At 45.7% G+C, this 72,089-nt stretch overlaps 1 protein-coding gene across 1 annotated transcript; it reads left to right on the top strand.

Annotated features, from left to right (window-relative positions):
- The first annotated feature begins 46,968 nt into the window (after positions 1 to 46,968).
- On the top strand, positions 46,969 to 65,898 carry LOC309563153 (trypsin-like). Its single transcript, XM_082267487.1, has 5 exons — positions 46,969 to 47,016; positions 48,300 to 48,459; positions 62,883 to 63,136; positions 63,305 to 63,441; positions 65,664 to 65,898. The coding sequence occupies exons 1-5, from the start codon at positions 46,977 to 46,979 to the stop codon at positions 65,811 to 65,813; spliced, it is 741 nt and encodes a 246-aa protein (XP_082123613.1). The 5' UTR covers positions 46,969 to 46,976; the 3' UTR covers positions 65,814 to 65,898.
- The last annotated feature ends 6,191 nt before the right edge of the window (positions 65,899 to 72,089 follow it).

The raw sequence follows: 72,089 nt of genomic DNA, 5'->3' as shown, positions 1-72,089 counted from the left end.
TCCTATTTTGGTATACGTGGATAGTGTCGTGTATACCCATCATTAAATTCAGTGGGTGGTTGTTTGGGCGGTTAATGATGAGTAATACTACGCATTATTCCTGTGCTGATTTCTGATAGGTTCTCTTTTTTTCCGTTCAGCCCACAGGCTGCATGAAAACAAAAAAAACCTATATGCCAAACAAGGACCAGCAATGTACTGGTACGTTGCTGGACTTTGAGTGGTTATACCAGGATGATGCCTGCAGATTTAGGTATCATTTTGGTATTGTTTTTTACAGCCAGCGGTCGGCTTACATGTAAAAGCAATCGTAGCAGGTAATTGGCCACTAGACTGCTTTTACATGCAGTGGGAGGGGACTCCCCCCCCACCACCGCCGCCTTCCGCAGCCTTCCGTGGTTTTTCTCGGGCTCTCCTGTCCCACCAGTTAACCCGAGAGTGCAGCCTGTGTCAGTCATTTTATATGTCCTTCTACTCTTCCTACTGTACTTTTAATGTCCTTTGTTTGTTTTTTCATTCTTTTGTGACCTGTTTCTCTTGCAGGTACTCGTCGGCTACCATGACATTGATTTTATATATTCTGACACGAACAGTGTTTGCGCTCAGCATATATGGATACCTTTGCTGATAGCAGCTGTGGTGATTTTCTGATTTCAGCACTGCAGTTAAAATCCTATTTTGGTATACGTGGATAGTGTCGTGTATACCCATCATTAAATTCAGTGGGTGGTTGTTTGGGCGGTTAATGATGAGTAATACTACGCATTATTCCTGTGCTGATTTCTGATAGGTTCTCTTTTTTTCCGTTCAGCCCACAGGCTGCATGAAAACAAAAAAAACCTATATGCCAAACAAGGACCAGCAATGTACTGGTACGTTGCTGGACTTTGAGTGGTTATACCAGGATGATGCCTGCAGAATTAGGTATCATTTTGGTATTGTTTTTTACAGCCAGCGGTCGGCTTACATGTAAAAGCAATCCTAGCAGGTAATTGGCCACTAGACTGCTTTTACATGCAGTGGGAGGGGACTCCCCCCCCACCACCGCCGCCTTCCGCAGCCTTCCGTGGTTTTTCTCGGGCTCTCCTGTCCCACCAGTTAACCCGAGAGTGCAGCCTGTGTCAGTCATTTTATATGTCCTTCTACTCTTCCTACTGTACTTTTAATGTCCTTTGTTTGTTTTTTCATTCTTTTGTGACCTGTTTCTCTTGCAGGTACTCGTCGGCTACCATGACATTGATTTTATATATTGTGACACAAACAGTGTTTGCGCTCAGCATATATGGATACCTTTGCTGATAGCAGCTGTGGTGATTTTCTGATTTCAGCACTGCAGTTAAAATCCTATTTTGGTATACGTGGATAGTGTCGTGTATACCCATCATTAAATTCAGTGGGTGGTTGTTTGGGCGGTTAATGATGAGTAATACTACGCATTATTCCTGTGCTGATTTCTGATAGGTTCTCTTTTTTTCCGTTCAGCCCACAGGCTGCATGAAAACAAAAAAAACCTATATGCCAAACAAGGACCAGCAATGTACTGGTACGTTGCTGGACTTTGAGTGGTTATACCAGGATGATGCCTGCAGATTTAGGTATCATTTTGGTATTGTTTTTTACAGCCAGCGGTCGGCTTACATGTAAAAGCAATCCTAGCAGGTAATTGGCCACTAGACTGCTTTTACATGCAGTGGGAGGGGACTCCCCCCCCCACCACCGCCGCCTTCCGCAGCCTTCCGTGGTTTTTCTCGGGCTCTCCTGTCCCACCAGTTAACCCGAGAGTGCAGCCTGTGTCAGTCATTTTATATGTCCTTCTACTCTTCCTACTGTACTTTTAATGTCCTTTGTTTGTTTTTTCATTCTTTTGTGACCTGTTTCTCTTGCAGGTACTCGTCGGCTACCATGACATTGATTTTATATATTCTGACACAAACAGTGTTTGCGCTCAGCATATATGGATACCTTTGCTGATAGCAGCTGTGGTGATTTTCTGATTTCAGCACTGCAGTTAAAATCCTATTTTGGTATACGTGGATAGTGTCGTGTATACCCATCATTAAATTCAGTGGGTGGTTGTTTGGGCGGTTAATGATGAGTAATACTACGCATTATTCCTGTGCTGATTTCTGATAGGTTCTCTTTTTTTCTGTTCAGCCCACAGGCTGCATGAAAAAAAAAAAACCTATATGCCAAACAAGGACCAGCAATGTACTGGTACGTTGCTGGACTTTGAGTGGTTATACCAGGATGATGCCTGCAGATTTAGGCATCATCTTGGCATCGTTTTTTACAGCCAGCGGTCGGCTTACATGTAAAAGCAATCCTAGCAGGTAATTGGCCGCTAGACTGCTTTTACATGCAGTGGGAGGGGACTCCCCCCCACCACCGCCGCCTTCCGCAGCCTTCCGTGGTTTTTCTCGGGCTCTCCTGTCCCACCAGTTAACCCGAGAGTGCAGCCTGTGTCAGTCATTTTATATGTCCTTCTACTCTTCCTACTGTACTTTTAATGTCCTTTGTTTGTTTTTTCATTCTTTTGTGACCTGTTTCTCTTGCAGGTACTCGTCGGCTACCATGACATTGATTTTATATATTCTGACACAAACAGTGTTTGCGCTCAGCATATATGGATACCTTTGCTGATAGCAGCTGTGGTGATTTTCTGATTTCAGCACTGCAGTTAAAATCCTATTTTGGTATACGTGGATAGTGTCGTGTATACCCATCATTAAATTCAGTGGGTGGTTGTTTGGGCGGTTAATGATGAGTAATACTACGCATTATTCCTGTGCTGATTTCTGATAGGTTCTCTTTTTTTCCGTTCAGCCCACAGGCTGCATGAAAAAAAAAAAACCTATATGCCAAACAAGGACCAGCAATGTACTGGTACGTTGCTGGACTTTGAGTGGTTATACCAGGATGATGCCTGCAGATTTAGGCATCATCTTGGTATCGTTTTTTACAGCCAGCGGTCGGCTTACATGTAAAAGCAATCCTAGCAGGTAATTGGCCGCTAGACTGCTTTTACATGCAGTGGGAGGGGACTCCCCCCCACCACCGGCGCCTTCCGCAGCCTTCCGTGGTTTTTCTCTGGCTCTCCTGTCCCACCGGTTAACCCGAGAGTGCAGCCTGTGTCAGTCATTTTATATGTCCTTCTACTCTTCCTACTGTACTTTTTTTACTTTCAATAAATTTTTTTGAAATTGTCAACAGGAAGGAAAAAGCAAACACATACAATAAAATAAAACATATCAAGAAAATGCAAGTGAGCAGTACATGTGCGATACAAATCTATAGCTGGGAATAAATCTTTGGCATGTCTCATTAGTGTGGGGACATAAATTAAGTATTACATGAGTGACAACATGTGCTATCTGCTAGTCGAACTCTCAGAGTAACGAACATATAGTGAAGTATGACATCCAGAATTAATCAACTTGGCTCTATTGATATCATATTCAGTGGAATCAACAAGACGGGGTAAAGTAGCTGCTATTAACCCAGATTGACCAGTCTCTGTGAAATTGCGAGCTCTTAAAGTTTGCAGAGGCGTGGGCCTTCTCCAGGGAGAACTGGGTGTTGACTTGTCTCAGTGCATCCAAATGCGAAGGAGCGACAGGTTGTTTCCAGCACCTCGCTATGATAGCTCTGGCTGCGATCAAAATGTGAGCCACTACAATACGCATCTGAGGTGGGAAAGTATTTATGCCTAGAAAGAGAAGTGCTAGTGCAGGATCAGGCGTGCATAGTACACCCGTGGATTCCGAAATAATCTCGAATATTTTTCCCCAGAAACTGGTCAACCCTTTACAGTACCAGAAAATATGAGCAATTGTGCCCATCTGATCACAGTTGCGCCAACAAAGGGGGCTGTGGGTTGTGTAAATTTTGGACAAGCGATAAGGTGTTAGGTACCACCAGGTAAGGATCTTTTGGGCTTGTTCCCAGTGAGAAACGCATTGGGATGCTTTATAGGTTGCCCGAATAGCGGTCAACCATTGTGCATCTGAGAACTCTTGTTTGAGTTCCTTTTCCCAGGTGATCATCTGCGGTGACTTTTGAAATATGGCCTTGGATTTGATTACATTATAGAACACAGAGATGCCTTTCAAGGGGCTGATGGGGTTATTGAGAAATTGCCACAATTGAGGTGGGAGGGGAATGTTCGGTGGTGGATGTTTGCGTAGGAAGCTGGACACGCTATTGTAAACAAAATTAGCCTGTGGGGACAGAGAAAATTCATGTGCGAGTGTAGCAAAGGATTTGAGGTCGCTGCCGCAATATAGGTCCGTAATGGAAGTGATGCCCGCTGACGCCAATTTGGATATGTTGACGCAGGGGAGAAGGACATGGAGTACTGTTAACAGGATCAGCAACTTAACAGGCGTCCTGGGACCTGGAAGATATTGATGCAACACCCTCCAGGACATCAGGGAAGTTTGAGTAGGTAGAGGGAGTGTGTGTAGGGGTAGTTGTTTCCAACTATCTGCCAACAATAGGGTGCTAAGGTAATCTACTTTATTGAGCGTTGTTTCAATAGGGACCCACGGAAGATCTGACGCGGTTGAAAACCAGTGTTTTAGTGGTGCGAGGTGGGCTGCATGGTAGTACTTCCTACTGTACTTTTAATGTCCTTTGTTTGTTTTTTCATTCTTTTGTGACCTGTTTCTCTTGCAGGTACTCGTCGGCTACCATGACATTGATTTTATATATTCTGACACAAACAGTGTTTGCGCTCAGCATATATGGATACCTTTGCTGATAGCAGCTGTGGTGATTTTCTGATTTCAGCAGTGCAGTTAAAATCCTATTTTGGTATACGTGGATAATGTCGTGTATACCCATCATTAAATTCAGTGGGTGGTTGTTTGGGCGGTTAATGATGAGTAATACTACGCATTATTCCTGTGCTGATTTCTGATAGGTTCTCTTTTTTTCCGTTCAGCCCACAGGCTGCATGAAAAAAAAAAAAAAACCTATATGCCAAACAAGGACCAGCAATGTACTGGTACGTTGCTGGACTTTGAGTGGTTATACCAGGATGATGCCTGCAGATTTAGGTATCATCTTGGTATCGTTTTTTACAGCCAGCGGTCGGCTTACATGTAAAAGCAATCCTAGCAGGTAATTGGCCGCTAGACTGCTTTTACATGCAGTGGGAGGGGACTCCCCCCCACCACCGCCGCCTTCCGCAGCCTTCCGTGGTTTTTCTCGGGCTCTCCTGTCCCACCGGTTAACCCGAGAGTGCAGCCTGTGTCAGTCATTTTATATGTCCTTCTACTCTTCCTACTGTACTTTTAATATCCTTTGTTTGTTTTTTCATTCTGTTGTGACCTGTTTCTCTTGCAGGTACACGTCGGCTACCATGACATTGATTTTATATATTCTGACACAAACAGTGTTTGCGCTCAGCATATATGGATACCTTTGCTGATAGCAGCTGTGGTGATTTTCTGATTTCAGCACTGCAGTTAAAATCCTATTTTGGTATACGTGGATAGTGTCGTGTATACCCATCATTAAATTCAGTGGGTGGTTGTTTGGGCGGTTAATGATGAGTAATACTACGCATTATTCCTGTGCTGATTTCTGATAGGTTCTCTTTTTTTCCGTTCAGCCCACAGGCTGCATGAAAACAAAAAAAACCTATATGCCAAACAAGGACCAGCAATGTACTGGTACGTTGCTGGACTTTGAGTGGTTATACCAGGATGATGCCTGCAGATTTAGGTATCATTTTGGTATTGTTTTTTACAGCCAGCGGTCGGCTTACATGTAAAAGCAATCCTAGCAGGTAATTGGCCACTAGACTGCTTTTACATGCAGTGGGAGGGGACTCCCCCCCCACCACCGCCGCCTTCCGCAGCCTTCCGTGGTTTTTCTCGGGCTCTCCTGTCCCACCAGGTAACCCGAGAGTGCAGCCTGTGTCAGTCATTTTATATGTCCTTCTACTCTTCCTACTGTACTTTTAATGTCCTTTGTTTGTTTTTTCATTCTTTTGTGAAATGTTTCTCTTGCAGGTACTCGTCGGCTACCATGACATTGATTTTATATATTGTGACACAAACAGTGTTTGCGCTCAGCATATATGGATACCTTTGCTGATAGCAGCTGTGGTGATTTTCTGATTTCAGCACTGCGGTTAAAATCCTATTTTGGTATACGTGGATAGTGTCGTGTATACCCATCATTAAATTCAGTGGGTGGTTGTTTGGGCGGTTAATGATGAGTAATACTACGCATTATTCCTGTGCTGATTTCTGATAGGTTCTCTTTTTTTCCGTTCAGCCCACAGGCTGCATGAAAAAAAAAAAACCTATATGCCAAACAAGGACCAGCAATGTACTGGTACGTTGCTGGACTTTGAGTGGTTATACCAGGATGATGCCTGCAGATTTAGGCATCATCTTAGTATCGTTTGTTACAGCCAGCGGTCGGCTTACATGTAAAAGCAATCCTAGCAGGTAATTGGCCGCTAGACTGCTTTTACATGCAGTGGGAGGGGACTCCCCCCCCACCACCGCCGCCTTCCGCAGCCTTCCGTGGTTTTTCTCTGGCTCTCCTGTCCCACCGGTTAACCCGAGAGTGCAGCCGGTGTCAGTCATTTTATATGTCCTTCTACTCTTCCTACTGTACTTTTAATGTCCTTTGTTTGTTTTTTCATTCTTTTGTGACCTGTTTCTCTTGCAGGTACTCGTCGGCTACCACGCATTGATTTTATATATTCTGACACAAACAGTGTTTGCGCTCAGCATATATGGATACCTTTGCTGATAGCAGCTGTGGTGATTTTCTGATTTCAGCACTGCAGTTAAAATCCTATTATGGTATACGTGGATAGTGTCGTGTATACCCATCATTAAATTCAGTGGGTGGTTGTTTGGGCGGTTAATGATGACTAATACTACGCATTATTCCTGTGCTGATTTCTGATAGGTTCTCTTTTTTTCCGTTCAGCCCACAGGCTGCATGAAAAAATAAAAAAAACCTATATGCCAAACAAGGACCAGCAATGTACTGGTACGTTGCTGGACTTTGAGTGGTTATACCAGGATGATGCCTGCAGATTTAGGTATCATCTTGGTATTGTTTTTTACAGCCAGCGGTCGGCTTACATGTAAAAGCAATCCTAGCAGGTAATTGGCCGCTAGACTGCTTTTACATGCAGTGGGAGGGGACTCCCCCCCACCACCGCCGCCTTCCGCAGCCTTCCGTGGTTTTTCTCGGGCTCTCCTGTCCCACCGGTTAACCCGAGAGTGCAGCCTGTGTCAGTCATTTTATATGTCCTTCTACTCTTCCTACTGTACTTTTAATGTCCTTTGTTTGTTTTTTCATTCTTTTGTGACCTGTTTCTCTTGCAGGTACTCGTCGGCTACCATGACATTGATTTTATATATTCTGACACAAACAGTGTCTGCGCTCAGCATATATGGATACCTTTATTGATAGCAGCTGTGGTGATTTTCTGATTTCAGCACTGCAGTTAAAATCCTATTTTGGTATACGTGGATAGTGTCGTGTATACCCATCATTAAATTCAGTGGGTGGTTGTTTGGGCGGTTAATGATGAGTAATACTACGCATTATTCCTGTGCTGATTTCTGATAGGTTCTCTTTTTTTCCGTTCAGCCCACAGGCTGCATGAAAAAAAAAAAACCTATATGCCAAACAAGGACCAGCAATGTACTGGTACGTTGCTGGACTTTGAGTGGTTATACCAGGATGATGCCTGCAGATTTAGGCATCATCTTAGTATCGTTTGTTACAGCCAGCGGTCGGCTTACATGTAAAAGCAATCCTAGCAGGTAATTGGCCGCTAGACTGCTTTTACATGCAGTGGGAGGGGACCCCCCCCACCACCGCCGCCTTCCGCAGCCTTTAGTGGTTTTTCTCGGGCTCTCCTGTCCCACCGGTTAACCCGAGAGTGCAGCCGGTGGTTCAATTATCTAACCATAGAGCTAATTGGAGATGAGAATGGCTCCAATCATCTCTATGGCCTAAGATACCGGAAGCTACGAGCATTTCATGACTTCTGTTTCGCCAAAAATAAACAGGGCCATTGGGAAATTGGGAAAGTATTTTATCACACCAATTTTGATGTGGTCAGATGCGTTAAGGTCAGAGGAGAGATCTAGAGTCTAAAAGACCCCGATTTTTTTAAAAAAGAGTACCTGTCACTACAGATTGCTATCATAGGGGATATTTAAATTCAATGTGATAACAATAAAAATGATTAAAAAAAAAAAATAAAGGAAAGGTGTCAAAATAACATAAAAAAGCAAAATTAAAAAAAAAAAAAAAATCAAGCCCCCCCCTTTCCCCCCGTGCTTGTGCGCAATGGCGCACCCAAGGCTTGGTCTAGTGTCATATGTAAACCGGAATTGCAGCATGCATGTGAGGTATCGCCGCGAACGCCAGGTCGAGTGCAGTAATGCTTGCAGTAGACCTCCTCTGTAAGTCTAAAGTGGTAACCTGTAGAGACTTTTAAAGGTTTTTAAAAATGTACGTACTTTGTTGCCGCTGCGCAGGCGTGCGCAATTTTTTAAGCATGTCATGTTTGGTATCTATGTACCCGGCATAAGATCATCTTTTAAATTTTACCAAAAAATTGGAATTATATAGTGTATTTGTGCAATAAATTAAAAAAAAAATGTATTTTGTGCGCAAATACCGTGTGACAAAAAAATTTGCAACATCCACCATTTTATTCTATAGGGCCTCTGCTTTAAATAAATATATAATGTTTGGGGGTTCAAAGTAATTTTCTAGTAAAAAAAAAACGGAATTTTTGTAAAATCTTACCTGTAAAATTCCTTTCTCTGAGTCCTCCGACAGTCGCCGCCTCCACTAAGTCATCACTATTGGGTATTGTCCACCTATCCGTAGGAATAGCTAGGCATATAGACTTAGTCAAAAGACAAAAGGCATTAGCATATACACACCCATGGGGGCTGTCCCATCTGGTCAATACCCCCCCTGCATCACCACTCCCAACTCAGTTTGGTAGCATAGCAGTAGGTAATAAGAACCCCAAAAGAGGGGCGGGGGCGGCGACTGTCGGAGGACTCAGAGAAAGGAATTTTACAGGTAAGATTTTACAAAAATTCAGTTTCCTCTTACGTCCTCCGACAGTCGCCGCCTCCACTGTCATCACTATTGGGATGTCCCAAAGCAGTATAGACATGAGGGGTGGGAGACGCAACTGTAGAAAAGGCAACGTAGTACCCACATCAGAGAAAGGAATCTTACATGCACCGTAAGAACCAACTGGGCAACAGAAAAAAACAATGCTCAACAGGAGCAACATCCCAGGAAAGCAAATGCCAACAGCCAGGGACCCAGAGAAAAATTCAAGGGTCCATCATGGCACAGCCGCACTGAGAACTTTGCAGCCAAAAGAAGCATCAGCTGATGCCAGAACGTCTACTTTGTAGAACTTGGAAAAAGTGTGCACCGACGACCAAGTCGCCGCCTTGCACACCTGGGCCACCGAGGCCCGATGCCAACAGGACCAGGAAGTACTCAAAGACCTGGTAGAGCGCGCCTTATCAGGGAAGGGCGGAACCCGTTCCTTCAAGGCATAGGCCTGCTCAATGGTCTGTCTGATCCACTTGGCAATAGTCGCTGCTGATGCAGCCATGCCCTTCCGAGGTCCCTCAGGAAGGACAAAGTGAGAATCCGTCTTCCGAAAGGACTCCGTCGACTTCAGGTAAACCCTGATCGCCCTGACAACATCCAAGGAATGCAAGGCAATCTCCTTTGGATGCTTAGGCTTCGTACAAAGCGAAGGCAGCACAATGTCCTCATTAAGGTGAAATTCAGAGATCACCTTGGGAAGAAAGGATGGGGGTGGTCGCAAAACCACCTTATCCTTGTGAAGTACCAAATAAGGGGAGCGGCAAGACAACGCCGCCAGCTCCGACACTCTGCGAGCCGAAGTGATCGCCACCAGAAAAGCAACCTTTTTCGACAGCAGAGGCAACGATATCTCCCTGATATTTTCAAAGGGAGCACGCTGCAATGCGGACAGGACCAAGTTCAAGTCCCATGGAGGTAAAGGCTCCTTCCTGGGAGGAGCCAAATGTCGCACACCTTGAATGAAGGTGCGCACCAAGGAATGAGACACCACAGGGCGTTGGAAAAGGACCGCCAGTGCTGACACCTGGCCCTTAATCGTGGCCAGCGCCAGGCGCTGATCCACTCCAGACTGGAGGAAAGCCAAGATTCTCGACACTGAGTAAGAACGAGGGGAAAACCCCCTGGACTCACACCAGGTGAAATAGGCTTTCCAGGTACGGTAATAGATCTTACCAGAGGAAGATTTCCTAGCCTTGATCAGGGTAGGGATAACCTCAGGGGATAGACCCTTGTCCTTCAAGACCTGGGTCTCAACAGCCAGGCCGTTAAAGCCAGCGACTGTTAAGCAGGATGGAAGATCGGACCTTGAGACAGAAGATCTTCCCGCAGAGGCAGGCGCCACGAAGGTGCCACTGCCAGGTGAACAACGTCGGCATACCAGGACCGGCGTGGCCAGTCCAGTGCCACCAGAATCATCATGTGCGGTTCCGAGGCCAATCTACGAAGGAACCGGGATAGCAACTGAATCGGAGGAAAGGCGTACATCAGACGATACTGATGCCAAGGGGCCACTAACGCATCCGAAGCGTCAGCCAACGGATCGCGCGTTCTTGCCACGAAGCTTTCCACCTTTTGGTTTAGCCGGGATGCGAACAGATCCGCATCTGGGGGTCCCCATTTCGCACACAGCATCTGAAAGACCTCCGGGTGAAGGGACCATTCCCCCTGATCCAGGGTCTGGCGGCTCAGATAGTCGGCCTGCCAATTGTCCACACCAGGAATGTGAACTGCCGAGATCGCCGGGACATGAGTCTCGGCCCAAGACAGAATGTCGGTTACCTCCCGGGCAGACAGGTTGCCCAGGACTCCACCCCAGCCCGACAGGCTGGCATCCGTGGTAACCACTGTCCACACCAACGGACGGAAGGACTTGCCTTCCGTCACCGACGGGGACTGGATCCACCAAAGAAGAGCCAATCTGGTCTGGCGACTCAGGGAGACCGCCAGATCCAAGGACTGAGGTAGTCTGTCCCACCTGACCAGGATCTCCGTCTAGAGAGCCCGCGTGTGGAACTGAGCAAAGGGACAGACTACCTCAGTCCTTGGATCTGGCGGTCTCCCTGAGTCGCCAGACCAGATTGGCTCTTCTTTGGTGGATCCAGTCCCCGTCGGTGACGGAAGGCAAGTCCTTCCGTCCGTTGGTGTGGACAGTGGTTACCACGGATGCCAGCCTGTCGGGCTGGGGTGGAGTCTTGGGCAACCTGTCTGCCCAGGGCACTTGGGCGGAGGAGGAGTCCTCCCTCCCAATAAATGTGCTGGAACTACGAGCGATAAAACTCTGTCTCTTTCAGTGGTCGGACCGTCTCCGGGGCCTGTCTGTTCGCGTACAGATGGACAATGCTACCGCGGTGGCTTACATCAACCACCAGGGGGGCACCAGGAGTGCTCGTGCGGCCCGGGAGGTAACCGACATTCTGTCTTGGGCCGAGACTCATGTCCCGGCGATCTCGGCAGTTCACATTCCGGGTGTGGACAACTGGCAGGCCGACTATCTGAGCCGCCAGACCCTGGACCAGGGGGAATGGTCCCTTCACCCGGAGGTCTTTCAGATGCTGTGTGTGAAATGGGGACCCCCAGATGTGGATCTGTTCGCATCCCGGCTAAACCGAAAGGTGGAAAGCTTCGTGGTAAGAACGCGCGATCCGTTGGCGGACACTTCGGATGCGTTAGTAGCCCCTTGGCATCAGTATCGTCTGATGTACGCCTTTCCTCCGATTCAGTTGCTATCCCGGTTCCTTCGTAGATTGGCCTCGGAACCGCACATGGTGATTCTGGTGGCATCAACAATTTACGCCCTTGGAAAGCCTGAAAGTGGGGACTGGTTTTCGGGGACCTGTACTCGGCTAGACTGCAAAAAAGTCTCACACATGGGGTATCCCTGTACTCAGGAGAAGCAGCAGAATGTATTTTGGGGTGTCATTTCACATATACCCATGGCATGGCATGTGTGAGCAATATATCATTTACTGACAACTTTGTGAAAAAAAAAAAAAAAAAAAAATATATATATATATATATTTCCCGGAACTTGTGGCAAAATATAAAATATTCCATGGACTCACCATGTCTCTCAGCAAATAGCTTGGGGTGTCTACTTTCCAAAATTGGGTCATTTGGGGGGGGGTTTGTGCTATCTTGGAATTTTAGGGCCTCCGAAACTGTGACAGGTAGTGCAGAGGTGACAATTTACGCCATTAGAAAACCTGAGAGTGTTGATTGGATTTCGCGGTCCTGTACACAGCTAGGCTCCCAAAAAGTCTCACACATGGGGCTTTCCCATACTCAGGAGAAGTGGCAGAATGTATTTTGGGGTATCATTCCACATATACCCATGTCATGTGTGAGAATTTTATCTTTTAGTGACAACGTTGTGTAAAAAAAAAATAAATAAAAAAAAAAATAGTAATTTTCCCAAAACTTGTGGTAAAATATAAAATATTCCATGGACTCACCATGCCTCTCAGCAAACAGATGGGGTGTCTACTTTCCAAAATGGGGTCATTTGGGGGGGTTTTGTGGTATCTTTTCAGGGCCTCCTAAACCGTTAGAGGTAGTGAGAAAATGCAATGAAAAATGTACGCCCTTTGAAATTCTGATGGTGGTGATTTGTTTTCGGGGTCCCGTACACAGCTAGGCTCCCAAAAAGTCTCACATATGTGGTATCCCTGTACTCAGGAGAAGCAGCAGAATATATTTTGGGGTGTAATTACACATATACCCATGGCATGTGTGAGCAATATATCATTTCAATGACAACTTTGTGTAAAAAAAAAAAAATTTTAGTCATTTTTCAAACACCTGTGACAAAAAAATGAAATATTCAATGAGCTCAACATGCCTCTCAGAACATTCCTTAGGATGTCTACTTTCCAAAAAGTGGTAGTTTGGGGGGGTTTTGTACTGCCCTGCCATTTTAGCACTTCATGAAATGAGATAGGCAGTCAGAAATTAAAGCTGCGTAAATTTCAGTATTTACACCATCGTTTGTAGACGCTATAACTTTTGCGCAAACCAATAAAAATACGCTCATTGAATTTTTTTTGTAGCTAAATATATTTTGGCCAAAAGAAAAATACATAAATTGAGTACAGTAATCCCCCGCTACATCGCGGTTCAGTTTTTGCGGTCCCGGTAATTCACGTTTTTTTTTGTAATGTTATTTTACTATATAAATCATTAAAAATGAAAGATTTTTGTGTTTTTCATAGCTCTTGCTCTGTCTCTAAGTATCTTTTATGTGTTTAAATGAGTTTCTATTGTTTTAAAAGTGTGTTTAAAGACCTTAAAATGCTTTTACACGTACAGTGACAGTAAAAAAATCATGCCTACAATGCATTTTAATAGGGTTTTTCTATTTCGCGGAATTTCACTTTTCGCGGCTGGGTCCGGAACGTAACCCCCGCAATGAAGGGGGTTTACTGTATATTGGATATTTTTTAAAAGACAAAGTTGAAAATGTCATTTTTTTGCAAAATTTTCGCTCTTTTTTTATTAATATCGCACAGAGGTGATCAAATACCACCAAAAGAAAGCTCTGTTTGTGGGAAAAAAAGGATGTAAATTTTGTTTGGGTACCACATTGCATGACCGCACAATTGTCAGTTAAAGTCACGAAGTGCCAAGTTGAAAAAAGGGGTCTGGTCAGGAAGGGGGTAAAATCTTCCGGGGCTTAAGTGGTTAAAGTGTATTTTTTTTGTAAACAAATTGTGTTTGAAAAACCACTGCGCATATAAATATATATATAATGTTTGGGGGTTATAAGTAATTTTCTAGCAAAAAAATACTGATTTAAATTTGTAAAAAAAAATTCAAGAAAAGGCCTGGTAAGCAAGTGGTTAAGAGAATCAATTGCATATTTTGAGACTTAACACGGAAAAAAACAGCCTAGACCAGTCATGGCGAACCTTGGCACCCCAGATGTTTTGGAACTACATTTCCCATGATGCTCAGCTACACTGCAGAGTACATGAGCATCATTGGAAATGTAGTTCTAAAACATCTGGGCTTCCAAGGTTCCCCATCACTGGCCTAGACTGTCACTTAAGTCCTTACAGTTTCTGAAGGAAGGGGGAGGCCTCTCCACTCCCAACCCACAAATATATTTTTTGGTTACCGCCCAGGTGGACCTTGTTGGGAACAGACCCTAAAATTCACAATATCCAATGAAAACAGAGTTTTATACTCCGAAACAGTGTACACAATCCCTCCCCTCTGCCTGATTACAGTATCATATGCAGACGAAAGTGTATACAGGAACAGAATTAACTTAAATTAATTATCAGGCCATCTGGACAGAACAATGTGAAGTCATTAACGTTTAACAATGGGACAGGCACATTCCACATTCCATCTCAATACACAAAAAACAGGACAAGGCTGCCAATGACAGTATGTGTGTCTCTCGCACACTGAAGCTGGAATACACATTATCTCAATACACAAACAATAGGGAAAACCTGTCTGACATTGAGGGACATGTAATACACACATTATTTAGGTGTCACAGACTTCATGGCAATGGTCAACAGTCTAAGTCTTCCAGTGTAAAGTGGGAATAAATCTTCATATTTCTATATGACGATATTGCTGACAAATATTTCTGTCCCATCTGAAGCAATTCAAACCATTAATTATCTGTCTTTCACTCCCAGTGACGGTGAACACTGTCACAGATGATATTTTACAATATTTACCATGTGTTTCTATATCTTCCTCTCACAGATTGATACAATTATTTTTTTTTAAAAGGTTTATAGAACCCCAGCCTTTCTACACAAGATAAGGGTCAGAGACAATCCCAATTGCAACAAATTCAGAGAGGCTCCAGGTGACCTCATACATTTACTATGGAGATGTCAGAAATTGGTACAATACTGTATTGGGGCTTTGTGAATACACAAATTAATTCAGTACTTGGTATACTTATTAGTAACTTGCCCCTTACATGTATTTTAGAATACTTTGATTCTGCCAACCTAGACCCATCTATGACTTTAGCAGTAACCACATTACTATTTGGCCACCCACAGGTTGATGGTGCTTAAATGGGTCTCATTCCCACCCTCTACATTAGGGAATGGTTTGCCGAAGTCTATAAACATCTCACCTTCAAAAAAACGAATGTTTGGACAGGGGACACACTTTATAAAAGTTACAATACTTTGGTTTCATGGCAAGCTGCTACCCAAGAGATCGTACAATAGCTCATTCTAAACCAATTGGCTCCTTCTCCCATCCCTTACATTTATTGTCTCTGGATGCTCCGTATTACATATTTGGGCTTACCAGTCCCTAGATGTGTTGGCTTTTTAAAAGCAGTTTATTTCTTTATTCTTACCTGGCGATTCTTCCAGTAACACACTTCCTATCCTAGGATGACAACACTTATTCTCTGCACTGTATCTATGAAGGAGAAGTGTTGTCACCCCAAGACAAGAAGTGTGTTAGGTCTACAGAAGACCTTCCCTTCTCCTCTTCCCCATAACTAAGGCTGGGTTCACAGCAACCCATGGTAAAAAAAAAAAAGCTCTCTGTGGTGGATGATTTTTCAGAGTGTGTCTAAATAGCCACTGTTGGGCATTCAGGAGGCAATGCCAGACTTACAAGTGGGCAAAAGGACAAAATGGACCACCCCCCCTTCTATACAAAAATAATATAAAACAATAAAAGAAAGATATAAAATATTAAAAAATCAATGACAAGTGACAAACAGCATCGGAAAGGCAGGCAATGTGGCAAGCGACAAGCTGCATCTGAAGGCAGGTGACGGTGGCAAGAGACAAGCAGCATCTGAAGGCAGATGACCGGCTCCCGGAAAAATAAAACTTCCACTATACTGTATATTGTGGTTTTTTTTATTCATTAAAGTGTATTTTTTCTAAACAAATTGTGTTTGAAAAACCACTGTGCAAATAACATGTGACATTAAAAAAATGCAATGATCGCCATTTTATTGCCTAGGGTGTCTGCAAAAAAAAAAAAAAAAAACTGAATTTTTGTAAAATCTTACCTGTAAAATTCCTTTCTCTGAGTCCTCCGACAGTCGCCGCCTCCTCTAAGTCATCACTGATGGGTATTGTCATCTGCTCCGCAGGAGTAGCTAGGCATATAGACTTAGTTAAAAACAAAAGGCATTTGCATGTATACACCCCTGGGGGCTGTCCCATCTGGTCAATACCCCCCTGCAGTGACCACTCCCAACTCAGTTTGGTAGCATAGCAGTAGGTAATAAGAACCCCAAAGAGGGGCGGGGGCGGCGACTGTCGGAGGACTCAGAGAAAGGAATTTTACAGGTAAGATTTTACAAAAATTCAGTTTTCTCTTACGTCCTCCGACAGTCGCCGCCTCCTCTAAGTCATCACTGATGGGATGTCCCAAAGCAGTATAGACATGAGGTGGGAGACGCAACCGTAGAACAAAGCAACGCAGCACCCACATCAGAGAAAGGAATCTTACATGCACTGTAAGAGAACCTTCTGGGCAACAGAAAAAAACAATGCTCAACAGGAGCAACAGCCCAGGAAAGCAAATACCAACAGCCAGGGACCCATAAAAAAACAAGGGTCCTTCATGGCACTGCCGCACTGAGAACTTTGCGGCCAAAGGAAGCATCAGCCGATGCCAGAACATCTACCTTGTAGAATTTGGAGAAAGTGTGCACCGACGACCAAGTCGCAGCCTTGCACACCTGGGCCACCGAGGCCTGATGCCAACAAGCCCAGGACGTACTCACAGATCTAGTAGAGTGCGCCTTAACAGGGAAGGGTGGAACCCGTTCCTTCAAAGCATAAGCCTGCTCAATGGTCTGTCTGATCCATTTGGCAATAGTTGCTGTGGACGCAGCCATGCCCTTCCGAGATCCCTCAGGAAGAACAAATAGGGAATCCGTCTTACGAAAGGATTCTGTAGACGACAGGTAAACCCTGATCGCCCGGACAACACCCAAAGAATGCAAAGCAATCTCCTTCGGATGCTTAGGCTTCGTGCAAAGCGAAGGCAGGACAATTTCCTCATTAAGGTGGAATTCAGTGACCACCTTGGGAAGAAAGGACGGGAGTGTTCTCAACACCACCTTATCCTTGTGGATTATCAAGTAAGGGGAGCGGCAAGACAACGCCGCCAGTTCCGACACTCTGCGAGCCGAAGTGATCGCCACCAAAAAGGCGACCTTCTTTGACAACAGAGGCAAAGAGATCTCCCTGATATTTTCAAAGGGAGCACGCTGTAATACGGACAGAACCAAGTTCAAGTCCCATGGAGGTAAAGGCTCCTTCCTGGGAGGAGCCAAATGTCGCACACCTTGAATGAAGGTGCGAATCAAGGAATTAGACGCCACAGGGCGTTGGAAAAGGATAGCCAGAGCAGACACATGACCCTTTATCGTGGCCAGCGCCAAGCGCTGATCCACTCCAGACTGGAGGAAAGCCAACACTCTTGACATCGAGTATGAGCGAGGGGAAAACCCCCTGGACTCACACCAGGCGAAATAGGCTTTCCAGGTACGGTAATAGATTTTACCAGAGGAGGATTTCCTAGTCTTGATTAGAGTAGGGATAACCTCAGGGAAGAGACCCTTGTCCCTCAGGACCTGGGTCTCAGCAGCCAGGCCGTTAAAGCCAGCCACTGTAAAGTAGGATGGGAGATCGGTCCTTGAGACAGAAAATCTTCCCGCATTGGCAGTCGCCACGGAGGTGCCACTGCCAGGTGAACAACGTCGGCGTACCAGGACCGGCGAGGCCAGTCCGGCGCTACCAGAATCACCAGGTGCGGTTCCGAGGTTAGCCTGCGGAGGAACCTGGACAGCAACTGAATTGGAGGAAAGGCATACATCAGACGATACTGATGCCAAGGGGCCGCCAACGGATCGCGCGTTCTTGCCACGAACCTTTCCACCTTTTGATTTAGCCGAGATGCGAACAGATCCACGTCCGGGGATCCCCACCTCGCACACAGCATTTGGAAGACTTCCGGGTGTAAGGACCATTCCCCCTGGTCCAGGGTCTGGCGACTCAGATAGTCGGCCTGCCAATTTTCCACACCCGGAATGTGAACCGCTGAGATTGTCGGGACATGAATCTCAGCCCAAGACAGAATGTCGGTCACCTCCCGGGCCGCCCGAGCACTCCTGGTGCCCCCTTGGTGGTTGATGTAAGCCACCGCGGTAGCATTGTCCGTCTGTACCCGGACAGGACGACCCTGTAGACGGTCCGACCACTGGAGGAGGCAGAGCTTTCTCGCTCGCAATTCCAGGACATTTATCGGAAGAGAGGACTCCTCCTCCGACCAAGTGCCCTGGGCAGACAGGGTGCCCAGGACCCCACCCCAGCCTGACAGGCTGGCATCTGTGGTGATCACCGTCCAAACCAACGGACGGAAAGACTTGCCCTCCATCACCGACGGGGACTGGAGCCACCACCGAAGAGCCAATTTGCTCTGACGACTCAAGGAGATATGCAGATCCAGGGACCGAGCCAGTCCGTCCCATTTGGCCAGGATCTCCGCTTGGAGAGCCCGCGTGTGAAACTGAGCAAAAGGTATCGTCTCGAAGGCCGACACCATTAACCCCAGGACCCGCATACAGGTCCTGAGAGACGAGGCCGGTACGTCCCTGAGGGACCTGATCTCGTCCTGCAACGCTCGGAGCTTGTCCTCCGGCAGGAACACCTTCGCCTGAGCAGAGCCCAGAATCATCCCCAGGTAGGGAAGGCGAACCGAAGGGGACAACGATGATTTCTGAATGTTGATGGTCCATCCGAACTCCTGAAGCGTCTGGACCGTGGTGGACAGATCGCGCACCAGGTCCTGACTGACACTTGATCTTATGAGGAGATCGTCCAGATACCCCATGACCGCAATGCCCCGAGCCCTCAGTAGGCCCAGAACCGGCGCCAATACCTTGGTAAAGACCCTTGGAGCTGAAGCGAGACAGAAAGGAAACGCCACAAACTGGTAATGGTCCTCCGCAACGGCAAACCGAAGGTACCGCTGATGGCCCTCGAAGATGGGAACATGCAGGTACGCATCCTTGAGGTCTATCGAAGCCAGGAATTCTCCTGTGCTCAGGGAAGCCACCACCGATCGGAGAGACTCCATACGGAATTTTCGAACTCGCACAAAGCGGTTCAGAGCTTTCAGGTACAGAATAGGACGCACTTTGCCCTCCTTTCTGGGCACAGTGAACAGATTGGAATAAAAGCACCGAGCCGCTAGAGAGGCGCACCACCAAGGGGGCCTCATTCAAGGCCGCATCACACAGATACATGATTCCTTGATGGATATGATCCACCATTTCCAGCCGGGCAGGCGGAACATCATCAGACACGAGATTGCTCCTAAGCACCTTAGTCCAATCAGCAACCGCCTGCACCACCAACACGGACGCGAAAATGGGTTTGAGCAGAGAGCCCGCCACCGTATAGGAATGGCGGGCCAAAGACTCCAAACGCCGGACCGTTGGATCCCGGAAAACCGGGGAATCCTCCGTAAGAACCAAGGTAGCCTTGTTCAACACTGCAACCGTGTGATCCATCTGTGGAGGCACACACCAGCGCGATTCCGTAGCCGGTGCAAAGGGATAAAGCAATTTGAACCGACTAGGCACCACGAACGGACGTTTTAACGTGCGCCACAGTTCATTAACAGTGTAATGAAACTCAGCGGGACAGGGAAAAACCTGCGCCGACTTGCGGGTCCTGTGCGTCCCAAAGGAGGACACAACGCCCGGAGGACTGGGCTCATCCTCCAAATGTAAAGTTTCCTTCACAGAAATAATTAATTCATCCACGGTCGCCCGCTCTTCGGGCGACCCCGGAGAGGAGGGATCAACCCCCTCCACCTCCGCCTCCCCCTCAGACCCCTGCAGGTCCAAGGATGAGCGGGACCCTGAAAAGGGCACGCTCGCAGCAGCAGCAGCCATATCACCATCTGAATCAGAGGAGAGGGACAATCTGGGCCTCTTACGAGCAGCACGTTCAGCCATCAGCATTTCCATATTGGACACAAAGGTCGCCACTACAGCGGCCAAATCAGGTCTCAGAGGGGCCACAGGAGAACTGGGGGCCCCCACCAAGGCTGGTGGAAATTTGCTATCCTGAGAATCCATGCTCAAGTGAGAAAAAAAGGACAGTGCAAGAATTAGGTGCTGTCCCCTTAAAAGCGCTGCGAGTGCGCAGCCCACCGCTCCAGCTATACAGACCAAAAGACCCCCAAACAGGAAAGGAGACAAAACTGAGCCAGAAGCGACAGTACAGAGGTATATTGAGAGCAATAACCTGCAGAGCCCCGCAGAGTGTTGCCACCGCTGTCCTGCTTCAGAGGAAAGAGGAAGTGCTGCAAAAGTAAGCTGAACTAATCTGATGCATGACCCAGGGAAAATGGCTGCCTCATAGAAATGTATGGGAGACTCCACCAAAATGGCCGCCGACATGCGGCCGAACCGAGTGGTCGGTCACCGCATAAATGGCGGCGAATGGCGCCAAATCAGCATGTTGTATAGCCCACAGAGAAGCTCACATGCCTGCCCAGTGTAATAAAAAATGGCGGACCGTGCGGTGTCACCCCGCCGCGGTCCATACACAGTCTGCACCCCCAAACACCGAAGTGACCCAGGGAAGGGGACCCCCAAACACACACAGTGCCGCAGCGCATGTACAAGCGATCCCCGCAGGGATCGCAGCAGGGAGTCACACAAGGCACAGACATGGGGAACACACAGCAACCAGGACTGCCACCCCACACAGAGGCCCCACACAGAAGTACTTACCTGTACCCGATGGCGTGGGGAGCCTCACAGAACGGAAAGCCGCTGTCCTCATCTGACAGGGAATGCCGTTTGCCATGGACATTGCACTGCTGAGTCGCAGATGCGTCCAGTGAGGTAGCTACCTCACAGCTGCATCCCTGCTGCGAACAGGGATGGGTCGTTCATAATGCCAGGGCGAACCATAGCTGAACGCTCGATGGCGGGCTGGGGGTCCATCTGACCCTCTGTGCCCTGGAGAACCAGGGCGGCAAGTCCGAATCCCAGCACCGCAAGTCCATCTTCGTCCGAAGAGTCGACTAAAAACTAAAGCTGACAAAATAAACAGCTAGTAAGGAAAGAAAAAAACTGACATTTTTCAAGAAATCAAAAAAAAAATAAGATAGGCTGAGACTGAAGCCCCAGCACAGGGAAAGCCTAACTACTCCTGATGCTAGGCAAATTAAAACTGAGTTGGGAGTGGTCACTGCAGGGGGGGTATTGACCAGATGGGACAGCCCCCAGGGGTGTATACATGCAAATGCCTTTTGTTTTTAACTAAGTCTATATGCCTAGCTACTCCTGCGGAGCAGATGACAATACCCATCAGTGATGACTTAGAGGAGGCGGCGACTGTCGGAGGACGTAAGAGAAATACTGATTCAAAATTGTAAACAAAAAGAATATAAAACAATAAAAAAGGATATAAAATATTTAAAAAAAATAAATAACAAGTGACAAGCAGCATCTAAAGGCAGGCAACGTGTCAAGCGACAAGCTGCATCTGGTGGCAGACAACATGGCAAGTGACAAGCAGCTTCTGAATGCAGGCGAAGTGGCAAGCAACGAGCTGCAAAGAAAGAAGGATGGAAGAAAGGAAGAAAGTACTAAGAGAGTTGAAAAAGGCAGCATGCTCAATAGTATTTCTGCAGGAAACTCATCTTGCTTATACAACATCTGTGAAATTTTTCTCTCCTCAATACCCACAATGGTTCTATAGTTTATCAGATACTAATAAGGCTAAGGGGGTGGCCATTGGGTTTAATAGACGTGTTTTTTCGCCTTACTAATATGTTAGCAGACGATCATGGTCGTTACCTGTTTTTGAAGGGTCATATAGGTAATGTACATTGCACTCTAGTCAATGTTTACGGACCCAACCACAATCAACCAGCTTTTTTGTACCATATACTACTGAAATTGTCAGAGTTCGATGCCCTTACTTAATCATAATTTTTCTCTCCCAGGTCTGATTGATAAGGGATTTCTTCGTTGGTTCCTAGAGGGACCTTTGTTACTTAATCATGTACTTAATACAGGCTCTCTTAAGCCTCTTTCGATACTTTTGAGAAATCAACCATCTACTTACTTAGATGTATGGAGATATAATCAACTTGCTCGAGTTATTAGAATCTTACCCCAGCCTTTAACCACTTAAGCCCCGGAAGATTTTACACCCTTCCTGACCAGGGCCTATTTTGCGATTCGGCACTGCGTGACTTTAACGGACAATTGCGCGGTCGTGCGACGCTGTACCTAAACGAATTTGACGTCTTTTTTTTCCCCACAAACAGAGCTTTCTTTTGGTGGTATTTGATCACCTGTGCGATTTTTTGATCATGCGCTATAAACAAAAAAAGAGCGTCAATTTTGCAAAAATAACAATATTTTCAAATTTTTTAATATGAAATTCCCCCAAAAAATGTAAAAATCTAAATTTTTTAACATTTTCGGCCAATTTGTTTTATGCTACATATGTTTGGTAAAAAAAAAAAAAAAAACGCAAAAAGCGTATTTTGATTGGTTTGCGCAAAAGTTATCGCGTTTACTAACAAAGGGAAAGATTTTTGTAATTTTTTTTTTTTTTAACGAGTAATGGCGGCGATCTGCGATTTTTTTTTGCGGGACTGCGACATTGCGGCGGACAGATCGGACCCTTGATTGACATTTTTGACACTTTTGGGGTTACCAGTGACATTACTGCAGTAATCAGTGCTATACATATGCACTGTTACTGTAAAAATGACACTGGCAGTGAAGGAGTTAACTGTATTGGAGAGGGAGGGGTTAAGTGTGTCCTAGGGGCGTGATTCTAACTGTGGTTGGCTGTGGCTACTATTGTAAGACATAGAACATAGTAGAACCGTCTGATCTCCATTCTTACACAGGGAAGAATGACAGGTGGCTTTGTTTACATTAGCCGCCTGCCTTTCTTCCGGTGTAACGGAAGATCGTAAGTGCCCGGCGGACATCGGGTCCGCCGGGCACACGCACGGGGGGATCCGTGACCACGCGGGATTGCGCTTGCTCCCTAGAGCCTCACAGGCTAGCGACGTAGTACTACGTCGATTTGCCTGTGAGGGGCTGACCGCCGCAGTAAATAGTCGTGCGGCGGTCTGCAAGTGGTTAGGGGGCTTGAAAGACTTAAACCCGTTTGAAGCGATATTGCAACACAACCTGCCTCCAACCCATGGCATATCCCAATTCTATAAAGCCCTTATAGGCCTTCGTTCACCTTTATATACGGATTTCCTTGATAAATGGCAATTCGAGATTTTCATCTTCCATTGACGGATACTAAGAAAGATAATATTTTATCATTATCATGTACCCCTTCAATTGCATCAAAAATTACAGAAATGAATTACAAACTAATGGTTAGATGGTACTATACACCTATTAAGCTGCATAGAATGTTCCCTTCTAGGTCACCATTGTGTTGGAGGAATTGTGGGAATAATGCCTCTCACGCTCATATTTGGTGGGAGTGCCCGCTGATTCGCCCATTCTGGTCTCAAGTTGTTGATTGCATTAATGGGATAATTAATTGCTCTATCCAGCAGGACCCCTGGAAACGGAAAATTTATATCAATACTTACCGTAATTTTCCTTTCCTGATAGGACTCCATGGCAGCAGGAGTTCCCTCCCATCTGCTGGAGTAGTCTATATATGGAACACGGCTCCTGGCTTGGAGCAAAAATTTATGGGAGTGGGGTCCTATAGGGTAGGAGAGGAGGCGGAGCCTACCCATAAGTGTGCTGCCTATCAGGAAAGGAAAATTATGGTAAGTATTGATATAAATTTTCCGTTTTTTAGCAGACAACCAAAGAATAAAATGGCAGACATTGCTTTTTTTTAATGTCACATGTTATGTGCGCAGCAGTTTTTCAAACACCATTTTTCGGGGAAAAAATACACTTTAATGAATAAAACAAACAAACACAATATATAGTGGGTGTTTTCTTTTACCGGGAGCATGTCAACTGCCATTAGATGCAGCTCGTCACTTTTTTTTTGTTTTTGTTTAATATATTATATTTTAATAAAGAAAGATAAGCATACAAGGAAGAGAAAAATCACATATATTAAGTCAAAAATACAAACGACATAACATTGGGAATATGCTCTAGCAAGTTCCGAATACAGTTAATAATCTTCCGAGTATCAAAGTACAAAATCTCATTAGGTTAATTAATGATCAGTTTAAATAAAGCGGCAAAAAGAAAGAAAAAAGAAAAAGGGAAAAAGAAAAGAGAGGAACAGACTTGCTGGCAATAGGTGGTGGGCAACATGATAGCCTATAAATTACCTATCAGACAAAGCATATCCAATAACCAATAGACTCATGTAATCAATAAAGAAGGTCAGGGTAATTAGCCAAATGGAACAACTCACATAACATAATATAATTAATTAAGTTGTCATAATCGCTTCCTGTGGCATAAAAAGCCCCCTAGGATAGCTTTAGATACCCTAAAACTACCCATGCACCTGGCTGGCTTGGCCTTCCCTAATTTCTATTGCTACTACCTTGCGTCTCAGCTGGTGGTGGTCCATGATTGGTTTAAACCCTCCTCACGTAACGCCTGCTCTACTACTTAGGCTGCTATCGTCGCCTCCCTTGAATCTCTTCATAATATAGTGTATCGTAGGCAGGTCCCCCAGGTTCCTGGTGCCCTTATGCTCCGGACCACCTTATCCCTTTTTATAACTGTGATACAGCGGCTTCCTGTGGATGCCTGGACCTCATCCCCTAATAACCCGCTCTGGTGCAATCCTGAACTCCCTGAACTGATGTCCCACCCGTGTTGCCAGTTTTGGATAGCAAGGGGTATTAGGTATCTCAACCACCTATATACTGCCCAGGGGTTCAAGTCCTTCCGGCAGCTCCGGGGAGAATATGGACTACCTGCTTCGGCCTGGTTCTTTTATATCCAAGTCAGGCATGCTTTGCAGGCTCAGTTTACTTCACTTTCATCTCCTTTGAGCATGTCTGCTTTGGAGAAACTGCTTAGAGACCCTGGCACTACGAAGCTCATTTCACAATACTACTCTTTTTTGAAGACATATTCCAATCCTAGATTTGCAAAGGCACTGACACGTTGGGTTAATATGGGTATTGACCTTAGTGAGGATGACTGGACTTAATTTTCTACTACTTATCATAAGTCTGTTATAGCCTCCAATGACTGCCTGATTCAACTAAAGGTGTTTCATCAGAGTTATTTTACTCCTGGCCGTCTGCATAAATTAGGCATGCATCCCACCCCTGATTGTTTTCGGGGTTTGGTCTGCCGGCCGACTTTCTTCGCTGTTTTTGGTCCTGTCCGGTGGTGGCTAAATTTTGGGCTGAAATTAATACATTTCTGTGCTTGGTTCTTGGTCTCCCTAATTTCCTTCATCCGAAGAATTGCCTGTTGGGCGTGTTCGGGACCTGCTGGTTGCCGGACACGTCAAACGCCTACTCCGTATCCAGTATTTTTATGCTAAAAAGGCGATACTTCTGAGCTGGAAGGGTTCCGCGGGGCCTACTGTTGCTGCCTGGCTTCAATTAGTTAACAATTGCCTTCCCCTTTATAAACTTACTTTTAAGTTGCGAGGTCGTCCACACTTATTTGATAAAATATGGCATGGCTTGATATCCAGTCCACTTACTCTACCTCCTCCAAGTTCGGTGGAGACAGATTCCATCTCCACTACTCCGTAAGGGACCACTGCTGACGTTCCATGTATTCTATAGTATGTACTTCTTCTAGTATTGACTTGGACATGATGTAATGTTATACTGCGGCTTCTCCTATATTGCATGTTCGGGGGGGGGGGGGGTGAAATGTGACCGGGGAGCACCATTGTTCATGGTAATGCTTGATTGCGTTGCGTTGTATTTGTTTCCCTTCTTTTCTAAGAAGGTTTTGTGTTTGTTAGTTGTCTTTATCTTTGTATGTTTTGTTCATAAACTCAATAAAAATATCTTTAAAAAAAAAAAAGTTTTCATAATCGCTAGGTTTAAAGTAAAACCATCCATCCCAAATGGCAGATTGTCTGGCAGAGTTTCCTCTAGAAATGTACGTGAGTTCTTCCAAAAGACAAATATCATCCGCTTGTTTCACCCATTGTTTGAATGTTGGAATCTCTGGTTTACCCCACATAATCAGAATCAAAGCTTTTGCAGCATTCAGAAGATGTGGGGTAACCGATCTCTGTTGGGTGTAGAGTGATTCCGTAGTACAATGAAAATATTTTTTCCTGACAGACTCCATGGCAGCACACGTATGGGAAATAACTAGCCATACACACCCGGGTGGGCAACTGCTGGTCAAACAGAAATAGGTTTAATTTGCACCGTCAACAGACAATATTTTTAAACCAAAATCAACTGAGGATAAAGAAGCAGGTTCAACACAATAGTGTGACATGAAAGTGTTAATTGAGGACCATGAGGCCGCTCTGTAAATGACATCCGGTGCAACATGAAGGGAAGCTGCCCAAGAAATCCCTCTGGTGGAATGAGCCGTCACCACTTGCAGAGGAGCCAGTCCCTTGGCTCTATATGCCCACTGGATGGTCTGAACTATCCAACTAGAAATAGTTCTGGAAGAAGCCATCTTGCCTCTGTTCTTTCCATAAAAGAGAACAAATAGATAGTCTGACTTGCGAAAAGTAGCTGTGAACTTCAAGTATGATTGTAGGACTTCGCCCACATCCAACGGATGGGTACTCTGGTCATCTTAAGACTTGAATGTAGGTAAAACAATTTCTTGGTTGACATGGAAAACTGAGTTTACCTTCGGATTGGACCCTAGCATAGGGACCAGGATGACCCGATCAGGAAAAAATGTCAGAAATGGTTCTTTGCAACCCAAGTCACTAATTTCAGAGACACATTTAGCCAATGTGATGGCTATTAAAAAGGCCGTCTTCATAGACAGATTCTTAAGGAAGAAGGAATCTCCATGTTCCTAAACTGTTGCTGAGAGGAACTCAAGGACTAGTGGAAGGTCCCATTTGGGGAACCTGGATTTCCTGGGAGGTCTCATTCTTGACGCACCTCTGAAAAACTGCCGGACCAAAGGGTGTTTTGCCCATGAGGTCCCTGTGAAGGCAGAGATTGCTGAGATTTGGACTCTGAGAGAGCCAACAGCCAGAGATAGGTCTAAGCCTGTCTGGAGGAACCCCAGAATGTGATGGATCTTAGGATTAGTGATGGAATCAGACTCATTAGACATGTAATCCTCAAACTTAGACCAGATCCTCTCGTAGACTTTGTTGGTGTCCGGTCTCCTGTCACTCATCATTGTGGACATTGCCGCACTTGGACAGCCAAGAGCTTTTAGTCTTTCCCTCTCAAGGACCATGCCATGAGATGTAACTGCGCTGGGCATGGATGCAGCACTGGACCCTGAGATAGAAGGTCTGGCCTGAATGGCAGGGGAACAGGATCCCGAAAGCTCAGTTGGAACAATAGGGGAAACCAGGGCCTCCTTGGCCAAAACGGAAGAATTGCTATGACTTCTACCCTCTCTCTCCTGAGTCTCTGCAGGAACTTGAATATCACTGGGACCGGGGGAAAAGCATATGCTTTGTGGAACTTCCAGTGGTCCGTCAGAGCATCTACCCCGTAGGCTTGGGGATAACGCCATCTCGAGGAAAATTTCGTCAGTTTGGCATTGTTTGGAGAGGCAAACAGGTCTACCTCCGGAAGGATCCCCAGAGAGATGACCCACTTGAAGGTTTCTGGATGAAGAGACCATTCGTTGTTGTCTAGATTGGTTCTTGACAGAAAATCTGCCTGAACGTTCTGGACTCCTGGAAGATAAGCTGCTGATAGATTGGAAAGATTCCGTTGGGCCCATGCCATGATCGGTTTCACTTCTTCCAGAAGGGAGGAACTGCGGGTGCCCCCTTGTCTCTTGATATATGCGACTGCCGTCGTATTGTCTAGCCGTAGGAGGACCGAGGACCCTTTCACCAAGTGACGGAAAGCCTGGATGGCACGAAAAGCTGCCCGAAGCTCCAGGACATTTGAGACCAACCCGAGGGTGGGAAAGTCCCACCTGCCCTGGGCCACCTCTGACAGGCAGTGCGCGCCCCAGCCCGTCCGGCTGGCATCCGATGTTACAACGATCCAAGGAACGGGAACGATCGAATGACAATTCAGGAGGTTTTCCCGTTGTAGCAACCAAAACAGACTCGCCCTCATAGAGGATGTTATCCGCACAGGAGTGTCTGGATTCCCGGAGCTCCATTGACGGAGGAATCCGATTTGAAAGGGCCTCATCCTCCACTGTGCCCATTTGACCATGGGGGCCGTGGAGACCATAGTCCCTATTATAAGGGATTGACATTGCCGGTTGTATTCTGCTGCGGATCACCGGAATCTTCTCCACTGGAAGAGAAATGGTGCCTCCAGGAAGATCAAGGATTTCGTCGGATCCAGATGGCTTTTCTCCAGGTTCAAGAGCCACTCGAATTCTTGAAGAGTGGAGATTACCTGAGACCTGTGTTGTAGAATCTGTGCTTGGTCTTGAGAAAGAAGAAGCAGATCGTCTAAGTAGTGAAACAGTCGGATCCCTTTCGATCTGATCAGGGCTACAATAGCCAGTAAGATCTTTGAAAAGACTCGAGGTGAGATGGTAAGCCCGAAAGGGAGACAGGTAAACTGGAGATGCACTTGACCCACGGCAAAGCAAAGAAATTTTTGTAGTTCTGCTGCCACTGGGACATGGAAATAGGCATCTTTTAGATCTATGGAGATCATCCAATCTTCTGGTTGCCCCACTTGGCGGATAGTGAAGAGTGTCTCCATCCTGAACCTCTCTTTCCTTATGAAGGAGTTTAGATGAGTCAGGTCTATGACCGGCCTCCAGGAACCGCTTTTCTTTAGCACCATGAATAGAGGTGAATAAAGGCCTTGAAACCTTTCTTCGGCCGGGACTGGGATGACAGCACCTTGAGAGATCAGGGAATCTACGTATGACAGAAGAATTGACTTCTTTTCTTCCACGCGAGGTAGAGCCGTAGGAATAAACCGCAGAATTGGAGTTTCTTCGAAAAACCAAACGTGACCATGAGACACGGTCTTGACGGTCCACTGGTCTGTAATCGAGGCTGCCCAAACGTGCGCAAACTGACGTAGACGAGCGCCTACTAGCAACGCTTGAGCAGGCCTGATATCAAAAAGACTTTGTGGTCTCCCGACCACCTGAAGGTGTCCCCTTGTTGAACTTCTGACCTGTAGGTTGAGATCTTTTCCAATTCTTCCTGAACTCACGCCCAGGCCTGTAAGAGCGGGCTTCTCTGGATCGATCCGAACTTGGTTTGTGCTGAAATCTTTTGCGGTCAAGCAAACGGCGATCTTGAGGGAGGAAACCTGATTTACCACCATTGGCACGGGTAATGGCACTGTCCAGTTTATTGCCAAAAAGCGACGCACCCTCAAACGGAATCCTGCATCAGGCTTGTTTGGAAGCAGGGTCGGCCAGCCAGGGACGTAACCACAAAGCACGTTTGGCCGTGACAGAAGAGAGCATGACCCGCGCCACCAGGCGAATGATATCAATGGAAGCCTCTCCCAAAAAGGCCGTTGCTAACTTTAGTTCATGCACAGCCGAGTTTCTGTCTGCTTCCTCTGAGACACTTTGCAGTGTGGTCTCCACGTTATCTACCCAAGCCTCCATAGCTTTGGATGTGGCTGCTAGGGCCAGGGCTGGCTTGCAGGTCATACCAGCTAACAGATAGATCTTTTTGAGATCTGTATCAATTCGTCTATCCAGACCATCTTTAAATGAGACGGAATCTTCCAAAGGCAGGGTAACGTGTTTGACTAGCCTCATTAAGGCTGCGTCTATTGTAGGTGCCAAATCAAGATGCTTCACTTTTTCGGTCTTAAAAGGATATAACCTGGAAAACTTGGACGATAAGGAATTCTTTCTTTCAACTCCTTGCCATTCGTCTGTAATGATTTCCCCCAGCTCACTCAGAAAAGGGATATGATCCCATTCTTTCTTGAGGTGTTTAACCGGTTGCCGACCGCCGCACGACTATATACTGCGGCGGTCAGCCCCGGCCAGGCAGAGTGACGTATCGGTACGTCACTCGCCTGTCACTGACTTGCGAGCCTATAGCGAGCGGGCGCGCGCCCGCCGAGGCGCGCGCCCGCCGCGGCTCGTTCACAGGCAAGTCAGTGCGTGTGACCGGCGGACTCGATGTCCGCCGGCCACACTACGATCGCTCCTGTGAAGGGAGAAAGACAGAGCAGCTTGTGTAAACAAGCTGCCTGTCAGTTCTCCCTGTGTAAAAGTAAAGATCTGACCGTTCTACTATGTAGAACGGTTGATCTTTGCTTTTACACCAATAGCAATGTCCCTACACAGTAGAAAGCACGCCCCTAGGACACACTTAACCCCTCCCTTCCCAATAAAGTTAACCCCTTCCCTGCCAGTGTCATTTTTGCAGTAACAGTGCATATGTATAGCACTGATTACTGCAGTAATGTCACTGGTAACCCCAAAAGTGTCAAAAATGTCAGTCAAGGGTCCGATCTGTCCGCCGCAATGTCGCAGTACCGAAAAAAAAATCGCAGATCGCCGCCATTATGCGTTAAAAAAAAAAACACCAAAAATGACAAAAATCTTTCTCTTTGTTAGTAAACGCGATAACTTTTGCGCAAACCAATCAAAATACGCTTTTTGCGATTTTTTTTACCAAACATAGGTAGCATAAAACAAATTGGCCGAAAAATGTTAAAAAATTTTGATTTTTACTTTTTTTTTTGGGGAATTTCATATAAAAAAATGTGAAAAATATTGTTATTTTTGCAAAATTTACGCTCTTTTTTTGTTTATAGCGCGTGATCAAAAAATCGCACAGGTGATCAAATACCACCAAAAGAAAGCTCTGTTTGTGGGAAAAAAAGGACGTCAAATTCGTTTAGGTACAGCGTCGCACGACCGCGCAATTGTCCGTTAAAGTCACGCAGTAAAAAATCGCAAAAAAACCCCTGGTCCTTTAGCAGCCAAATCCTCCGGGGCTTAAGTGGTTAAAGTATTTCCTCTGTTTTGCTGGGGAATCTGCTGGCTCTTCCCATTTTAACGCCTCTTTTACCGCTCTCACTAGCGGGGAGATCACGGCAAAATCAAAACCTGAACTTTGGTCCTCTTAGGTCATCCTCACATTCAGAGGAATCTTCCGAGAAGCGACTCGGCTGGGAAGTGCCTGGCTCTAAGTCTTCCCTCTGAGGGGGAACTGGTGTATCAGCTGCATGACCCGACAGCCTGCTGGGATCCCAATCCCTTAGGGATTCCTGCACGATCTGCCTGACCAGGGTTTCCACTGGTTGATCTGGGACCTGTTTTTCCTTGATTGCCGGAGAATAGCAGGCATCACACAAGGATCTATCCTCAGGGACTACAGCCCTACAACCCCAGCAAGATTTGCGTGCGGGGGCGGTCAGTATGGCGGGAAGACCGGCTTGGATAATCTTCATGGTGCCTAGACCTAGACCTGGATCTACGGTGCCTGGATTTGGATGATGCATGGTGATGGCCTGAAGGTGATCTATCCTTTGATCGTGATGCCGGAACGTTGGTCAGACCTAAATGGGCTGAAAAACAAAGGAAAGAAAGCTCAGGCTACAGTAAGCCAGCTGGCAGACAAGCGAGAGTTTAAAGCTAAAAACTCACCTTTTGCGCAGGGACTGGCCACCAGGGGGCGGTGAGGCATCCATTGCAAATCACAGCGAGATAACCTGCAATAGGAAGGATGTAAGAACTCAATCTTACCTTCCAATAGCCGCCCTTCCCCTCCCCCATTCAAGCAGGACTGACCCAGCACAGGACTTACCATACACAGGCAGAGACACAGCTTGGGGAGGCCGCCGCAAAAGCCCACAGACATCCCAAGAATGACAGCTCCATCAGCTGTTTAAATTTCCCGGGAGCCGTAAGGCCACGCCCCCCGACACCGCCGCGTCATGGAGGACCGGAAGTGGCGTGCGCTCATGCGCAGACCACTTGGAAACCAAGCCTCACACTGAACACCCAATTGGGAATCAGGAGGCAGGGGGAGGAGCCGAGAGCGACGGTCTGGAACGCAGGAGCGCTCCAGCCGCCATACTAACCAGGAAGCAAACGATACAAAATATAAAAGTAAGCAATACATTACCACCGACACTGACAGAAGGACCTGGAACGCTCCTCAACCGGAGACTGGCGTGTGCATCAGGGCATAAGGGCCTCCCGCTAGTAGCAAGGACGTTTGGCCAAGCGATGCAGCCCACCTCTCATTCAGGATTTACGGCATCTTCCGGCATCATTTCAAATTGCCCGGGTCCACCCAGTAGTACTGAGATTGCTGGACTAAGGTAGAAAGGCATCATCCAGGAGAGCCACACGCCAACAGGTAAGAAAAATGCATCCTATAAGGTAAGACTTCTCTTGCGGAAGGAGGACAAAAAAGGAACACGGCTCCTGGCTCGGAGCAAAAATTTATGGGAGTGAGGTCCTATAGGGTAGGAGAGGAGGCGGAGCCTACCCATACGTGTGCTGCCATGGAGTCTGTCAGGAAAAATATATAATGTTTGGGGGTATAAGTAATTTTCCAGCAAAAAATACTGATTTAAAATTGTAAACAAGATATTCTAGAAAAGGCCTGGTCAGCCAGTGGTTAAAATAATTACGGTAATTGCATATTTTGAGACTTAACACAGAAAAAAAAAAAAAAAACAGCCTAGATTGTCGCTTGAGTCCTTACAGTTTGCAAAGGAAGTAAGAGGCCTCTCCACTCCTAACCCACAATTACATTTTTTCCATCATTATAGGTTTTACATTATATTATTATAATTTATTTTTTTAATATTTTATATCATTTTTATATTGTTTTATATCATTTTTGTATAGAGGGGGTCCATTCTGTCCTTTTGCCCACTTATAAATCTGGCATTTCTTCCTGAATGCCGGACAGTGGCTACTTAGACACACTCTGAAAAATGATCCACCACAGAGAGTTTTTTTCTACCATGGGCTGCTGTAAACCCAGCCTTAGTTATGGGGAAGAGGAGAAGGGAAGGTCTTCTGTATACCGAACACACTTCTTATCCTGGGGTGACAACGCTTCTCCTTCATAGATACAGTGCAGCGAATGAGTGTTGTCACCGTAGGATAGGGAGTTTGTTACTGGAAGAATCGCCAGGTAAAAATAAAGGAATAAACAGCTTTAAAAAAAACATCATATTGAAGAACTGGTAAGCCCAAATATGTTATAAGGAGCATCCGGAGACAATAAAGAGGTAGGAGAAGGAGCCAATTGGTGTAGAATGAGCTATTGTATGATCTCTTGGGTAGCAGCTTGCCATGTATCCCAGGTATCGCAAAATTTATAAAGTGTGTCCCTTGTCCATTCTTTCATTTTTTGAAGGTGAGATGTTTATAAACTTCGGCAAACCATTCCCTAATGTAGTGGGGTGGGAATGAGATATGTAGGGGGTGGGAATGAGACCCATTTAAGCACCATCAACCTGTGGGCGACCAAATAGTAATTTGGTTACTGCTTAGGCCTGGTTTGGGCCTGTAAAGCATCATATAGGTGACAGCGATTACCAGGGGCGTTGCTAGGTGAGAAAGAGACCAGGGGCTTCAGCCCGAAGGTAAATTTGATAACCCCTCCCACATTTTAAAGTAAGTCTCGCCCAAGCTCCACCCAATGTACTCGGTATCGGCGAGTACTTGACCGAAAGAATCAGTACTGTACTTGCCAGTACACGAAAATAAAAAAAATAAAAATCGGTGCAACCCTAATATGAATGCCACCCTATGTTATTCTTTTCCTATTCCTATATAACACAATGCATAATTTCCACTTTCACTTCACTATTGCTGGATCTCAGCCTCCTGCCTTGAATTTAACTGAACAGAGCAGCCTATGAGAAACATAGAATGTGTCGGCAGATAAGAACCATTTGGCCCATCTAGTCTGCCCAATATATCTGAATCCTATGAATAGTCCCTGGCCCTATCTTATATGAAGGATAGCCTTATGCCTATCCCATGCATGCTTAAACTCCTTCACTGTATTTGCAGCTACCACTTCTGCAGAAAGGTTATTCCATGCATCCACTACTCTCTCAGTAAAGTAATACTTCCTCATATTACTTTTAAACCTTTGCCCCTCTAAATTAAAACTGTGTCCTCTTGTGCTAGTTTTTCTTCTTTTAAATATGCTCTCCTTCTTTACCGAGTTGATTCCCTTTATGTATTTAAAAGTTTCTATCATATCCCCTCTGTCTCTTCTTTCTTCCAAGCTATACATGTTAAGGTCCTTTAACCTTTCCTGGTAAGTTTTTTTTTCCTGCAATCCATGTACTAGTTTAGTAGCTCTTCTCTGAACTCTCTCTAGAGTATCTATATCCTTCTGGAGATATGGCCTCCAGTACTGCGCACAATACTCCAAGTGAGGTCTCACCAGTGTTCTGTACAGCGGCATAAGCACTTCTCTCTTTCTACTGCTTATACCTCTCCCTATACATCCAAGCATTCTGCTGGCATTTCGTGCTGCTCTATTGCATTGTCTTCCCACCTTTAAGTCTTCTGAAATAATTACTCCTAAATCCCTTTCCTCAGATACTGAGGTCAGGACTGTGTCAAATATTCTATATTCTGCCCTTGGGTTTTTACGCCCCAGGTGCATTATCTTGCACTTATCCACATTAAATTTCAGTTGCCAGAGTATCTGTTCCTGTGTCCCTAGGAGCTATAGGTGCACACTCACCCTCAGCCATCTGTGTCTCTCTGGTCTGCCCTCCTGTGCTTGACTGGGCAGCTGCGCTTAGATATATATAAGCAAGGTAATGCCAATACAATAGAGATTAAATTGATAAACATCAATAAAAGTCCATAATAGAATTGAATGGAAGATCGTCCAAAACCAGTGAGTGGAGATGGAATAATCCAAACTGCTTACCAGATAATACTGTAATGACCCTCAAATTATAGAGAGGTCATAAATGACAATTGCGACAGATAATCAGCAGTAGCGACACCAAATAGCAGATGAGAGGGTGACTTTCAGCAATTAGTGAAGGGTTAACACCTCAGGATAAAAAATACTATAATGGTGTAGTACATGCCAAACTAAAATTCAATTTATTTGTAATGCACTTACATAAAATCAGAAATCGGCCTGTACATAATCCATCCGACGTGGGGCTGCGCTTCCCTCGGCTGGGCTCTGAGATGAGCCGCACTGCTGCCCGGAGAAGAGGGAGGTGGGTGGAGGCGGAGCCAATTCTAGGCCCGGAGGAGGAATTTGAAATCCTCCTCCGCTCTGAACGCTCGGAGCCTCTCCTGCTGGCTGCTGCTGTCATGTGACGAGTGACATCCCTGGTTGCTAGACGCCAGGCGATACTAGCAACCATGTCAATAATAAAAGGAACTGGCGCCTTGGAGTTCTTTGGAAAAAAGAGAGGGCTTCTCGCGAAACCGGTAGGGCGTGGCGAAGGACGCTGAGACATTACTGCATCGCACTGTTACATTGTGTCCATGCTCCGGGTTCATTACTACGGCGACCTGAGCAGCGGAGGATTTTATTTATGCAGATTCCTAGTGTCTGGTAGACACCGTCTTATGTGAGTGTGTTTAATCTTATGTTTTAAATAAACAAGTGTCATACAATTTTACGATATGGTTGGCATTTCTTTTTATGTTTCTCCATACGGACCATCCAGAGCTTTGATCCATCCTGGTGTGATTAAGCATATAAGGAGAAAAGGTTCCTGGCTGATTGCTGTTGGGGTTTATGCTGGCTTATAATTTTACCAGCAAAGCCTCTGGTGAGTTTTGACCTAGACAAACTATTAAGGCATTGTGGGTGAAAGGATCTTCATGTGTGAACACGTTTGTGGTCAAGCAGCACCAGGCAGGAGAGGCCCAACGGAGAGGAGGAGCAGAGGAGGATCATACTGGACACTCGGGTCTAATACTTTAAAAAAAATCCACACGAGACCCGGAGCTTTTTGGGGACACTCTCGGGGCCATAGCCCCAGTCAGCCCCCCCGACACCACTGGCGATTACGGATACCAGAAGATTTCCAGGCATTAAAACCTGAGAGTTTGAAAAGTTCAGAAAGGCAATCAATCATTCTCCCTCATAGGAAAATATCTACTGGGGCCATCTATGCCTAGCATTTTATTAGAGACCTCCCAAACTTTTCCATTCAGGTACATTATTGGGTAATGTGAAAAGGTTTTGGTATATAGGGTAGTTTCTACCCTATGTACTCTTTGAGTGAAGTGGATAGTAGATATTTAGTTCATCTGTAAACTGAGGGTTGTGTATCCCAATGTTCCAGCCTGTGAAGTGTTGTAACGGAGAGGTCAACATTACTTTCTTTTAATAAATGTATCTTGGGAAGTTTTTACTCTGCACCGGTATATTGTATAATTTAAAAAAAGGAATATTGGTGGTTGAAGCAAACCGCAGCAAAATAAGGTAGGTGGCCTTTGACTGCGCGCGCGTGTGTGTGTGCATGTGTGACCTCAGAATAATGTTGTGTCATGCATTTTAAAAATGTGTGACTGTTCTTGAGAATGTTAACCAACTCTATGTATGAGGGCCAATGTACAGTGCCTTGCGAAAGTATTCAACCCCTTTGAACTTTGCGACCTTTTGCCACATTTCAGGCTTCAAACATAAAGATATAAAACTGTAATTTTTTGTGAAGAATCAACAACAAGTGGGACACAATCATGAATATTATTGGATATTTCAAACTTTGTTAACAAATAAAAAACTGAAAAATTGGGCGTGCAAAATTATTCGGCCCCTTTACTTTCAGTGCAGCAAACTCTCTCCAGAAGTTCAGTGAGGATCTCTGAATGATCCAATGTTGACCTAAATGACTAATGATGATAAATAGAATCCATCTGTGTGTAATCAAGTCTCAGTATAAATGCACCTGCACTGTGATAGTCTCAGAGGTCTGTTTAAAGCGCAGAGAGCATCATGAAGAACAAGAAACAAACCAGGCAGGTCCAAGACACTGTTGTGGAGAAGTTTAAAGCTGGATTTGGATACAAAAAAGATTTCCCAAGCTTTAAACATCCCAAGGAGCACTGTGCAAGCGATAATATTGAAATGGAAGGAGTATCAGACCACTGCAAATCTACGAAGACCTGGCCGTCCCTCTAAACTTTCAGCTCATACAAGGAGAAAACTGATCAGAGAACAGAGGGGGAAATCAGGGAAAGGCTGGATAAACTTAACACAAACAAATCACCAGGCCCGGATGGCGTACATCCGAGAGTACTCCAGGAACTCAGTAAGGTTATATCTAGACCACTGTTCCTGATCTTTGCTGACAGTATTAGGACAGGAGATGTACCAGGGGATTGGAAGAAAGCTAACGTGATTCCGATATTCAAAAAGGGCCAGAGGCATATCCGGGGAAATTATAGGCCTGTCAGTTTGACATCAGTAGTATGTAAACTACTGGAGGGGATGATAAGGGACTATATCGTATAGTTTGCTATTGACAACAACATCATCAGCGGTAATCAGCACGGGTTTACAAATGGGCGTTCTTGTCAAACCAATCTCTTAGCATTCTACGAGGAGGTGAGCTGTGAGCTAGATAGGGGCAGACCAGTGGATGTGGTATACTTGGATTTCGCTAAGGCGTTTGATACAGTTCCCCATAAGCGCTTAATTTATAAAATAAGGTCTGCAGGTATCGACAGCAGGGTTTGCTCTTGGATACGGAACTGGCTAAAAGGCCGTGTCCAAAGGGTGGTAATAAACAGCGCATACTCAGACTGGTCTGAGGTAGTAAGCGGGGTGCCCCAGGGCTCAGTCCTGGGACCAACCTTGTTCAATTTATTCATAAACAGCATTGAGGACGGGATCAGTAGTTCGTTATCAGTTTTTGCAGATGACACAAAATTGGCCAGGGCAATAACTGCACAGCATGAAGCAGATATCCTACAGAATGTCCTGGACAAAATAACGGAGTGGGCAACGACATGGCAAATGAGGTTTAACGTGGAGAAGTGTAAGGTTTTGCACTTGGGGACTAAAAACATAAAAACACAATACACGTTAGGAGGGGAACCCTTGGGGGAATCAAAAATGGAGAAGGTTCTGGGAGTCTTGGTTGATAATAGATTAGGCAACAGCATGCAATGTCAAGCGGCAGCTGCCAAAGCCATCAGATTATTAGCATGCATAAAGAAAGGGATGTATTCCAGAGATAAGACTATAATCCTTCCACTTTATAAAACTCTGGTCCGACCACATCTGGAGTATTCTGTCCAGTTCTGATCGCCAGTCCTCAGGAGGGATGTGTTGGAGCTGGAGAGAGTCCAGAGAAGGGCAACTAAACTGATTAGGGGATTGGAGGACCTTAACTATGAAGAGCGTCTGCAATCGCTCGATTTATTCTCCCTGGAAAAGAGACGTCTGAGGGGGGACATGATAGCAATTTATAAATATCTTAATGGGGATCCCAGCTTAGAAAAAAAGCTGTTCATTCGAAGGGATTGCATGAGGACATACAATGTGATTAGAGGAGAAGCGTTTTAACCTCAGGCAACGAGGGGGGTTCTTTACCGTTAGGGCTACAAGATTGCGGAATTCTCTACCACAAGAGGTGGTTTCTGCGTGTAGTATGGTGGCTTTCAAAAGACTCTTAGACTTACATCTCAAGGATCAGAACATTAAGGGCTATGTGAGATGATTACAGCCACACACACCTACACAGGTTGAACTGGATGGACTATTGTCTTTATTCAACCTCGCCTACTATGTAAGATGCAGCCAAGAGGCCCATGATCACTCTGGATGAAGTGCAGAGATCTACAGCTGAGGTAGGAGACTCTGTCCATAGGACAACAATCAGTCGTATACTGCACAAATCTGGCCTTTATGGAAGAGTGGCAAGAAGAAAGCCATTTCTTAAAGATATCCATAAAAAGTGTTGTTTAAAGTTTGCCACAAGCCACCTGGGAGACACCAAACATGTGGAAGAAGGTGCTCTGGTCAGATGAAACCAAAATCAAACTTTTTGGCAACAATGCAAAACGTTATGTTTGGCGTAAAAGCAACACAGCTCATCACCCTGAACACACCATCCCCACTGTCAAACATGGTGGTGGCAGCATCATGGTTTGGGCCTGCTTTTCTTCAGCAGGGACAGGGAAGATGGTTCAAATTGATGGGAAGATTTATGGAGCCAAATACAGGACCATTCTGGAAGAAAACCTGATGGAGTCTGCAAAAGACCTGAGACTGGGATGGAGATTTGTCTTCCAACAAGACAATGATCCAAAACATAAAGCAAAATCTACAATGGAATGGTTCACAAATAAATATATCCAGGTGTTAGAATGGCCAAGTCAAAGTCCAGACCTGAATCCAATCGAGAATTTGTGGAAGGAACTGAAAACTGCTGTTCACAAACACTCTCCATCCAACCTCACTGAGCTCGAGCTGTTTTGCAAGGAGCAATGGGCAAAAAACGGAATTTTTGTAAAATCTTACCGTAAAATTCCTTTCTCTGAGTCCTCCGACAGTCGCCGCCCCTTCCCAAGTCTTCACCAATGGGTATTGACCTTTGCTCCGCAGGAGTAGCTAGGCAACAAGAATTGTTAATACAAAAGCTTTTAGCATAGACACACCCCTAGGGGCTGTCCCCTCAGTCAATACCTCCCTGCACCAGCATTCCCAACTCAGTTTGGTAGCATAGCAGTAAGAGTACACAAAAACCCCAAAAGAGGGGCGGGGGGCGGCGACTGTCGGAGGACTCAGAGAAAGGAATTTTACGGTAAGATTTTACAAAAATTCCGTTTTCTCTTACGTCCTCCGACAGTCGCCGCCCCTTCCCAAGTCTTCACCAATGGGACGTCCCAAAGCAGTGTAGACATGAGGGGTGGGAGACGCAACTGTAGAAAAGGCAACGCAGTACCCACATCAGAGAAAGGAACCTTACCACAGTAAGAGAACCAACTGGGCAACAGGAAAAACGTGCTCAACAGGAGCAACAACCCAGGAAAACAAGTAACCCAGGGGTAAAACACCCCAATAACCAAGGGCCCTCAAAAAAACAAGGGTCCCTAAGAAACTGCCGCACTGAGAACTTTACGGCCAAAGGAGGCATCGGCCGACGCCTGAACGTCCACCTTATAGAATTTCGAGAAGGTGTGAACGGACGACCAAGTCGCCGCCTTACACACCTGGGCCACAGAAGCCTGATGACGGTAAGCCCAAGACGTACTCAAAGATCTGGTAGAGTGCGCCTTCACAGGGAAAGGAGGAACCTTCCCCTTCAAGGCATAGGCTTGCTCAATGGTCTGTCTGATCCATTTGGCGATGGTCGCAGCCGACGCCGCCATGCCCTTCCGAGGTCCCTCAGGAAGGACAAAGAGGGAATCCGACTTGCGAAAAGATTTAGTGGACGACAGGTAAACCCTGATCACCCGGACAACATCCAAGGAATGTAAGGCAACCTCCTTCGGATGCTTAGGCTTCGCGCAGAGCGAAGGCAAGACAATGTCTTCATTAAGGTGAAACTCCGAGATCCTTTTCGGAAGAAAGGATGGGTTAGGTCGCAAGACCACCTTATCCTTGTGAATCACCAGGTAGGGAGAGCTGCAGTACAAAGCCGCCAGCTCCGACACCCTGCGAGCCGAAATGATCGCCACCAAAAAGGCAACCTTCTTGGACAACAGAGACAACGAGATCTCCCTGATCTTTTCAAAGGGAGCCTGTTGTAACACGGACAGAACCAAGTTCAAGTCCCATGGAGGCAAAGGTTCCCTCCTAGGAGGGGCCACCCCCTGGTCCAGGGTCTGGCGACTCAGATAGTCCGCCTGCCAGTTCTCCACCCCCGGTATGTGAACTGCCGTTATCGCCGGGACGTGAGTCTCGGCCCAAGACAGAATGTCGGCCACGTCCCGAGCCGCCCGGGCACTCCTGGTGCCCCCTTGATGGTTGACATAGGCCACCGCGGTGGCATTGTCCGTCTGAACCCGAACTGGACGGCCCGAAGCCGGTCCGTCCATCGCAGAAGGCCAAGCTTTATCGCCCTCAATTCCAGAACATTGATCGGAAGGGAGGACTCCTCCTCCGACCAAGTTCCCTGGGCGGACAAAACGCCCAGAACACCACCCCAGCCCGACAGGCTGGCATCCGTGGTGATCACCGTCCACAACAATGGACGAAAAGACTTGCCCCCCGACACCGCCGGGGACTGGAGCCACCACAGAAGATCCCTTCTGGTGCTGTGGCTCAATGAGATCCGCAGATCCAGGGATTGCGGCCGCCCATCCCACTCGGCAATAATCTCCGCTTGGAGACCCCGCGTGTGAAACTGGGCAAAGGGGAACGCCTCGAAAGCCGAGACCATTAAACCTAGACATCTCATGCATGTGCGGAGAGACGAGTGCCGGTTGTCCCTGAGGGACCTGACCTCGTCCTGAAGTGTCCGAAGCTCGTCTTCCGGTAGGAAGACCTTCGCTTGGACAGAGTCCAGAATCATTCCCAGGTAGGGAAGACAAACCGAAGGACAAAGAGTCGACTTCGGGATGTTTATAGTCCAACCGAACTCCTGCAGAGTCCGCATCGTGGTGGACAGGTCGGTCACCAGGCTCTGACTGGCGTTTGACCTTATCAGGATATCGTCCAGATACCCCAAGACAGCAATGCCCTGTGCTCGCAACAGGGCCAGAACCGGCGCCAGCACCTTGGTAAAAACCTGCGGAGCCGAAGCGAGACCGAAAGGTAACGCCACGAATTGGTAGTGATCCTCCGCAATGGCGAATCAAAGGTACCTCTGGTGACCCTCGAAAATGGGGATGTGTAGGTACGCATCCTTCAGATCGATGGAGGCCATGAATTCCCCCGGACTCAGGGCAGCCACCACTGAGCGCAGGGATTCCATGCGGAACTTGCGAACCCGCACAAAGCGGTTCAGAGCTTTCAGGTCCAGAATCGGACGCACCTTGCCCTCCTTTCTGGGCACAGTGAACAGATTGGAGTAAAACCCCCGAAATCTGTCCCGATGAGGCACCGGAACAACCACCCCTTTGTCCCGCAGGTCCCGCACCGCCAGGTGCAGATCCTGCAAGAGCTCCGGAGACAGCTGAAGATTTGAGGGAAAAAATCTGCCCGCCGGCCGAGAGAGAAATTCGATCTTGTAACCATATCGAACGATTTCCTGAACCCATCTGTCCCGAATGTGGGTCAGCCAAGGTTGTAGGAAACCGCGCAGACGTCCCCCCACCCCAGAAATGGGTGAGGGCGCCCCTTCAGGCGGAAGTGGTATGGGAAGTTGAACCGGACCGGCCGGACTTCTGCTTCCCTGCCCATGGCTTCTTCTGGGAGCCTTGGCCTTTGAAGGGCTTGCCCTTAGATTGCGACCTAAAGGCACGAAAGGACCCCTGAGAGGGTCTAAACGAGGAATTCCGTTTACCACGGAAAGATTTGTGCTTGTGAGACTGGGGTAGGAGAGTACTCTTGCCCCCGTAACCCCTTTTATCAGAGTATCCAAAACCTCGCCAAAAAGGCGAGATCCCGCAAAGGGAAAATCCGCCAGCGTCTTGCGAGAAGATTGGTCGACCGACCAATTTTTCAGCCATATCAGACGACAGTTCAGTATCGCCACGCTGGACAGGCGCGCAGCCAAGGGAGCTAAATTCAAGTCCGCATCACACAAGTACATGACACCCTGATGGATCTGATCCACCATAGCCAACGTGGTAGGCGGAAGGCGAATCAGCCACCAGGGTGCGCCTGAGCATCTTCGTCCAATCTGCAACAGCCTGTGCCGCCATAATGGAAGCAAAAAATTAGGCTTCAGCATAGAACCAGCAACCATATAGGCATGACGGGCAAGAGACTCCAGCCTCCTGTCCGTAGGGTCCCGGAAAACCGGGGTATCCTCAGAAGGAACCGCAGTAGCCTTGTTCAAAATGGCCACCGCGTGATCCACCTGAGGCGCCACACACCAACACTCGTCGGTGGAGGGAGCAAACGGATAAAGCAGTTTAAACTTACTTGGCACAGTAAAGGGCTTCTTTAAATTGCGCCACTGCTCATTAACAGTATGATGAAATTCAGCAGGGCAGGGAAAAACCTGCGCTGATTTACGAGTTCTCTGCGTTCCAAAAGAGGACACCCTAGCAGGAGGAGTAGGCTCATCCTCTCGGTGCAAGTTATCTTTTATGGAGGCAATCAGCTCATTCATGAGTGCAAGCTCTTCAGGCGAGCCAGGGGGAGAAACATCAACCCCCTCCACCTCTGCCTCCCCCTCGGACCCCATAAGGTCCAAAGATGAGCGGGACCCCGAGAAGGGTACGCCAGCCACAACAGCCACATCGCCCTCTGAATCAGAGGAAATGGATAACCTGGCCCTTTTTGCGAATCGATCAGCCATCAGCATCTGCACCTGAGAAACCAAGGACGCCACCACCGTGGCCAGATCAGCCCCCTCGGGGAGTGCAGCAGCCCCCTGGTCCCCCACCAGGGCGGGGGGAAACTTGCTATCCTGAGAATCCATGCCCCAGCAATGAAAAGGAAAAAAGGTACTGGCCCTTTAACACCACGGCGAGCGCAGCCCACCGAACACTACTGTATGCACCGATCCCGCAGGGATAGATAACACTGAGCAAGGAATGACAGGACAAAGAAGGTAAAAACCTGGAGAGAGCACAACAGGCTGCTGCCACCGATCGCTGTTCCCAGAGAAAGAGGAAGTGATGCAATAGCTGGCTGACTGATATAGCCTATGAGGCTCCGCAAACATGGCCACTCGGCTAAGGGATGAGGCTACAGGAAAATGGCGCCGGCATGTGCTCGAACGAGCGCGGCCCGCCAAAATGGCGGCGAATGGCGCCAAAACACGACGCTGTACAGGGACAGGGCCGGCCACAGCATATAAGCAAAAAAATGGCGGATCGCCGCAGCGGCCGCCGCACAACACATGCCTGTACCTAAATCTGCACCCAGAGCATAACTCACAGCAGAGCAGGATGGCCCCCCCCTCGCAGCCCACAGGCAATGCAGCCATACAGGGATCTGACAGGGAGCCCGCATTTACACAGACATGGGGGGTACTACACAGCCACAGACTGACACCCACACAGAAGGTCCCCACACAGAAGGTGCTTACCGTACCAGATGGCGTGGGGAACCGTCTCCAGCGACAAACCGCTATCAAGGCAGACAGGGAGTGCCGCAGCCAGGACGCTTGTGGACCGCAGCCACAGACCGCAGCATGGCGTCCAGTGAGGTAGCCACCTCACAGGCAGCATCCCTGCAGCGAACAGGGATGGGTCGTTCAATGTGCCAGGGCAAACCTAAGCTGAACGCTCGATGGCAGGCCGGGGATCCATCTGGCACTCAGCCCTGAGATCCAGGGCGGCCAGTCCGAGACCCAGCTCCGCATGAACATCTTCATCCGAAGAACCCTAAACTAAAGCTGACAAAATAACAGCTAGTAAAGAAAAGAAAAATACTTGAAATGAAATCAAAAAAGGGTAGAAGGCTGAGACAGAGCCCCAGCATAGGAAAGCCTGCTACTCCTAAGCTAGGCAAGATCAAACTGAGTTGGGAATGCTGGTGCAGGGAGGTATTGACTGAGGGGACAGCCCCTAGGGGTGTGTCTATGCTAAAAGCTTTTGTATTAACAATTCTTGTTGCCTAGCTACTCCTGCGGAGCAAAGGTCAATACCCATTGGTGAAGACTTGGGAAGGGGCGGCGACTGTCGGAGGATGTAAGAGAAATTTCAGTCTCTGGATGTGCAAAACTGATAGAGACATACCCCAAGCGACTTACAGCTGTAATCGCAGCAAAAGGTGGTGCTACAAAGTATTAACTTAAGGGGGCTGAATAATTTCGCACGCCCAATTTTTCAGTTTTTTATTTGTTAAAAAAGTTTGAAATATCCAATAAATTTCGTTCCACTTCATGAATGTGTCCCACTTGTTGTTGATTCTTCACAAAAAAATTACAGTTTTATATCTTTATGTTTGAAGCCTGAAATGTGGCAAAAGGTCGCAAAGTTCAAGGGAGGCGAATACTTTCGCAAGGCACTGTAATTAAGTAAAAACAATCATACCTGGAATTCTTTGTTAACCCTCACTTCAATTCTATAAAACAATCACTCAGTAAGATAAAACCACATATCATGACCAAACCAAAACGTGTGTGGGGGGACAAACTTTCTTTGCAAATTGCTGCCTCTCTTACATTGGTTCTCCCATTTACATGTTCCTTGCTTTGTTAGCTCAGGGCATTCCATAACATAGCGGTGAAAAAAAAAAAGGAAAAAAAAAAAAGAAAAGAAAAGGAAAGACAGGTGCCGCGGAGTGTAGCATAAAATTTATTGACATGACATATATATAAACTCACAAAGGAAATGCCTTAGTCCATAGTTCCTAGATCGCTTCCTGTGTCCTGTATGTCTGCCTTCCGACTGGCCCGCAGCCGGGTGATGATGGTTACAGGAAAGGCCGTGGAGGAGCTGGATCAGGCAGAGGCAGCGGTGAACCACAAGCCTTCCCGGCAATGACGTAAAGCGTTTCGGAGCATGCGCACTACGCTCCTTCCTCAGACGAATTCGACACAGGAAGCGATCTACTGTAGGAACTAAGGCATTTCCTATGTGAGTTTATATATATGTCATGTCAATAAATTTTATGCTACACTCAGCGGCGCCTGTCTTTCCTTTTGTTGCCAGCGGGATTTTCGTCTTTTGCCTGCCAGAGCTGCCTTGAGTTCCCATTAGCATCTGTAGAGCATATGCTCCAGAAGTCCCTGACTGTTTCAACTATTTGTTGTTTGCTGCACTGGGGTCCTTTCTCTTTGGCACAAGCGCCCAACATTTCTCCTGTTATAACATAGCGGGGAGCTGTTCTGTAGTCCATCAGGCTGATTTTATTGCCTACACCATGGGTGTCCAACCTTTTGGCTTCTCTGGGCCGTATTGAGTGTAGAGAAATTTTCTCGAGCCGTATATAAAATATATACTATAGTTAAGGTATATAAGTAATAACATGCCACTGCGCCCTTCCCGCGCCGCCATGCCCCCTCACTAATTTAACACAACTAGAGGATGATCAAATGAAATGGAAACAGAGGTTTACTTCTTCTGAGCGATAATAAAGGAACACTCTAACCACCATGACCACTTCAGTGATTTGAAGTTTGTCATGGTGGTAGGAGTCAGAAACACTGCACATGCCCCCCCCCCCCCCCTCTGAGGCAGCCTCTGCCTACCGTTAGTTGGCAGCTGATGTGGCCGTGCCCCCGACCTGACTTCCTTCCTCCCCAGCAAAAAAAAAAAAAAATTGTCAGGGGGCAGTGGGCCGCATTGCCTGAGGTCCCGGGCCGCATGTGGCCCTCGGTCCGTAGGTTGGACATGCCTGGCCTACACAATGAAAAAGTCAGCAGAGAAACATAAACCTTTACAGGATAAAAATTCTGGTGCTAGAAGTAGCCGGTGCTTTAATTTTTTTTAAGAGTATGCCCTCTCTTTTATTGTTCTGCTGGCTAGGGGTCTGTGATTATGTGGGTCTGTCATCTTTATCCGTCCTTCACTACACTGTGAATTATTGACCTTCAACAGGCATCAGGTGTCAGAATATTATGATTTAGGAGAAGCTGGAAGTGTAGCAAGGTTACTGATAATGTCCACCATGAGTAAATGCCAACATCTGCTAGATTTTCCTCCATTCAGTTGGCATGGTGGCATGGGAACTTCCAGGTGTTACCACATGATAATGGATATTTGTGGTATAAAAGTTCCTGTGGACCCCAGAAATGCTCACTCTCTCACCATGAAGTGTCTTCTCTTCCTCTCACTCCTTGGCCTTGCTGGTAGGTTCCCAACTGAACCCTTTGTTTTTAATGACTATAATAATAACATGATGTATTTAGCATTTTGGAAATGGTGAATTAGCCTAATTTATTGAACAGTTAGCCTTCTTCTCTAAGCAGATATAAAAAAACTGTGATTGATGCAGCTATGTAATAATTAATACATGGGTACAAGTATTTTTTAATGTAAGTTCCTGAAGCTAAGCTGAGGTCAGCCTCTTGCAGTCCCTGTACAGCAGAGCTAGAGCGTGGGAGAAAGAAGTAGAAGGGTCCAGTCACTCCATGTGCTGACATGAAACATGCTGATAAGAGGAGAAAGCAGAGTGACAGAGAGATGAGCTTATCACTGCGCTGCTTCTCCTTTCACTGTCCAGTCACAGGCTGGGGGTGAGTCCAAGAGAAACTGGGCTCAGATGAAGTGGGTTGAATGATGCTCGCCATTAGACTGAGGGCATCTAGAGGCAGAAAAAAATACTGCAGGGGACATGTATGAGTTGAACTTAATATTACAGCAAAAACAGGTTTACTTGCTTTATCTTTTAGCGGACTATTCTTTTTTATCTTGTTATTTTTGGCTGAAGTTCAGCTTTAAAACTGAACTTCAGGGATGTTTTTAAACTTACATTGGCCCAGCATGGTTTCATCTAATTCTTTATATCTCACATCTGGAGGGCCACTGGGGATAGAGAAGTTTATTGTAGTAACCTCTGCTATATACTGTATGGTCAGTGCTGGTCGAGAGACTTGCCTTCTGTATACTGAACAAAGAGGGTCATTTGCTTGGAGTTTAGCTTTAAACACATTCTGATAATCTTCTATAACTTTTAAGGCATTCACATAGATTTTTTTCTAAAACCTAATAGTCAGCTATTATTTTCACTTCCCAATAAGAAAACCTGTTTTTGAAGTAAGCAGTTTAGTTTAGTCTAAGCATATATGTGGTTAATGTTGTCTGGCTTCCACAGTGTGTATATTCCCTTTTTCTCTGGCTTCTCCCCTGGTGTCTCCAATTGATTTTAATTGGGATTGTACCGCCCCTGGCCAGCAGGGGTCATGTACATCTATATAAATTTGATTTTATTACATTTTTTGTATGCTATGAGGAAGGCTTAGGCCGAAATGCGTTAGAAATTTCCAAGATGTTGTAACTGCTTCAGTGCAAAATAACATTTCATAGGAAGGTGCAGGCTTTTGATTTCTATGGATAAATATGCTATTAATTTGCTTTCAAAAACCCAACCTGGCCTATTCTGATTAAATATAATATACATTTTTTTTTTCAGCCGCTTTCCATTACAATGATGATGACAAGATTGTAGGAGGCTACACTTGCCCTGTCAACTCTGTCCCCTACCAGGTGTCCCTGAACTCTGGGTACCACTTCTGTGGAGGGTCCCTCATCAATGACCAGTGGGTGGTCTCCGCTGCTCACTGCTATAAGTCGTAAGTAATGTTATTTCCTGAAGGGAATGGTTCAGGGGGGAACAATAATTTAGGAACAATATTTCAGGTCTAATATATCTTTTTATACTGTGGTGTCCATAAACGGTGGCAAGGTATCAAATTGGAAAAACTGACTCTTTAAGGTGGGTCATAAACAAAGCAGAAAATGTTGAGAATGTCTTCTCTAGTTCTTCATAGGACTTTATTTAACACTAGTGTTGAGCGAACACGGACTGTATTATTCGTGTTCGTACCGAATAATTGGATTTTTTGTACCCGAACACGGACACGGACACTTTACTGTATGTTCGGGTAAAAATCCGTGTTCGGTCGTTTTATTTCCGGGTTTTGCATGCTTTGGCGCTCTTTTCATGGCGGGCTTTCAACAGCCAATCAACAATCGTTTAACTGGTGTGCCTTAAGCCATCCCAGCCATGCCTGCAAATGTCTCAGTAGCTGTGATTGGCCGTCTGAAGCATGTGACCAAGTCTTTATAAGTTCGAGGCAGCCGCAGCGGCGTCATTATGCTGCTTAGATTCAGGGACAGAGCACACATCAACGTGCTGGCTGCTGATTAGGGAAAGATAGGCAGGAAAAAACCATTTGTGTCCGGATAGAATTGAGGGACAGGTCGGAGTGTTTAGGCAGGGCGAGTTGTAGGCATTTTAGGGATAGAGTCTGCTGAATTATAGGGTCAGTGTCTTCTACAAACTACAATCGATATTGCTGTGTGGGGGGTGGGGTCTGCACTCAATCCTGATCTACGATCTCTTCTCAATCCTGTTAGGGACAGAGTCTGCTGAATTTTAGGGAAACTGTGTTCTACAAACTACAATCGATATTGCTGTGTGGTGTGGGATTGGAGATAGGCAGGTGTCAGTGATCCACATCCATTTTTCTGTGTGTGAGCTGCAGTGAACACAATCTTTTTGGGCTGCAGTGAACACAATCTTTTTGGGCTGCAGTGAACACAATCTTTTTGGGCTGCAGTGAACACAATCTTTTTGGGGTGCAGTGAACAAAATCTTTTTGGGGTGCAGTGAACACAATCCTTTTTGGTGTGCAGTGAACACAATCTTTGTGGGGTGCAGTGAACAAAATCCTTTGTGGGGTGCAGTGAACACAATCTTTTTGGGGTGCAGTGAACAAAATCCTTTTTGGGGTGCAGTGAACAACATCCTTTTTGGGGTGCAGTGAACACAATCTTTTTGGGGTGCAGTGAACAAAATCCTTTGTGGGGTGCAGTGAACACAATCTTTTTGGGGTGCAGTGAACACAATCTTTTTGGGGTGGAGTGAACAACATCCTTTTTGGGGTGCAGTGAACAAAATCCTTTTTGGGGTGCAGTGAACAAAATCATTTTTGGGGTGCAGTGAACACAATCTTTTTGGGGTGCAGTGAACACAATCTTTGTGGGGTGCAGTGAACACAATCTTTTTGGGGTGGAGTGAACAACATCCTTTTTGGGGTGCAGTGAACAACATCCTTTTTGGGGTGCAGTGAACACAATCTTTTTGGGGTGCAGTGAACACAATCTTTGTGGGGTACAGTGAACAGAATCTTTGTGGGGTGCAGTGAACACAATCTTTGGGGGGTACAGTGAACACAATCTTTGTGAGGTGCAGTGAACACAATCTTTGTGGGGTGCAGTGAACACAATCATTGTGGGGTGCAGTGAACTCAATCTTTGTGGGGTACAGTGAACACAATCTCATACTTCTGAAGGTTTGAGGGTGCTGCCTGTTCCATACTCCCCCTACTCCTCATCTAGCCTTTTAGGGGTACAAACAATAGTAATTGGGGCCTAGTGTGGTTGTGTACGTGTGATATACATACACTTTTTTGGGATCATATTTTCTATTCCGCTATTTAATCAAAAACCTTTGGGGATCAGTTAAATTGGGGGATAGTCTGTGTTGGTACGTGTGAGAGAGATCCACCTTTCCAAGTTGTTGGGGTTCATCTCATACTTCTGAAGGTTTGAGGGTGCTGCCTGTTCCATACTCCCCCTACTCCTAGCCTTTTAGGGGTACAAACAATAGTAATTGGGGCCTAGTGTGGTTGTGTACGTGTGATATACATACACTTTTTTGGGATCATATTTTCTATTCCGCTATTTAATCAAAAACCTTTGGGGATCAGTTAAATTGGGGGATAGTCTGTGTTGGTACGTGTGAGAGAGATCCACCTTTCCAAGTTGTTGGGGTTCATCTCATACTTCTGAAGGTTTGAGGGTGCTGCCTGTTCCATACTCCCCCTACTCCTAGCCTTTTAGGGGTACAAACAATAGTAATTGGGGCCTAGTGTGGTTGTGTACGTGTGATATACATACACTTTTTTGGGATCATATTTTCTATTCCGCTATTTAATCAAAAACCTTTGGGGATCAGTTAAATTGGGGGATAGTCTGTGTTGGTACGTGTGAGAGAGATCCACCTTTCCAAGTTGTTGGGGTTCATCTCATACTTCTGAAGGTTTGAGGGTGCTGCCTGTTCCATACTCCCCCTACTCCTAGCCTTTTAGGGGTACAAACAATAGTAATTGGGGCCTAGTGTGGTTGTGTACGTGTGATATACATACACTTTTTTGGGATCATATTTTCTATTCCGCTATTTAATCAAAAACCTTTGGGGATCAGTTAAATTGGGGGATAGTCTGTGTTGGTACGTGTGAGAGAGATCCACCTTTCCAAGTTGTTGGGGTTCATCTCATACTTCTGAAGGTTTGAGGGTGCTGCCTGTTCCATACTCCCCCTACTCCTAGCCTTTTAGGGGTACAAACAATAGTAATTGGGGCCTAGTGTGGTTGTGTACGTGTGATATACATACACTTTTTTGGGATCATATTTTCTATTCCGCTATTTAATCAAAAACCTTTGGGGATCAGTTAAATTGGGGGATAGTCTGTGTTGGTACGTGTGAGAGAGATCCACCTTTCCAAGTTGTTGGGGTTCATCTCATACTTCTGAAGGTTTGAGGGTGCTGCCTGTTCCATACTCCCCCTACTCCTAGCCTTTTAGGGGTACAAACAATAGTAATTGGGGCCTAGTGTGGTTGTGTACGTGTGATATACATACACTTTTTTGGGATCATATTTTCTATTCCGCTATTTAATCAAAAACCTTTGGGGATCAGTTAAATTGGGGGATAGTCTGTGTTGGTACGTGTGAGAGAGATCCACCTTTCCAAGTTGTTGGGGTTCATCTCATACTTCTGAAGGTTTGAGGGTGCTGCCTGTTCCATACTCCCCCTACTCCTAGCCTTTTAGGGGTACAAACAATAGTAATTGGGGCCTAGTGTGGTTGTGTACGTGTGATATACATACACTTTTTTGGGATCATATTTTCTATTCCGCTATTTAATCAAAAACCTTTGGGGATCAGTTAAATTGGGGGATAGTCTGTGTTGGTACGTGTGAGAGAGATCCACCTTTCCAAGTTGTTGGGGTTCATCTCATACTTCTGAAGGTTTGAGGGTGCTGCCTGTTCCATACTCCCCCTACTCCTAGCCTTTTAGGGGTACAAACAATAGTAATTGGGGCCTAGTGTGGTTGTGTACGTGTGATATACATACACTTTTTTGGGATCATATTTTCTATTCCGCTATTTAATCAAAAACCTTTGGGGATCAGTTAAATTGGGGGATAGTCTGTGTTGGTACGTGTGAGAGAGATCCACCTTTCCAAGTTGTTGGGGTTCATCTCATACTTCTGAAGGTTTGAGGGTGCTGCCTGTTCCATACTCCCCCTACTCCTAGCCTTTTAGGGGTACAAACAATAGTAATTGGGGCCTAGTGTGGTTGTGTACGTGTGATATACATACACTTTTTTGGGATCATATTTTCTATTCCGCTATTTAATCAAAAACCTTTGGGGATCAGTTAAATTGGGGGATAGTCTGTGTTGGTACGTGTGAGAGAGATCCACCTTTCCAAGTTGTTGGGGTTCATCTCATACTTCTGAAGGTTTGAGGGTGCTGCCTGTTCCATACTCCCCCTACTCCTAGCCTTTTAGGGGTACAAACAATAGTAATTGGGGCCTAGTGTGGTTGTGTACGTGTGATATACATACACTTTTTTGGGATCATATTTTCTATTCCGCTATTTAATCAAAAACCTTTGGGGATCAGTTAAATTGGGGGATAGTCTGTGTTGGTACGTGTGAGAGAGATCCACCTTTCCAAGTTGTTGGGGTTCATCTCATACTTCTGAAGGTTTGAGGGTGCTGCCTGTTCCATACTCCCCCTACTCCTAGCCTTTTAGGGGTACAAACAATAGTAATTGGGGCCTAGTGTGGTTGTGTACGTGTGATATACATACACTTTTTTGGGATCATATTTTCTATTCCGCTATTTAATCAAAAACCTTTGGGGATCAGTTAAATTGGGGGATAGTCTGTGTTGGTACGTGTGAGAGAGATCCACCTTTCCAAGTTGTTGGGGTTCATCTCATACTTCTGAAGGTTTGAGGGTGCTGCCTGTTCCATACTCCCCCTACTCCTAGCCTTTTAGGGGTACAAACAATAGTAATTGGGGCCTAGTGTGGTTGTGTACGTGTGATATACATACACTTTTTTGGGATCATATTTTCTATTCCGCTATTTAATCAAAAACCTTTGGGGATCAGTTAAATTGGGGGATAGTCTGTGTTGGTACGTGTGAGAGAGATCCACCTTTCCAAGTTGTTGGGGTTCATCTCATACTTCTGAAGGTTTGAGGGTGCTGCCTGTTCCATACTCCCCCTACTCCTAGCCTTTTAGGGGTACAAACAATAGTAATTGGGGCCTAGTGTGGTTGTGTACGTGTGATATACATACACTTTTTTGGGATCATATTTTCTATTCCGCTATTTAATCAAAAACCTTTGGGGATCAGTTAATTTGGGGGATAGTCTGTGTTGGTACGTGTGAGAGAGATCCACCTTTCCAAGTTGTTGGGGTTCATCTCATACTTCTGAAGGTTTGAGGGTGCTGCCTGTTCCATACTCCCCCTACTCCTCATCTAGCCTTTTAGGGGTACAAACAATAGTAATTGGGGCCTAGTGTGGTTGTGTACGTGCGAGATACATACACTTTTTTTGATCATATTTCCTATTCCGCTATTCAATAAAAACCTTTGAGGATCAATTGAATTGCGGGATAGTCTGTGTCGGTACGTGTGAGAGAGATCCACCTTTCCAAGTTGTTGGGGTTCATCTCATACTTCTGAAGGTTTGAGGGTGCTGCCTGTTCCATACTCCCCCTACTCCTCATCTAGCCTTTTAGGTGTACAAACAATAGTAATTGGGGCCTAGTGTGGTTGTGTACGTGTGATATACATACACTTTTTTTGGATCATATTTTCTATTCCGCTATTTAATCAAAAACCTTTGGGGATCAGTTAAATTGGGGGATAGTCTGTGTTGGTACGTGTGAGAGAGATCCACCTTTCCAAGTTGTTGGGGTTCATCTCATACTTCTGAAGGTTTGAGGGTGCTGCCTGTTCCATACCCCCCCTACTCCTCATCTAGCCTTTTAGGGGTACAAACAATAGTAATTGGGGCCTAGTGTGGTTGTGTACGTGCGAGATACATACACTTTTTTTGATCATATTTCCTATTCCGCTATTCAATAAAAACCTTTGAGGATCAATTGAATTGCGGGATAGTCTGTGTCGGTACGTGTGAGAGAGATCCACCTTTCCAAGTTGTTGGGGTTCATCTCATACTTCTGAAGGTTTGAGGGTGCTGCCTGTTCCATACTCCCCCTACTCCTCATCTAGCCTTTTAGGGGTACAAACAATAGTAATTGGGGCCTAGTGTGGTTGTGTACGTGTGATATACATACACTTTTTTTGGATCATATTTTCTATTCCGCTATTCAATAAAAACCTTTCTAGGGCAAGATCTTAAATTACAGAAATATGAGGAGACCGTCAAATAAGGGCCGTGGCCTGGGTCGTGGTGCTGCTGGTAGAGCTCCTGTTGCAAGGAGAGGACATGGTCGATCTGTGCCAGCTACACGCACAAGTGAAACACCTTCCTCAAGTGTGAGTAGGCGACAGAACCTGCATCAGTATTTGGTAGGGCATCAAACGCCCCTAGAAGTGATGAGGCCAGAACAAGTTGAGGCGATAGTAGATTGGTTTGCTGCTGACAGTGCCTCCAGTTCCTTCACATTGTCTCCCACCCAGTCTACTGCAGAAAGGTCAGAGTTGGCACCTGCAGCCAATGTCCAACCGTCTTTCACCTCACCCCCTTGCAAATCAGGCCAGCAGTCTGAGCCCCAAGCCATACAGCAGTCTCTTATTCTTTTTGAAGACTCTGTCAGCAGGGTTTCCCAGGGCCATCCACCTAGCCCTGCCCCAGAAGTGGAAGAGATTGAGTGCAGCGATGCCCAACCACTTATTTCTCAAGATGAGTACATGCAAGGATCATCGCAGCACGTCTCCGATGATGACGAAACGCAGGTGCCAACTGCTGCGGCGTTCAGCATTGTGGAGACCGACAAGGAGGGCAGGGGTGAAGACTGGGTGGAAGATGATGTGGAGGACGATGAGGTCCTCGACCCCACATGGAATGAACGTCATGCAGGTGACCTGAGTAGTTTGGAGGAAGAGGCGGTGGTCGCACAGAGCCACCAGCACAGCAGAAGAGGGAGCAGGGTGCAGAAGCGGAGCGGCCGTGCCCTAGACACTACGCCCGCTACTGCCCAACGCAGCAAGGGAACGAGCGCACCAAAGTCAGCTCAAAGGAGTTCTCTAGCGTGGAAGTTCTTTAGAAAATGTGCTGATGACAGGACACGAGTGGTTTGCACCCTGTGCAATCAGAGCTTGAAGCGAGGCATGAACCTTCTCAACCTGAGCACAACCTGCATGATCAGGCATCTAAGTGCAAAGCACGAGCTGCAGTGGAGTACACACCTTCAAAACCAAGAAACGTCTCTGGCTCATCCTGCTTCCTCTTCTGCTGCAGTCTCGGCCGCTCCAGCCACATCTGTAGTGATACCGGCACCTGCCACCCCGCAAACAGACGATCTGTCAGCAACACCACCACCTGGGTCACCAACAACCATCTCCACAATGTCCCGTGGAAGCGTTCAGCTTTCCATCTCCCAAACACTTGAGAGGAAGAGGAAGTACCCCCCTACCCACCCGCGATCCCTGGCCCTGAATGCCAGCATTTCAAAATTATTGGCCTTTGAAATGCTGTCATTCCGTCTGGTGGAGACGCACAGTTTTAAAAACCTTATGTCGGTGGCTGTCCCACAGTACGTCGTGCCCAGCCGCCACTACTTTTCCAGGCAAGCCATCCCTTCCCTGCACAACCAAGTGGGGGAAAATATCAGGTGTGCACTGCGCAACGCCATCTGTGCCAAGGTCCACCTAACTACGGATACGTGGACCAGTAAGCACGGTCAGGGGCGTTATATCTCCCTAACGGCACACTGGGTAAATGCAGTGGCGGATGGGCCTGAGGCGGATAGCAATTTGGCGCATGTCCTTCCACCACCGAGGATTGCAGGGCGCTTCAGTTTGCCTCCTGTTCGTAACTCCTCCTACTCCGCTTCCTCATCCTCTACCGCCTCCTCATCCGGACAGCGTAACACCTTCACCACCAACTTCAGCACGGCCAGGGGTAAACGACAGCAGGCAGTTTTACAACTTGCCTGTTTGGGGGACAAACCACACACCGCGCAGGAGTTGTGGAGGAGCATGGAACAGCAGACAAATGAGTGGTTGCTGCCAGCGAGCCTCAAGCCCGGCCTGGTGGTGTGTGATAACGGGCGAAATCTCATAGCAGCTCTGGGCCTAGCCGGTTTGACGCACATCCCTTGCCTGGCGCATGTGCTGAATTTGGTGGTGCAGAGGTTCCTTAAAAACTACCCCGATATGTCAGAGCTGCTGCAGAAAGTGCGGGCCGTTTGTGCGCACTTTCGGCGTTCTCACCCTGCTGCTGCTCGCCTGGCAGCGCTGCAGCGTAACTTCGGCCTTCCCGCTCACCGCCTCATATGTGACGTGCCCACAAGGTGGAACTCCACCTTGCACATGCTGGAAAGACTGTGCGAGCAGCAGCAGGCCATAGTGGAGTTTCAGCTGCAGCACGCACGCGTGAGTCGCTCTGCGGAACAGCACCACTTCACCACCAATAACTGGGCCTCCATGCGAGACCTGTGTGCCTTGTTGCGCTGTTTTGAGTACTCCACCAACATGGCCAGTGGCAATGACGCCGTTCTCAGCTTAACTATCCCACTTCTATGCCTCCTTGAAAAAACAATTCGGGCGATGATGGAAGAGGATGTGGCACAGGATGAGGAGGAGGAGGAGGATGAAGAGGTAACATTTCCAAGGCTTTCAGGGCAGTCATTCGCAAGGGGCTCCGAGGGTGGGTTCCTGCACACGCAAACGCCAGGGACGCAATTGTCCAGCAGGGGCACAGTTCTGGAGGATGAGGAGGATGAGGAGGAGGAGGAGCTGGAGGAGGAGATGGAACCATGTTCACAGCAGGGTGGCACCCAGGCCAGCTCATGGCCATCACTGTGTGCGTGGCTGGGGGGATACAGAGGACACGGACGATACACCTCCCACAGAGGACAGCCTTTCGTCGCCTCTGGGCAGCCTGGCACACATGAGCGATTACATGCTGCAGTGTCTCCACAACGACCGCCGAGTTGCCCACATTCTAACTTGTGCTGATTACTGGGTGGCCACGCTGCTGGATCCCCGTTACAAGGACAACGTACCGTCCTTAATTCACTCACTGGAGCGCGATCGCAAGATGCGCGAGTACAAGCGCACGCTGGTAGACGCCATGCTGCTGGCATTCCCATCTGACAGCGGGGCCACAGTGGAAGCACAAGGCAGAGGAGGAGGAGGAGGAGGTCGCCAACGCAACCAGGGCACCGCCAGCACCTCAGAAGGCAGGGTTAGCATGGCCGAAATGTGGAAAAGCTTTGTCAGCACGCCACAACAAACAGCAGCACCAGCAGCTCAGATGGAACGTCTTAGCAGGAGGCAGCATTTTACCAACATGGTGGAGCAGTATGTGTGCACACGCCTACATGTAGTGAATGACGGGTCTGCCCCCTTCAACTTCTGGGTCTCCAAATTGGGCACATGGCCTGAGCTTGCCCTTTACGCCTTGGAGGTGCTGGCGTGCCCTGCAGCCAGTGTATTATCTGAACGGGTATTTAGCACGGCTGGGGGCGTTATAACAGACAAGCGCAGCCGCCTGTCCAGAGACAATGTGGACAAGCTCACGTTCATTAAAATGAACCAGGCATGGATCCCACGGGACTTTTCCATACCTTATGCAGAATAGCAATGGATACCGACCTTACCCACCCATTGTTCCATTTTTGCTCTTTCTCACTCTTTTGGGGTGTACCCTCATTTAAAATTTTTGAAAAGAAGCAGTGTTGGCTACCTCGTCCTCCTCCTCAGGGCCAGATTAATGTAGGGGCTATTGGAGCTGCAGCTCCAGGCCCCTACCTTTTATATAGGCCCCGGGTTGGCCATATTCACTGTTACCGCTCTTCTGTCACTTGTAAACACAGAAGTCTGGCTTCTATGCTCGCTTCCCCAGGCAGCACCCTCAGAACCTCCCCACACAGCGTGAAGGCCGGACAAGGAGGGACAGTTGGCGATGCATGGATGTGTTTATGGGCTTCAGAGACAGCATCCCATGTTGAATTAGGCATGCATGGCTGCACCCTTCCTCCTCTGGGTGCATGGCAAGGCACGGCCCTTAAGGCCCTTCAAAATCCTCAGCACCAAGCCCATGATGCTGTTAATCCGGCCCTGGTCCTCCTCCACCGCCGCTTCCACCTACACCGCCCATAGGTGTGCGCAGCCTATTGCATTAAGGTGTGCACCCCAAAGTTGAAATACACATGCATGTGTTTGCCAGCAGGGAGAGTAATGTATCGGGGCCATGTACCTGTAGGCAAGGAGAAATAGAGCAGAGCAGGTCCCAGGGAGATCTTTCCCATCTCCTCACTGGCAATGCTATGTGCCCTAGGTGATTAGGGTGTGCCCAGGCACACCCAGCACACCCTGTGCGCACGCCTATGTCACCGCCACATCCACCACCACCTCAACCTCCCTCCTACTCCATATGGGCCTCGTCCTTCAGAGATGAAGAAGAACATTGTTTTATTTTTCTGTTTTTTTTTTGTTGTTTTAAGTTATTTCCCTATCCACATTTGTTTGCAGAGCACTTGCCATGCTCTTAATTACGTTTTGCTGCCATTTGCAGCACTCTAGCCCTTTCCTTTGGTGTTTTAGAGCCATTTTAGTGCCTTAAAGTTCGGGTCCCCATTGACTTCAATGGGGTTCGGTGTCCGGGAAAAGTTCGGTAAAAGTCCGGGACACGGACCCGGACTTTTTTTTAAAGTTCGGCCGAACCCGTCGAACACGGACATCTAGGTGTTCGCTCAACCCTATTTAACACCACTGCTTGCTTATTCAATCTGTAGATAAATGTTCTCAGACAGAACAGAAATCTACGTTCCAAGAAGGAATGAAAAGTGTGCACTTGTAATATCTGCTCCATGCATGCTGCTGTCAGCTGCACTGGCATTGGCAAATGGGAATATCTCAGCTACGTATAGATCTATCATTATATATTTTTCAGTTTTATCCCCATATAGGACAAAGTACATGTAGTACTTTGTCCCATGTTTCTAAGTGCCTTCTAACCCTAGATATGAAATCCGACCTGCCCCCCTCCCCCCCTGCCGCTGCCAATCTGACAATAGATTTGAAGGAAATGGTTAATTTATAGCTGCTGCTTGTCTTAACTGTAAGCACTTTCCCAATACATGCAATGGCTGACAAATCCCACTTTCCCCTGCATTCCTCTTGCCATTACTTGTCTCAGGGAAGTGCTCACAGTTGGGACAAGCTGCAGCTATGATTCAGCCATTTCCTTCATAGCTGTTGTCGGATCGGCCACTGCAGGAGGGTATGGGGTCGGACCCCGTAACTAGAGGTAGAATACAACTGAAGCGGGACACTGCTCCAGGTCAGCCAGCAACAATCAGCCTCAGTAGTACAAGCAGTTTGCAGCTAATTTATTAATGAGAAGAAAGTCTGGATTGCTACACTATAGAAAAACCACCTTTGTTGGCAAAAACGTGTATCAAAACAGGTAAAAACATCATAAAATAAGCAGCAGAGGAGTGAGGTAACTCACGTACTTGTTTCGTGGTATGCTTCTGCTTACTCATAGCAGCCAAACTTAACCCTGTCACAGTATGTATATATATATATATATATATATATATATATATATATATATACACACACACATATATATACACATATATATATATATATATATATATATACCCACATATATATACACACACACACATATATATATATATATATATATATATATATATATATATATATATGAATATATATACAGGACAACCAGACAACCAGGGTCAGAAGAAAACTACAAAACCCCACGCAACAAAAAAAAAAAAAAAAAACATGCTCCCTGTATAATCGATGGAATAGAGCCATATAGCGATAGACCAAAAAAAAAAAAAGTAATAATAATTAAATGAAAATGAAACAAAGTAACCAAATAATATAAAAAGAAAAACTTAAATGATTGTAAACATTATTCATAAAATGTTTCTAAGCCCATCCTGGATCATACATATTATATAAAGTTTGCAGAAAAATTAAATACCGTACTGTCCGGAGGAGGAAACCATCTAATACAATTAATAAGATGGTGTCACTCATAAAAATGAGCCAAGACATCCACAGGGTGTCTGGTTTGTATTTAAAAAATTCAATATATTTCCGGTTTGCACAGAGGTCTAAACAACTCACCCCCTCTCTTTGGATACCTCACTCTTTCAATGTCCGGGACCCAGATTGCCATGAGATCACCCTTGTTTCAAAAGATTAGCCAGCTGCTTTTTTTTAGTATTGTACAGGTGATCATGGAGGTGATCCGTGAGCCTGCTGGTGGTCTGGGCAACATACTGAACCGAGCAAATGCCCCAGGTGATGACATATGTTACATATTTCATATTACAATTAACAAAGGAGGGAATTTTAGGCTCTCTCCCACTATTAGTGGACCTCACAACGTCATCACTAATAATGTGAGAACAGCAAGGTAATTTTCCATCTCAACATTCGAAATTGCCCTTAAAAAGCCAACTTAGTAGTGCCTCCACTCTCACTGGAGAAAGGGCTAGGAGACAAATAGCTACCAAAAAGATGGAGCCCACCATGATACAATCCTAACTCCTTTAGATAGTATCCTAGAATAAACACTATCCTTAAATAATCCTGGTAAATATCTTAATGCAATATATTTAATCTTATTGAACTCCAGGCTATAGGCAGTGGAAAAAACAGGCATTACCTCACTTTGTTTATCTTTGTTTTTGGTCTATCAATAGTTCACCTCTGGTTTTAAGCCTGTCCATTGATGGATTGAATCCTGTCTGGTCCATGCTAAACCGGCCGAGATTCGATCCATCTATGGGTAGGCTGTTTGTGCCCAAGTCAATCCATCAATCGACTTGGGTACAACCAGCATGTTGGATTTTAGCATGAGATTATTCCCAGCAGCTATAGCTGCTAGCAGTAATCATTGTGTTCTTGTCTCTGTCGGGTAAACACAATAGGATTCCCCCATCAACAGTGATTGTGTTGATTTGGAAAGCAAGTAATTTTCCTGTGGTTGCTGGAAACAAAATGATATAGTCTCTGGCCTGCCTTAGTTCTAGTCATGCATAGGACCCTATTCAAGAAGCATAGAAGTGGGTTACCCCCCACTGTTTGAAACTTTTTCACATCAACTTAACCTCACTGTCAAAGTGATCATAGTTACTACAAATACGGCACAACCTCAAAAACTGGCCTATTGGTATGCCCCTAATAGTATGAGTGGGGTGTCCTGAGTCCATTCACAACACAGTGTTACCAGCTAATGGTTTCCCTTAAAGTCCCAAAACAACCTGTCCTCTACACCAGAAAGTATCACATCTAAAAAAAAAAATGATTGTGGCGGTCTCCATTTGGCCAGTAAATGTCAACTTTGACTCATCATTTAGATATACCGGTCAGTTTTCCACACTGCCAATATCCCAGAATCAAACTGCAAATCATCAATATAATAAAAATAATAAAGCCTTATTTAGGCAGGACATTGGTTTATACGGTATATCCAAAGAAGTGGGTTCTCTCCCACCAGCCCATCAACCAACCGAAAAGGTCAGTGAGAAAGGAGGAAAACTTTGCCCCCATGGCTGCTGTGCACCTCTGGAGATAATGAACTCCATCAAAAAAAATTGTGAGTAAGCAATAAATTTCAGGTATGCAAAACAAATTCCTTATGATACAAAGAATAATTGCTGTATCATTCCAAGAAATATAAGACTGCCCAGAGTCGCAGCATACATGGAATATGGAATAAACTAGTGATGTAACACATACCACCCCCCCCCCCCCCGTATACTTATCCTTAGGGGGTAAGCATTTCAATTTATTGAGAAACTGTTTGGTGCCTGTCAAATATCCACAAAGACCCATAACCAGAGGCTGTAACTGATGGTCGACCCACTAGCTGAACCTTTCATTTAAAGAACCAATGCTTGCAACAATCAGCCTTTCAGGCACACCCATACCCAGAGGCTGTAACTGATGGTCAACCCACTGGCTGAGCCTTTCCTGTAAAGAACCAATGACTGCAAAAATCAGTCTTCCAGACAAAGGTTCAAAGCCCCTGTGGGTTTTGGGTAGATGGTGGAACACTGGCATAATAAGGGCAGATGGAACAAACATATTCCTATCCTCCTCAGTGAAAATACCCCCTTACCCCTCTAGATAATACGGATTATAAGTCCTTCCTGAATACGTTGGTGGGGTTACCCCTTGACTTAACATAAGTGTGAGCATCAGACGGCTCTACATCTGTACATTTCCACATCCAAGATGACCACCAACCTTCCCTTCAGAACTCCTAATTACAATATAAAGATCCGCACACAAAGTTTTAGGAGCCACACGTTCCTGAGGCATTTAATTATCATCAACAACCAAGCCTAAAGCAGACACCTTTGAAGCTAGAGGTGTAAGATCCTGGTCGATCAGCCTCTAATACTGATCATTTCTTTGCCCCTGCAATTCATAGGATAACAATCAATCAAATGGAATGTTAGATCTAAAAGTAATAGACTCGTCTAACGTATGATCAGATTTAGAGGCAAGGTCTTCAAGGCCACTTCTAGGGTTAGAATGCACCTATCAACATGGGACAACGTACTACATGAACTTGGCCCCATAGGAGACAAAACTGTAACATAAAATTTGTGATTGATCTTTTAAGGACTGAGGTTGGGAACCACTGGGATAGGGGGAAAGGTAGGGTTATCTATTAGCATGATGTGACCACACAAACCCTACTCTCTTACAGACGTATTGAGGTCAGACTTGGTGAACATGACATCGAGCTCTTGGAGGGGACAGAACAGTTCATCTCATCTGCTAAGATCATTCGTCATCCTAAATACAACGCCTACCTTCTGGACAACGACATCATGCTTATTAAACTGTCCCAACCTGCAGTGATAAGCTCCAGGATCCAGGCCATCCGTCTGCCCAGCGAGTGTGACGTGGCCGGCACTCAGTGTTTAATCTCTGGTTGGGGAAACACTTTGAGCAGTGGAGGTGAGTCCAAGTGTGTTTTCATTTTATTCTCAATCACTAATTTAAGTAGAGTGATTCTATCTAGTTAGAGGAAACAAAAATACTTTTCTCTAAGACAATTTATGTACAACAGCCTCACTGCACATCCTGTTGAGTTGTCCACTCATTACTGAATGTTCTCCTTGCTAGCTAATTACCCAGACCTCCTGCAGTGTCTTCAAGCCCCCATCGTGTCTGATGAGGCCTGTCAAAACTCCTATCCTGGTCAAATCACTGGAAACATGATCTGTGTTGGGTACCTTGAAGGTGGCAAAGACTCTTGCCAGGTAAGCATAAATTCTTCACTAAAGCATGTCCTGATAATTATCCTGGGCAACAACATTCCTCCTTTTTAGTAGGGCACAATGGTTCTAGAGCATTATCTCAGGTCAGAAATGTTTTTTTTTTTTGTAGACACAATTGTATGCCCCAGTATGATGAAAAGCTGGAAGTGAGTTGCCAACATCCCTGTTATTTGAACAAAAATGGACAGGGGGTCCCCCTTGGGTGTGGGATTTTAACGGCAAATACACTTCCACAGAGGAGTAAAATTAAATCATTTTATTATAGCAAAAAGATAAAATAGATCTGTAAAAGATCTGAGGTATACAAACAATGATAGATAATACAATATGTACAAGAGTAGTGTATGGATGTAAAACCAAAAAATTAGAAAAGGTAGTGGTACATATACTTGGTTGTATATGTTGAATTTGAAGGAAATCCTCCAACCCGACGCGTTTCAGGCGCACAGGCCTTTCTTCAGGGATCTGGATGTAGAGAGATATGATTTCCTATGGAGTAGTCAGGGTTTGACAAGAGAGTCACTTCTGGTAAAAGCAAAAGAAGGGAGAAGTCTGCTGTGTGGGATGCCGACTGTGCATCAAAGGGTCCCTGCAGGTGTTGTCCCTCCCGCATGTGGCTTCAACGAGGATGCCAAGTAAGAGGTCGCGGAGGCGACTTGTACAGAATATCAATGCGTCTATGGGAGAAGGTTGTTGATTGAGAAAGATCCAAGTGCAGGGAAGTGTGTTTCCAGCTTGGGGTTGAATTCCTTGGTATAGCAGTAGGTAAGTAACAGATATGATGGAACTTCCTCCAGAAAAGGATGACTAGAAGGTCCCGTGTCACCTCAGGACAAGTGGGAGTGGGATCGTCCCAAGATGTATACTGAGTAGAGGGGTCCAAGTGTATCTAATTACTAATTCAGGTTGTTGGATCAGGCATCTGGGATGGCTGGACATAGGTGGCCAAGGCTGTAGGCAGTATGCAGCTCCTGGGTATATTCCTTGAGGTTGTTCTGAGTATTCCAGTGCGGAGGAGCAGCAACACCTGCAGGGACCCTTTGGTGCACAGTCGGCATCCCACACAGCAGACTTCTCCCTTCTTTTGCTTTTACCAGCAGTGACTCTCTTGTCAAATCCTGACTACTCCATAGGAAATCATATCTCTCTACATCCAAACCCCAGAAGAAAGGCCTGTGCTCCTGAAACGCGTCGGGTTGGAGGATTTCCTTCAAATTCAACATATACTACCAAGTATATGCACCACTACCTTTTTTAATTTTTTGTTTTTACATCCATACACTACTCTTGTACATATTGTATTATCTATCATTGTTTGTATACCTCAGATCTTTTACAGATCTATTTTATCTTTTTGCTATAATAAAATGATTTAATTTTACTCCTCTGTGGAAGTGTATTTGCCGTTAAAATCCCACACCCAAGGGGGACCCACCCTGTCCATTTTTTTTTAGAATCTTATATTTTGGTGTCCCAAGATGGTGACAAATTTTGAATGGCTCCCTTGTGCTAGCTGCTCATTTAATGCTATTGACAACTGCACAGGCATTACTCAATGAGAACAAAGCAGCATGGTTGGTTAAGGTTGTCTACTTAGGTATGACATGGCGATCACATGGGTTTGTTTGCAAACAGTTGTCCCTAATAGTGATGGCTGATGGTATATTTCTTTCTGCATTTACTCACTGTTCACAAAAACCAGACACCGTTCGATACAACACAGAAAAATACATATAAGTGGGAGAGAACATGCATGTTAGCTATTCTTTATAAAGATGAATGTTTCTAGCTCTCTTCTTACTCAAGTATCTTCTCATCTAAAGCAACAGCTCTGTCATACGAGTAAGGTAGCAGCGCATATCTCTAAAGAGAGATCAACATTATCATTCACCCGCATAACTTCCTAAAATCTATCATAAGCCATTCTACTGGTCCAATGGAGTCTCTAGCTCAAACCAATGCCTCTGATTAAAGGAAGTCATTATTAAAAGTTCTGACAATGGATCTCACTTAAACTATATCAAGTCATGGAAATAAAGTTTGAAGCGGTAGTTGGAAACCCTACTTGTAAGGATAAAATGTCCATGGGGTTTCCTTTCTGCATCATGTAAGTGGAACGTTGGTGGCATCTCCACCCAAGTTTTTGAAGTTATTTTCCATCTGAAACCAGTAAAAGAGATAATAAGCTTCTGTTTTTTTTCCAGGGTGACTCTGGTGGTCCTGTGGTTTGCAATGGAGTTCTGCAGGGAGTGGTCTCCTGGGGTATTGGGTGCGCTCTTCCTGGCTACCCTGGCGTTTACACCAAGGTGTGTAACTACGTGTCCTGGATTGAAGACACAATCGCCCAGAACTAAACATCTCTACGTATAGGGAATGGTGGGATGAGAAGGATAATATGTATCATTCCAAATCCAATAAAATCATGCACATGAACCATTACTTTTCTTGTTTTATTTCATATGCAATAGAATGTTTTGTATTCTGTGGATTTATTTGTTGTGTGTTACAAATTAAGAATGTAGAGCAAAGTTTTGGGCAACTGTCCTAGAAACCTGGGCTGATCCACCAGGCACCTGAATAGTTCTACTGTTTAGTATGGGCTTTTTTATTTTAAACATCTGCTTATACCTGCGACCAAATTAGTAATTTAATTACACCCTACGCTTAGTGCCTCTTGTAGTTCCTTAAAACCCACCATTTTCATGGCTTTTGAGTGATTACTATGGGTTATTCTTACTTTAAAACAGTATGCACATTTGTTCTGTGAGCATGGAGGCAAAACAAAATGTTCCTCAATCAGAAAAAAGTAGAGTTAATCAGGAAAATACCACATTATGGCCAGTAGACGGATTTGACAGTTATAGGGAATAAATACTTGTTGACTATAATCATCAGCTCCATCTAGGGGTCATTTAGTCATTGTAAGTCAGTTGCAATAAACTTTCTTGATATGGGGGGTCTCAAGTGCGGCCTCTGACATCCTCAAAAGGCTGTACATAAAATTCTGTGAATATTAATTAGAGAAGGTAAAAAAGGGGGAGGGGTATGTCTGTATATTAAGAACAGTGTACAGGTGAATATGAGGGATGATATTAATAATGGAGCTATGAATGAGGTAGAATCCCTATGGGTAGAGCTTCAAAGGGAAGGCACTATGGGGAAAGTAATATTGGGCGTATGCTTTAGGCCCCCCCCAACCAGAGGGAGGAGGGGGAGGCGGACCTCCTATCACAGATTGGATTGGCAGCAAGGATGGGAAATGTCATTATAATGGGGGACTTTAATTATCCAGATATAGACTGGGCAGAAGGAACCGCACACTCAGCCAAGGCTCGGCAGTTCCTAAATGTTTTGCAGGACAATTTCATGGGTCAGATAGTAAACTAAAGAAACAATGCGGTACTTGACCTAATGATTACCAACAATACAGACCTGCTCACGGATATAGAAATACAGGACAACTTAGGAAACAGTGACCATAGGTCAATTAGTTTCAGTATTAATCACAGTAATAGGAAACACAAGGGTAATATAAAGACACTGAATTTCAAAAGAGCCAACTGCCCTAAACTGCGCTCTTTGCTAGACAGTATCAAATAGGATAGAACCCTGGGAACAAAGAACACGGAGGAAAAATGTGAGTGTTTCAAGAGCATACTAGACAAAGGGATTGGTCAGTGTATTCCAAAGGGGAATACATTTAAGAGCGCAAAACTAAACCCTGGGTGGCTAAACTCCATCATAAAAATGCATATTAATACTAAAGAAAAGGCCTTCACAAAATACAAGCCCCAGGGGTCATTGGCAGCATTCAAGCATTACAAAGAATGCAATAAGAAATGTAAAGGCGAAATCAAGGCGTCTAAAATAGAACACGAGAGACATATAGCGGAAGAGAGTAAAAAGAACCCCAAGAAATTCTTTAAGTATATAAACAGTAAGAAAGGGAGACCAGAACACATTGGCCCCATGAAAGACGATGAAGGGAATCTGGCCACAGAGAAGGGGGAAGTGTTAAATAATTTCTTCTCTTCAGTCTTCACAAAATAATTGGGGGGCTACACTAACCCAGCTTGTAATGTTAAACTAAATAATACACCTCAGGAAGTACCTCCATGGATAACAGAGGATAGACTTAGAACTAAACTAGAGAAACTTAACATAAATAAATCACCGGGACCGGATGGCTAGCACCCAAGGGTTCTTAAAGAGCTCAGCCAGGTGATTGCCAGACCATTATTCTTGATCTTTAAGGATAGTCTACAGACGGGTATGGTGCCAGCTGATTGGAAAAAAGCCAACGTGGTACCAATATTTAAAAAAGGGCTGATATATATCCCGGGTAACTACAAGTCAGAAAGCCTAACATCAGTAGTCTGCAAGATTTCAGAGGGGGTGTTAAGAGACTAGATACAAGACTTTAGTAATGGAAACGGTATTATTAGTAGTAATCAGCATGGATTCAGGAAAAATCGTTCTTGCCAGACCAATCTATTAACCTTCTACGATGAAGTGAGCTGCCATCTAGATAAAGGTAAGCCTGTGGATGTGGTGTATCTGGACTTTGCCAAGGCACTTGACACCGTTCTCCACAAACGCTTACAGTACAAACTAAGGTACATAGGAATGGACCATATGGTGAGTACCTGGATAGAGAACTGGCTCCAGGGGCGAGTCCAGAGGGTGGTGATAAATAGGGAAAACTCTGATTGGGTGGGGGGCTGGAACCTCTGGGTCAATCTAAGATTGAAAAGGACCTGGGGGTCCTAGTGAACAACAGGCTTGGCAGTGGCATGCAATATATATATATATATATATATATATATACACACATTATTTCTACATTATTGAACAATATAAAAATAGAGAAAGATCTGGGAGTCCTAGAAGATAGACTAAGCAATAGCATGCAATTTCAAGCTGCAGCTGCCAAAGCCGGGAGAATATTAGCATGCATAAGGAAGGGGATATATTCCAGAGATAAAACTATAATCCTACCACTTTATAAAACCATGGTCCTAACACATCTGGAGTATGCTGTCCAGTTCTGGTCGCCAATCCTCAGAAAGGATGTGTTGGAACTGGAGAGAGTCCAGAGAAGGGCAACTACACTAATTAGGGGAGTAGAAGACAATAATAAATAAAGTGTAATTAATACACTAGAGCGGTTGCACACAGGATAGAGTGAAATAAATAACAACGTGATTAATTTAACATGATTGTTATAAGAATTAATAAAAATCAACGTGATTCATATAAATTATGTGAATAAATAAATATATTATGTGATTATATGAATGTAAAATAATAAAGTGTGAAAACCATGTAATTGAGCCGCTCATCTGGACAAAAATAGGGCTGATAACTAATTAATTTTGGCAAGAGACCGTGCTCCAATAGATACAATAAATATCAATCAAATGGGTAACTCCTGAGGTCTTTTAATCTACTCACTTACCCATACAGTGTGACAAAATGTATTTTCTTTCCTGCAAAAAAGCATATAAAATGTATTATTATCTCACTGTGGAGGTTCTGCTGCCACTGTACTACCGACTTCGCAGCTGACCCCAGCACCATGGTCATGTCTTCACCCCCTGTGTGGTCTTTACTACAAAAACACAGATTGCAACATCATCACAGTGTTTCCATAGGGTGATTTTTTATGCTTATCACAGGAAAGTATACAAATAAGAACACAGAGCAAGGATAAGGTAACACAAATCAATGAATAGATATCAAAAATAATGACCAGAGTTCACCTTTAACAACAAGTACTAAACAGCTGCACAGATCTACAGTATACCAGTAGATAAATATCACATGTATACATGGGTTAAACTGTTGGTTATGTGGTTTAGTGTTTAGATTGGATTCCCATACGATCCTTATCTGTATGATGTTTATACAGTGTGCTCTTCCTGAGTTCATGTGGGTTTCCTCCAAATGCTCCACATTTCCTCCCCTAACCTAAAAAACATATCTGTAGGGTTGTTCTACAGTGTCTCACACTGGGAGAGACAGAAAGACGACTTAGGACTTAGGTTAGGACTTAAACCAGCCATAGACGGAGTGATTTTGTTCTCTTAAAGTGACAGGTTGTAGGAAAGAAAATCGCTTGATTCCCCCATCAACACAGTGAATGATGATGGGGGAATCCTTCCCGATGAGCCTTTGTGTTCTCCTGGTGGGGAAGGGCAGGGGGGGGGGGGAGTGCTAGCAATAATTACTGGAGAAAGTGCAGAGAAGGGCAACCAAACTGATCAGAGGCATGGAGAAGCTCAGCTATGAGAAAAGATTAGAGGAACTGAATTTATTCTCTCTTAGTGCCGGGTCACACTTGTGCGATGCGGGAAGGCTGCGAATTTGCAGCCTGTTCCCGCATCGCAAATGCACATCTGGCAGTTCACACTGCCATATGCGATACGCTGGGGGTGTCAATGAAATGTTAACGACACCCCCAGTTTGATCGCATATCGCAGTGCGATCTGACAGTTCGCACAGGATCGGATCGCACAAGTGTGAACCACTGTGCGATCCGATCCTGATGCGGCTGAAAAAATGCCTCATGTGCGAGTTTTGTGCGGGTGCAGTGCGAATTTAGCCATACAAAGTGTATGGCTGAATTCGCACTGCACATCCGATCGCATGTAATGAAGGAGCAGTGCGCTCTGATATTACATGCGATCGCCGCACTCGCTATAGTGTGAACCGACACTAAAGAAGAGGAGATTAAGGGGGATATGATCACCATGTATAAGTACATAAGGGGTCCATACAGTGAACTTGGTGTTGAGTTATTCACTTTAAGGTCAACACAGAGGAGAAGGGGGCACTCTTTATGTCTAGAGGAAAACAGATTTCATCTCCTAATACGGAAAGGTTTCTTCACCGTAAAAGCTGTGAAAATGTGGAATAGACTCCCTCCAGAGGTGGTTCTGGCCAGCTCACTAGATTGCTTTAAAAAGGCCTGGATTCTTTCCTGGGTGGACTTAATATAAATGGGTACTAATATTTATAGGTAAAGTTGATCCAGGGAATATCAGATTGCCTCTCGGGAGATCAGGAAGGATTTTTCCCCTGCTGTAGTAAATTGAATCATGCTTTGCTGGGTTTTTTTCGCCTTCCTCTGGATCAACTGCGGGTATAGGATTGTGTATATGGGATTGTATGGTTGGGTTTTCTTTAATGTTTTTTTTTGTTTTTTTATTGATTGAGCCAGATGGACTTGTGTCTTTTTTCAACCTGACTATGTAACTATGTAATTACACGTAAAATCCAACAGGCTGGTTGTACCCAGTTGATCGATCATCATCGAAATGGTTCAAATCTCAACCAGTTCCTGTTGAACCAGCTGAGATTCGAAACCCTCCTCTGCTGACTTTAGGTTGTAACTATATCTAAGACACATAGACAAAGCAATATACTTCATGGTATCCAGTGGCATGAAACTTGAAAGTTACTAAGTTACTACTGTCAGCACCTTTCCCAAAATGATGAAAACTGCTTCTGATACTGTAGGTTCTTTTCTGACAGTGCTAGTTGACCTCACCAGTAGGCCTTTATCACCCCACCTAAAGGTGCTACATCTCACAGGCCTATAACCCCCCACCAGATGCCATATAATAGTTACAGAAATGTGTTCAACGCTTTATAACAGAGGACACATCAGGGACCAAATTGTTTTGTTTAGAGATACACTATAAGTCTCCACATGCTTATAACAGCTGGACCTTTGACATGTCCCTGGGATGCAGCCTGTTTACTGGAGTTGCTGCTTGGGCCTCAGCAGGTGCTGGGCTTGGTGAAAATATGCTAAAATAATTTTTGCTGGAGGGCATCATCTTGGGGTCTGGTCTGGAGAATTATCCTTTCCTCCCTCCCTGAAGAGTGTAGTATAAAAGCTAGGTGGCAGACAGCTCTTCTAGGACATTGTGAGTAAGACCTTGCTTTGGGCTCTCAAGTCTGCATGCTGTTAGAGGAAACTGAAGGCATGGGAGGGCCCATCATCCCGCTTTGCCTCTCCTAATTAGCCCTTGTGATGGCTTTTACAACACAGGGAATCACTGGCTGAAAACACAGAAAGCAGGATGATGCCTGTAGCTGCAGCTATCATCCCGCTATAACGACTTATAACATCCATGGACGTCCACCCGGGGAGGGGGGGGGTAGTGATTAAAGATCCTTATCAATCCTGTTTGAAATAACCCCTATAAATTATTCACCTAGTTCCATGTCATGAAGTTAATTAACATCTTAAAATATTCATGGTTACAATTCCACTGGCATATTGTTCATACACAGTAGACAATAGAAGGTAGGCAGTTATACTTGATGCAATTCTCGGAAACGTTTCCCCATCTTCAGAGTATATGGGCATATGCAGGGAGATGGTACACAATGCCTTTGCCTCAATGCCTACGATAAGACCAGGACAGAGGGAAAAGTTCCCCAGGAGAGGTCACAAACCCACTTAAAAGGACAACAGTAGAGGCCCCAAATGTGTAGAGAAAAACAAAGACATTGGCATCAAGTAGTAGTGTAGTGGTATAATGGCATCCTATAGTTGAAACACATTGAGGCAACTAACCTGTGTTAAAAAAGATATATATACTTACCTATTTTCAGCC

Source organism: Pelophylax lessonae (genome assembly GCF_965119305.1).
Source record: "Pelophylax lessonae genome assembly, chromosome: 9".
NCBI classification, from domain to species: domain Eukaryota; kingdom Metazoa; phylum Chordata; class Amphibia; order Anura; family Ranidae; genus Pelophylax; species Pelophylax lessonae.
Note: the sequence above shows the minus strand (reverse complement) of the source record. Positions and strands in the feature narration are given on the sequence as shown.

What these genes read in the sequence shown, in the direction of transcription:
- LOC309563153 (XM_082267487.1), top strand. Translation starts at nt 46,977, where the DNA reads ATGAAGTGTCTTCTCTTCCTCTCACTCCTTGGCCTTGCTG. An exon ending in CTCACTCCTTGGCCTTGCTG is followed by an intron (nt 47,017 to 48,299) that starts GTAGGTTCCCAA and finishes TTTTTTTTTCAG; the next exon opens with CCGCTTTCCATTACAATGAT. An exon ending in AAACACTTTGAGCAGTGGAG is followed by an intron (nt 63,137 to 63,304) that starts GTGAGTCCAAGT and finishes TCTCCTTGCTAG; the next exon opens with CTAATTACCCAGACCTCCTG.